Below are 72,089 nucleotides of genomic sequence, written 5' to 3'. Positions count from 1 at the left end.
ACCGAGGTCTCTCCACCGGTCCTGCAGGGAATTGGGAGCCCAGTCTCCATTCCCCAGCGGCAGGCTGAGTTACAGAGGGCAGAGACAGTTGGACCTGTCCCCCAGCAGCAATGTGATTTATTGGGAATTGGGAGCCCAGTTTCCATTCCCCAGCGGCAATGTGATTTATTGGGAATTGGGAGCCCAGTCTCCATTCCCCAGGAGCAGGCTGAGTTACAGGGGGCAGAGACAGTCAGTCCTGTCCCCCAGCGGCAATGTGATTTATTGGGAATTGGGAGCCCAGTCTCCATTCCCCAGCGGCAGGTTGAGTTACAGGGGGCAGAGACAGTTGGTCCTGTCCCCCAGCGGCAGAGTGTCCAGCATTGAATAGAGAGCCCAGTCTCCTTTCCCCAGCAGCAGGACACTGTATTGGGAGCGGAGACGGTCAGTCGCCCTCCCCAGCGGCTGGAAGTATGTATGGGAGAGGAGCTCGTTACCTCCTCTCTCCAGCGGCAGCTTAACACACGAGGGGGAGACAGTAAGCCCCACAACAGTGCAGATGGGACCGTGGTCTCTGCACTTACAGCACAGGGGGTAGGGACAGTCGGTCCTGTCCCCCAGCAACAGGGCTGTTTAGCCAAAGGGGAGACAGTCGGACTCCCCCTCCAGCAGCAGAGCTGGGTATCCAAAGGGGAGACAGTCGGTCTCCCCCTCCAACAACCAGGCTCCAGCCAGGCTTCTTCCGTGGTATCGCTGGCACCAGGGCAGAGTACCGCTGATCCCTGCCCAAAAAGCAACCTCCACTCTAAGCCAGGGAGCAACTGAGAGACTGGGAGTACCAGTTACCAACATAACCTTGGTGGACTCACTGGACAGAGACAGGCTACCAAATTCCACAGGTCCAGTATTTGGTTGTGGGTTGACTGCCAGACTAACTCAGGTACCGACCGGCGTGAGGTCAGGTATCTGGTTAGTCTACCCTGGGAGGGGGAGATGTGTGGCAAAAATAACCTCGCCACTGGGTTTTGGAGGGGCCTGTTTGCCAGCCTCTTGCCTCAGGATTATGGCCCATATACTAACCTTGAGTGATTTTGGGAAAAATGTGTGTTTTCTGTCTGTGAGTGATTAAATTAGCCCATTATGGTTGGTAATTGTATCAAAGGCAGAGCCCAATGTGTTTTGGTAATTGTATTTTGTTGATTGCGTCAAAGACAATGCCCATTGTATTTTGTTGATTGCGTCAAAGACAATGCCAGTGTGTTTGTTAATTACGTCACAGACAATGCCATTGGGTTTGTGGAATAGGGTTAGTTTTGTGTTTAAACTGTACAGGATTGGCTGCTATGTCATGTCCTCAGTATGTAATGTTTATATAAGTCAATTCTGTGTGATCAATAAAGAGTTCCTGTTTTACATTCAACATAGAGCCTCGTCTCATGTGTGTGGGGATTGCTGTACGTGTATACTCTCCTGGCTATTACTCCTAGCTCTTGTAAGAGCTGTTCCTGGTTCCTGTGGTGGTATCGGTGTCAAGTGGAGTGCTTGGAGGCCTCGGGAACCACTAGTAGCATCTATCAACGGAGGTACCCGGTCGGGGTGCCAGGAGATCTTTTACATGCACTTTCTATCTTATGCTGTATGGGGACTGACTAGCTGAGGAGGAATGACTTCTCCTGGGTCTCTGCTCTGTACTCACAGCTATCTTCACAGGGTACGGTTTCTCCCTGGAATTCTGGAGTTGTCTGCTTGCTTCTACCAGCTGAGACTGCAGGGTTTAGGCTGGGGATAATGATCAATGTCTCAGCCGAGACAAGATTCTGGCTTGATTCCCTATATCTGGGAGATCCTACACGCACAGCCTTCCCCTAGCAGGGGTGGCTGGCACACTGACTCTAACTTCCTTCTCTACCCATGAGGCAGGATGTGGGTGATACCCACTCTGCTCACAGAGGGGGGTGGGCTAAACTGGAATGAACTATTCCAGCCTAGGAATACTAAACTGAACTTAACTCCTTGCCACAATATTGCTGCCACCTGCTGGTGAACATGGAAATTATAGCAACATACAATTAACAAGGTTTATAATGCACAGTTGTGAATGACATAATGTAAAATTACATCAGATAACAAAGTTAATGCTTTTAACAGATTGTAGCGGGGTAAAAGAGTTTAGTAACACAACTCTGGGGTGTTACATATGGAATGTGCCACTTTATTTTGTTGGTAACGTTCTTTTGCACCTGGTATCTTCTGTGTCACATGGTCTGTTGTGGGTGCGGCTCACAGCTTTATCCTACCTCACAATGCTTTGGTGATACCACTATGGAGGCATGTGAGAGCCTGGCTGTGAGTTCATTTCTAGTTCTGTTCAGACCCTGTTCACACACCACGGGCAGTTTAGTGGTAGGACCCCATGCGTCCTGAGACACCGTGACGTGGTGCATGAGGGGCTCCGATATGTTACTGACTGGACGATATTGGCAAAGTTCTCAGCTTTTAACATCGGCCTGAGGAATTATCTAGTATTGTCAGTTGCGTATCATATTGGTGCATTTTTTGCAGTGATTTGTGTATGTATATATTTTTTCATCTGCACAATGTATCATTTTGTGTAAGATGTCCTTGTGGTGCATTTGGTCCGCCCCGGCATCCTCCATTGTACGCATTTGTTGCTGGGGATTGCCGTTATCTGAGGACCGCATGTGGAGGAATAGATCCCCCGGTTATAGACTGTTACAAAACTGTTATTTACCCTGTTAGTCTGAATGGATGAAGCACATGGTGAGAACATTGGATGGCGGCTATTTTAACTCACAGACACTGTTCTGACTTTTCAACACGGTGCTATCTTGCCTGTATTTGGTGCACAGAGACATCATTCAGTAGTTTGAAACTACCAAACAGGGGACACATTTATTAGTGACTATTTTCTGTATAACTTGTATATTTTCGGTGTAACTGGCATAAAACTGTATCTTCCAGACTACTGAACGGATCTGGGTGAATTTCGGATATGTGGTTCACCCAGATCCCCCAGTTCCGAGGATATACTTGTTATGAGGTTATTGCATGTTTTGGGGTTCCTGTGATATGTTTTATAAAACTGTATTTCTCTGCCTGTGATAATTATATTCGCCATTGTATTCAGTAATCTTATCACCGGCAGGGAGGAGGATTTTGTGTGGGAGTGTCTGTGTGTATTGTACAGATTGATTGGTTGTATTTCAAACCCCTGTGGGCAGTACTATGTTTGTGGATTGTGAATAAAAGAGGCTGTATGCCCCAGGACAGTCAGTCCTAGCTTGACCCTCAAATCGCAGCCTCGCCTAGTTTTGTGGGGGAAAGATTATCCTAGCTGTAAAATAGCTAGTGGGATTGTTCTACATTTACAGGATCCTTCTGGATATCGAGACGAAGCGGCTCCTCTCTCTCTCTCTCCCTAAACAGAGATCCAGACTATCCAAGCGGTCCAGCTTCCAGCTAGCCTAGGAGTAACCGTAACATAGACAAGCTACTGTGTCTGGGTTTGGAGCATTTCCGCCACTTTTTTCAGTGAATTTCGTACAATTGTGACAAAGAGGTTTAAATCTTAGCTGATAACAATGATAACAGGGGGCAATAGATTGTATTCTCCTGTCCTACAGTCATCCTCTCCCCTGAAATGGCTAATAACAGGGGGCAATAGACTGTATTCTCCTGTCCTACAGTCATCCTCTCCCCTGAAATGACTGATAACAGGGGGCAATAGACTGTATTCTCCTGTCCTACAGTCATCCTCTCCCCAGAAATGTCTGATAACAGGGAGCAATAGACTGTATTCTCCTGTCCTACAGTCATCCTCTCCCCTGAAATGGCTGATAACAGGGGGCAATAGATTGTATTCTCCTGTCCTACAGTCATCCTCTCCTCTGAAATGGCTGATAACAGGGGGCAATAGACTGTATTCTCCTGAACTACAGTCATCCTCTCCCCTGAAATGGCTGATAACAGGGAGCAATAGACTGTATTCTCCTGTCCTACAGTCATCCTCTCCCCTGAAATGGCTGATAACAGGGGGCAATAGATTGTATTCTCCTGTCCTACAGTCATCCTCTCCTCTGAAATGGCTGATAACAGGGGGCAATAGACTGTATTCTCCTGAACTACAGTCATCCTCTCCCCTGAAATGGCTGATAACAGGGGGAAATAGACTGTATTCTCCTGTCCTACAGTCATCCTCTCCCCTGAAATGGCGGATAACAGGAGACAATAGACTGTATTCTCCTGTCCTACAGTCATCCTCTCCCCTGAAATGGCTGATAACAGGGGGCAATAGACTGTATTCTCCTGTCCTACAGTCATCCTCTCCCTGAAATGGCTGAAAACAGGGGGCAATAGACTGTATTCTCCTGTCCTACAGTCATCCTCTCGCCTCAAAATTGGCTGATAACAGGAAGCAATAGACTGTATTCTCCTGTCCTACAGTCATCCTCTCCCCTGAAATGGCTGATAACAGGGGGAATAGACTGTATTCTCCTGTCCTACAGTCATCCTCTCCCCTGACATGGCTAATAACAGGAGGCAATAGACTGTATTCTCCTGTCCTACAGTCATCCTCTCCCCTGAAATGGCTGATAACAGGGAGCAATAGACTGTATTCTCCTGTCCTACAGTCATCCTCTCCCCTGAAATGGCTGATAACAGGGGGCAATAGATTGTATTCTCCTGCCCTACAGTCATCCTCTCCCCTGAAATGGCTGATAACAGGGGGCAATAGACTGTATTCTCCTGTCCTACAGTCATCCTCTCCCCTGAAATGGCTGATAACAGGGGGCAATAGACTGTATTCTCCTGTCCTACAGTCATCCTCTCCCCTCAAAATTGGCTGATAACAGGGGGCAATAGACTGTATTCTCCTGTCCTACAGTCATCCTCTCCCCTGAAATGGCTGATAACAGGGGGCAATAGACTGTATTCTCCTGTCCTACAGTCATCCTCTCCCCTCAAAATTGGCTGATAACAGGGAGCAATAGACTGTATTCTCCTGTCCTACAGTCATCCTCTACCCTGAAATGGCTGATAACAGGAAGCAATAGACTGTATTCTCCTGTCCTACAGTCATCCTCTCCTCTGAAATGGCTGATAACAGGGAGCAATAGACTGTATTCTTCTGTCCTACAGTCATCCTCTCCTCTGAAATGGCTGATAACAGGGGGCAATAGACTGTATTCTCCTGTCCTACAGTCATCCTCTCCCTGAAATGGCTGATAACAGGGGGCAATAGATTGTATTCTCCTGTCCTACAGTCATCCTCTCCCCTGAAATGGCTGATAACAGGGAGCAATAGACTGTATTCTACTGTCCTACAGTCATCCTCTCCTCTGAAATGGCTGATAACAGGGAGCAATAGATTGTATTCTCCTGTCCTACAGTCATCCTCTACCCTGAAATGGCTGATAACAGGGGGCAATAGACTGTATTCTCCGGTCCTACAGTCATCCTCTCCCTGAAAGGGCTGAAAACAGGGAGCAATAGACATTATTCTCCTGTCCTACAGTCATCCTCTCCCCTGAAATGGCTGATAACAGGGGGCAATAGACTGTATTCTCCTGTCCTACAGTCATCCTCTACCCTGAAATGGCTGATAACCGGGAGCAATAGACTGTATTCTCCTGTCCTACAGTCATCCTCTCCCTGAAATAGCTGAAAACAGGGGGCAATAGATTGTATTCTCCTGTCCTACAGTCATCCTCTCCCCTGAAATGGCTGATAACAGGGAGCAATAGATTGTATTCTCCTGTCCTACAGTCATCCTCTCCCTGAAATAGCTGAAAACAGGGGGCAATAGACTGTATTCTCCTGTCCTACAGTCATCCTCCCCCCTGAAATGGCTGATAACAGGGGGAAATAGACTGTATTCTCCTGTCCTACAGTCATCCTCTCCCCTGAAATGGCTGATAACAGAGGGCAATAGACTGTATTCTCCTGTCCTACAGTCATCCTCTCCCCTGAAATGGCTGATAACAGGGGGAAATAGACTGTATTCTCCTGTCCTACAGTCATCCTCCCCCCTGAAATGGCTGATAACAGAGGGCAATAGACTGTATTCTCCTGTCCTACAGTCATCCTCTCCCCTGACATGGCTGATAACAGGAGGCAATAGACTGTATTCTCCTGTCCTACAGTCATCCTCTCCCCTGAAATGGCTGATAACAGGGAGCAATAGACTGTATTTTCCTGTCCTACAGTCATCCTCTCCCCTGAAATGGCTGATAACAGGGAGCAATAGACTGTATTCTCCTGTCCTACAGTCATCCTCTCCCCTGACATGGCTGATAACAGGGGACAATAGATTGTATTCTCCTGTCCTACAGTCATCCTCTCCCCTGACATGGCTGATTAAACGGGCAACAAATTGTATTCTCCTGTCCTACAGTCATCCTCTCCCCTGAAATGGCTGATAACAGGGGGCAATAGACTGTATTTTCCTGTACTACAGTCATCCTCTCCCCCTGAAATGGCTGATAACAGGGGGCAATAGACTGTATTCTCCTGTCCTACAGTCATCCTCTCCTCTGAAATGGCTGATAACAGGGAGCAATAGACTGTATTCTCCTGTCCTACAGTCATCCTCTCCCCTGAAATGGCTGATAACAGGGGGCAATAGACTGTATTCTCCGGTCCTACAGTCATCCTCTCCCCTGAAATGGCTGATAACAGGAGGCAATAGACTGTATTCTCCTGTCCTACAGTCATCCTCTCCCCTGAAATGGCTGATAACAGGGAGCAATAGACTGTATTTTCCTGTCCTACAGTCATCCTCTCCCCTGAAATGGCTGATAACAGGGAGCAATAGACTGTATTCTCCTGTCCTACAGTCATCCTCTCCCCTGACATGGCTGATAACAGGGGACAATAGATTGTATTCTCCTGTCCTACAGTCATCCTCTCCCCTGACATGGCTGATTAAACGGGCAACAAATTGTATTCTCCTGTCCTACAGTCATCCTCTCCCCTGAAATGGCTGATAACAGGGGACAATAGACTGTATTCTCCTGTCCTACAGTCATCCTCTCCCCCTGAAATGGCTGATAACAGGGGGCAATAGACTGTATTCTCCTGTCCTACAGTCATCCTCTCCTCTGAAATGGCTGATAACAGGGAGCAATAGACTGTATTCTCCTGTCCTACAGTCATCCTCTCCGCTGAAATGGCTGATAACAGGGGGCAATAGACTGTATTTTCCGGTCCTACAGTCATCCTCTCCCCTGAAATGGCTGATAACAGGAGGCAATAGACTGTGTTCTCCTGTCCTACAGTCATCCTCTCCCCTGAAATGGCTGATAACAGGGGGCAATAGACTGTATTCTCCTGTCCTACAGTCATCCTCTCCCCTGAAATGGCTGATAACAGGGGACAATAGACTGTATTCTCCTGTCCTACAGTCATCCTCTCCCCTGACATGGCTGATAACAGGGAGCAATAGATTGTATTCTCCTGTCCTACAGTCATCCTCTCCCCTGAAATGGCTGATAACAGGGGGCAATAGACTGTATTCTCCTGTCCTACAGTCATCCTCTCCCCTGAAATGGCTGATAACAGGGGGCAATAGACTGTATTCTCCTGTCCTACAGTCACCCTCTCCCCTGAAATGGCTGATAACAGGGGACAATAGATTGTATTCTCCTGTCCTACAGTCATCCTCTCCCCTGAAATGGCTGATAACAGGGGACAATAGACTGTATTCTCCTGTCCTACAGTCATCCTCTCCCCCCCGTAATGGCTGATAACAGGGGACAATAGATTGTATTCTCCTGTCCTACAGTCACCCTCTCCCCTGACATGGCTGATAACAGGGGCAATAGACTGTATTCTCCTGTCCTACAGTCGTCCTCTCCCCTGAAATGGCTGATAACAGGGGACAATAGATTGTATTCTCCTGTCCTACAGTCATCCTCTCCCCTGAAATGGCTGATAACAGGGAGCAATAGACTGTATTCTCCTGTCCTACAGTCATCCTCTCCCCTGAAATGGCTGATAACAGGGGACAATAGACTGTATTCTCCTGTCCTACAGTCATCCTCTCCCCTGAAATGGCTGATAACAGGGGACAATAGTCTGTATTCTCCTGTCCTACAGTCACCCTCTCCCCTGAAATGGCTGATAACAGGGGACAATAGATTGTATTCTCCTGTCCTACAGTCATCCTCTCCCCTGAAATGGCTGATAACAGGGGACAATAGACTGTATTCTCCTGTCCTACAGTCATCCTCTCCCCCCCGTAATGGCTGATAACAGGGGACAATAGATTGTATTCTCCTGTCCTACAGTCACCCTCTCCCCTGAAATGGCTGATAACAGGGGGCAATAGACTGTATTCTCCTGTCCTACAGTCATCCTCTCCCCTGACATGGCTGATAACAGGGGCAATAGATTGTATTCTCCTGTCCTACAGTCATCCTCTCCCCTGAAATGGCTGATAACAGGGAGCAATAGACTGTATTCTCCTGTCCTACAGTCATCCTCTCCCCTGAAATGGCTGATAACAGGGGGCAATAGATTGTATTCTCCTGTCCTACAGTCATCCTCTCCCCTGAAATGGCTGATAACAGGGAGCAATAGATTGTATTCTCCTGTCCTACAGTCATCCTCTCCCCTGAAATGGCTGATAACAGGGGGCAATAGACTGTATTCTCCTGTCCTACAGTCATCCTCTCCCCTGAAATGGCTGATAACAGGGGACAATAGATTGTATTCTCCTGTCCTACAGTCATCCTCTGTTCTCTTGGTCTTTATTGACAATATGGAGTCCTTTTTTGTGTACAGAGCTGAGATGCTCTAGTAGCTGCCTGTGGATTTTCTGTTAGTTTGGGACCTGAGGGGCTCCTTATCTCTGATCTAATAAACACTCATTATTGCTCAATCCTTATCTTACTGATAAGAATGTAGATTAAATAAATGTTTATGACCTCTTAGTAGTTTAGAGATGAGGGTTGTTAGATGACCAGCACAAAGTGAAAGTACCAGTCACACAGTTAGTAAAACAGCTAACCCTTTGTGACAGAATGGCCCAATATTTTCAATAAAGGTCAATTAAAACATTTTTAGCAAGAAATTATTAAAATGCAATCATAAGCAAAAAATGTCTCAAAAGGTGTACATGGCCTTTAAGTTTAAACAACCAAAGGAAACAGGAAATATAAAGGTGAGAGGAGAAGTGACAGGAGCACCCGGGGCTGGACATCGGACCGGCCACCTCCTACAGGAACCCATACCATCCTACTTCACCAGTCAGTTCATGATTCTAACCAAAGGGCCTCAGTCTTCTGGGCCTTACATTGGTTAAAAAGTATTGATGAGGGGGAGAATCACACGGCCAAAATATGGAGAATCAGAACCAGGTTCTTCCTAGAGAACTGACTGGTGAAGTAGGATGGTATGGGTTCCTGTAGGAGGTGGCCGGTCCCATGTCCAGCCCCGGGTGCTCCTGTCACTTCTCCTCTCACCATTATATTTCCTGTTTCCATTATTTCTTTCGTACCTTTTCGCCTTTCTTCACATGTTCATTCTGTTTAATGAGGTTCAGTGAGATCCCGAGGAGGAGCCTGTTCACACTGATCAAACCTCAGCTAAGGGGTAAGGGGTCAGGTCCCCGAAACGCGTCCAGCATCTTATACATTGTCTATATCACTAGCAAATACGACACAATCCTTTTCTCCAGAATGCTTTCTCATTATTGACCAGTAATACAGGCGCATACGCTGTAATGTGAGGAGAACTGCCGAAGTATCACCTTCATCGTGGACTCTGCCTGACAAGGTCCCAATTGAAGAACTAAACCTCCCAGCAATCTCTAATAGGATCCAAAACAGAAAGCTGGCACCATGTAAAGAGAAGTACCCGCCCGCCGATACATGCCAGGCAGGGGCTATTAGCCTCCCACTGCGCAGGCGCTGAACAAGCAGTGAGACACTACAGATCTGCTCCTTGTGGTCCAGCGAGTAATTACTCTTGAGCCACGTTTTACACTCTATACAAGGGGTATATTCTCACCTCCGCATGCCCACTATCCAATGCGCTTTCTGAACTGAGACATAAAGGGAATCTGTCACCTGGTTTGACCATATTACGCTCTCACCATTACCATGTTTAATAAAATACCTTATCTCCTGCAGTGGTTTTCTTTCTTATATTCATGCTTTCATTTTGCTAAAAAATGCGATCTTTGTGTTACCGCCTACTGCCTGCGCCTGCGCGATCCAAGCGCTCCTAAGGGCAACAGCGATAAGAAGACGTCACTGGGTTCTGCGCATGCCCAGTGACACTTTTGAGGCTGTTGCCCTCAGGAGCGGTCGGATCGCACAGGCGCAGGCAGTAGGTGGTACTGCTCCTGCGCGAGATTTCAGCCGGACTAACTGAAGATTCAAAGTGCCTGGCTTGAATGAATTAACTGACATAGCAGAGGGGGCGCCGCCGTTAAACTAGACTGTGGGACGTTACTACATAGCGAGGAGGCGTGCATGGGCTATGAACTAAGGTGGGCTAGGCACTGCAGGGGGACGTTACTACATAGCGAGGAGGCGTGCTTGGGCTATGAACTAAGGCGGGCTAGGCACTGCAGGGGGACGTTACGGGGCACAGAGGGTGCAGAATATTGCCCCTCTGGGCACCTTCAGGGTTCATTTGCATAACACAAAGATCGCTTTTTTAGCAAAATGAAAGCATGAATATAAGAAAGAAATCCACTGCAGGAGATAAGGTATTTTATTAAACATGGCAATGGTGAGAGCTTAATATGGTCAAACCAGGTGACAGTCCCCAGGAGACACGTTCTACTTCTTTACATTCTCCGCACTGCGCTGTTCTGGAGCGGGACGTCTGTATGGAGGCGCTAATATTTAATTTATATCCAGAAACGACATTAAAGCTAAAGAGTCATTATTGATGGCACCCCATAGTCAGCGACAAGTTCCTGCAGAGTCTTGTCCTATATGGACTGTACTCACCTGAGAAGGGTCCTGCAGCTGCTGTGACTGAAGCCGCCTCAGTGCCGAGCTTTTATGCCTCATAACGCCCCATCGTCCCCTCCCACTGTCACCCTGAGCAGATCAAGGTGTTGTTCATCCTCAAACGACACAGAAGAAACCAAACCTGTTCTCCTGCTGTGGACATCATTTACCCCCAAACAGGGGCATTGCTAGGGTCTCAAAAGATCCGAGGCCCAAGCCCCAATGCATACTGCCCAATTCTATAAGTTGACCAACCGACTCCAACCCCCCCACCTCTGCAAACACTAGCACTGAAGACATTTTACTGTACTTGTTATACAGCAGCACATACCTCTCACATCCAGGGCCTCCAGGTGACGTCTCCTCTGATGTAGATCTTCTCTGTCATCATCTTCTCCATTCGGTCCGGACATCTTCTCTCAGCCGCCTCGTCTCTGCAGTGTGACACATGGACATCTTAGCTTCCTCACTTTTCTGTACCCCCAAATACTATCCTGAAGAAAAATGAGTGCCCCCCGCCCCATAGTAATAGTGCTCTTCATAGTCCCCCCAATAGTGATTTCCTTTCAAGAATGCCCTTGTTAGTAATACAGCCCCCTACAGTCATAGTGCTCCCCAAGAGTACCTCCATTAGTAGAAGAGCCCTCCAGTATTAATAATACCCTCACAGAGCCCCCAGTAGTAATAAGGCCCCCATAGTGCTCTTAGTAGAAATAATGCGGATCTATAAGTCCCTCCTATAGAGCCCCCAGCAGTAAAAAGAACGCCTAATGTCCACTGGATTTAAAATCCCCCCTGCAGTGCCCCCAGTATTTATACTGCCCCCTACTGTTATAATGCTCACCCTGACGAGCCCCAGTATTTATAATGCTCCCTGCAGTGCCCCCTGTATTTATACTGCCCCCTACTGTCATAATGCTCACCCTGAAGTGCCCCCAGTATTTATAATGCCCCCTGCAGTTATATTCCTCCATTTAGTGTCCTCAGAAATTATAATTCCTCAGCCCCTCCACCATACAGTCCCATGTAAATAACATTATTTCCCTCTCTCCGCCATAGAGTCCTATGTAAATACCATCACACCACCTCTCCTGCCCCTCCAATATACAGTTGTCACGGCTGAGGATTGGGAAAACCCTCAGCCGTGCGATGCCACGAGATGTTAGTCGCTGCTCGGCCAGGACAACAGAATAAGGGAGCAGGTCACCTCCTAAGGCATCCCTAATCTGACCCTGACTCTTAGCTGCATGAGCCGACCTTGAAGGTAGGAGGGCTCATGCTCAGGAACCTCGGATCCCTACTCACCCTCCGCCGATCCCTGAGCTAGGAGCTGGGTAGACCACCTGTTCCTCCTGGACGCGGAGAAACAGGAGTCTAAACTGGCCGAGCTGCAAGGGGATATAAACATAAACAGCCTATGGATATGGCAGGAGAGTGAAAGACTTCCACCCCTACCTGCCACAGACACACTGACTAGATCCCTGGACACAAGTGCTGAAGTCCACACACAGACATAAAAGGACACAGCACACAAACACACAGGAAGCCAGAACCATAGCTGCACTAGTAACAGACACCACATACACATAAACTTAACATCACATAACAACATCTATGACCACAAGGGTGGCCCTCACTGGCAGATGGTATAAGGGACCAGGAGGATGCCTCCAGCTTACAAACAAGGCTGGAGTACCCCTCAGACATCAGGTCTCAACTGAGGCTTTATAGGCCAAAGTGGCCACACCCAGTGTTCCCACACACAGAAGGGAATTAACCCTTCTCACACCAGGGAAGGGAAGACAGCCACTTAAAGGAGAAAGTGCACACATAACTAAAACCCTGTGCACACCAGACATACAAAAGACACACCTAACAAAGATAGGTTGCCAGGTGCAACCGCATGCACATTGCAGCAAGCTGCCAAGCACCAGCTCAGGCTGCTAAACTGCGAATTAACTACATGTTGCCAGCGGCAACCACAAGTGAGGCAACATACTAGCGGCCCTCACCTCTGGTTGAACAACCAAACCAGACCGCAGGCAACAGCATGCGGATACAGGAGTCACGACCATGACCATGGTCGTGACAACAGTCCCACGTAAATAACATCACATACAGTCCCAGTTTAATAACTACAACTCCCAGCATTGCTCTGCCTCTCCCTTCACTTTACTCTCCTCATGTACAGACATCACGTCAGCTTCTTCCCAGGACTTCTCCTCTTCACTGCCCTCCTCTCCAGCACTGGTCACATGATGGTGACTTCATCGCAGGTCCTTTTCAACTACTGCATTTAGAACTGATCACATGACCTATGATGTCACCACAGGTCCTTCAGCTCTTGCAGGGCATTAGATTCAATTGTATTGACGTCTTAAGGACTTACAGTTATATCTCTCTGGCAGGCAGGACATTTGGGGCCTGGGACAAAACATCAGGGGCCTAGGACAAAACATCAGGGGCCCAGGCCTCAAATGGTTTAACCTAGCAACACTCCTACCCCAAAGAATGGCTCAAGGGGCCCTCATCATATGTATGATTTATGTCACAGCACTGCCTGGATGTCACAGAACCATGAACCAGACGTACAACAAGGGATAAGTGAAAATAAGAAGGCTTTATTGAAAATAAAGCTGTAAAGCAAAAGTCCAAACGGATGGCGAAACCGAAGCAGAGTCTTTGCGAAGCCAGAGGTCAGGAACCAGAAGGGTAGTCAGACGAAGCCAGGATCAGGAACCAGCAGGGTAGTCAGACGAAGCCAGGATCAGGAACCAGCAGGGTAGTCGGACGAAACCAGGATCAGGAACCAGAAGCAGCAGCAGTCTAGAAGCATGTGAACACAGGAGGACCAAGCGAGGAACTGAAGCCACAGACCTCCTATATATATGAGCTAGGCATCCAGCTCCTCCCAGTGGAAAGGAGGAGCCGCAGGGTGGGAGGCTACAAGAAACCCAGAAACCAAGATGGCCGCCAGCACATGTCAAACGAAGGAGAACAGCAAGAAGGTAAGACCATGACAGTACCTCCCCCTCAAGGGCCCCTCCTCCGCGGAGTAAAGAACGGTTTCTGAGGGAAGCGTGCGTGGAAGGCTCGGAGCAAGGCAGGAGCATGGACATCTGCGGAGGGAACCCAGGAACGCTCCTCTGGACCATAACCACGCCAATGGACCAAAAACTGCACCCGACCGCGGACCAGGCGTGAGTCCAGGATATTGCTCACCTCATACTCCTCACGATTACCCACTTGGACCGGACGAGGCCGAGGAACCGAGGAAGTGAAACGATTACACACCAGTGGCTTCAACAGGGAGACATGAAACACGTTGGAGATCCGCATGCCAGGAGGAAGCGCAAGGGCATAGGCTACCGGGTTTACCCTGCGAAGCACTCGGAAGGGACCAACAAAGCGAGGCGCCAGCTTGGGAGTGGGCACTCGAAGGTTGAGGTTGCGGGTGGACAACCATACACGGTCTCCGACCTGGTAGGAAGGAGCAGGCGCTCGTCTGCGATCAGCCTGGAGTCTCTGGCGCTGCGCAGAGACCTCAAGGGACTTCTGGATCAGTACCCAAGAAGCACGTAGGACGGAAAGGTGATCCTCCACAGCCGGAATATCCTGGGGAGAGAATACTTCCGGTAACACGGCAGGTTGGAACCCATAATTGGCCATGAAGGGAGACGTCCCAGAGGAAGAGTTCACCGCCGTGTTCCTGGCAAACTCAGCCCAAGGCAGGAGGTCAACCCAATTGTCTTGGTGATCGGAGACATAGCAACGAAGGAATTGCTCCAAGGCCTGATTGGATCGTTCTGCGGCCCCATTGGACTGAGGGTGGTAGGCCGAGGAGAAGGAGAGATGAATCCCCAACTGGGAGCAAAAGGCGCGCCAGAACCTGGACACAAACTGACTCCCCCGATCCGACACAATCTCCTTGGGCAAACCGTGCAACCGGAAGACCTCCCTGGCAAAAATCGTGGCCAACTCTTGTGCAGAGGGTAACTTCTTGAGAGGAACACAGTGGCACATTTTGGAAAACCGATCCACAATCATGAGAATGACCGTATGGCCTCGGGATGCAGGGAGGTCCACAATGAAATCCATCCCCAGGTGTGACCATGGGCGCTCCCCGGTGGCTATGGGTTGCAGAAGGCCCAACGGAAGGTGCCGAGGGGACTTACTCTGGGCACAAACGGAGCATGCCGCTACATATGCGGCGATGTCGGAACGTAGGGAAGGCCACCAGAACAGACGTGAAACAGCCCAGGACAGCTGATTCTTTCCAGGATGCCCCGCGGTCTTGGAGTTATGGTAGGTTCGCAACAACCGAGTGCGCAACTCCTCAGGCACAAAACATCTGCCGTTGGGTCTCCCAGAGGGAGCACCAGATTGAGCCGCCAAAATCTGCTCACCCAGGGGAGAGGTCAGGCTGGTGCGAATGGCGGCCAAGATCTGATTCGGAGGTATGACCGAAGTCGGAATCGACTCCTCCCTGGACAGCTCGGAGTACTGCCGTGATAAGGCATCCGCCCTGATGTTCTTGGAACCGGGTAGGTAGGAGACCACGTAATTAAAACGTGACAAGAACAGAGCCCATCTGGCCTGACGTGGTGTCAATCTCTTGGCCTCAGAAAGGTAGGTCAGATTCTTGTGGTCCGTCAGGATGAGGACCGGAACCACCGAACCCTCGAGCAAGTGCCTCCATTCTTTAAGGGCCTGCACGATGGCCAATAACTCCCTGTCACCAATCTGATAGTTGCACTCCGCGGAAGACAGTTTCCGGGAGTAAAACCCACAAGGAAGCAGAGGACCCTCTGGTGTTCTACGCTGAGACAGAAGGGCGCCTACTCCAGTCTCAGACGCGTCCACCTCGAGGACAAAGGGCAACCCAGGGTTGGGATGCGACAGAATCGGAGCCAACACAAAGGCGGACTTTAGAGCCTCAAAAGCTCGGATGGCCTCGAGCGGCCAGACCTGGGAATTACTGCCCTTCCTGGTCAGATCCGTGAGAGGCTTGGCTAGCATGGAAAAGTCCCTGATGAACTTCCGATAATAATTGGCGAAGCCCAAAAAGCGCTGCAGGGAACGAAGACCACTGGGCTGGGGCCACTGTAAGACAGCCGAAACCTTCTCAGGATCCATGGAGAACCCCTCAGAGGAAATGATGTAACCTAAGAAGGTTACCTGGGATCGGTTAAATTCGCATTTCTCAAGCTTACCGAACAGCTTGTTCTCTCGTAACCGTTGCAACACTCGTCTGACATCCAGAATGTGGGCCTCCATGGATTCAGAATATACCAAGATGTCATCCAAATAGACCACCACACACTGCTGCAACAGGTCACGGAAAACATCGTTAATGAATTCCTGAAAGACTGCGGGCGCATTGCACAACCCAAAGGGCATAACCAAGGATTCATAATGACCGGTCCTGGTGTTAAACGCGGTCTTCCACTCATCGCCCGCCTTGATCCTTACCAGGTTATATGCCGCCCTCAGGTCGAGTTTGGTAAAGACCGTGGCCCCTTTAAGGCGATCGAACAGCTCGGAAATCAAGGGTATCGGATAAGCGTTCTTGATCGTGATGCGATTGAGACCCCTGTAATCGATGCAAGGCCTCAACTCACCGCCCTTCTTTTTCACAAAGAAAAATCCAGCCCCTGCCGGGGACGAGGATTTGCGAATGTGTCCGCGTGAAAGCGCCTCCCTCACGTACTCCTCCATGGCCTCATTCTCCGCTACCGACAGTGGATAGACTTTGCCACGAGGAGGAACGGCACCAGATTGTAACTCTATGGCACAATCGTATGGGCGGTGCGGAGGTAGGGCAACCGCGCGCACCTTATCGAATACATCCCGGTACTCCTCGTATTCAGGAGGCAACAGAGAGTCCGAGGAAGTACACAGCAACTTGACAGACCCATGGATGCAACTAGCCCCACACTGCGGTGACCACGAGAGGATCTCGGCCGATCTCCAATCGAAAGTCGGATTATGCTTCCGGAGCCAGGGGTACCCCAAGACCACCGAGTAGTGTGGAGACGAAATAACCTGGAGGCAGACCGACTCTCTGTGAACGGCACCAATGGCTATCCCCACTGGAAGGGTCTCATGAGTCACGTGTGGCGGCAGAAGGGGTCTGCCGTCTATCGCCTCAAGAGCCAGTGGGGAACCTCGAGCCTGCAGAGGAATGGAATTGGCGGCAGCGAACACATTATCAATGAACAAACCACCAGCACCAGAGTCCACCAACGCCTGGGTCGTCACCGAGCCCCCGACCCAGGAGAGGACAACAGTGATCAGTGGTTTGTCAACACGGGAAACCGGGGACGAGGAGACTCCACCCAAGATCTGCCCCCGACAGGATCTCAGGTGCAAGCGTTTCCCGGACGGTTCGGACATGCCAACCGAAAATGCCCACCGAGACCACAGTACATGCATCGGCCCTCGCGTCTCCGGAGTACCCTCTCCCCCTCGGACAGGCGAGCAAACCCCAGCTGCATGGGTTCACCCCCAGACAAGTCATCCCCAGGAGGCGTGGGAGGAGAGGGAGGCACGGGTGGGACAGCAAACGTAGGCGCCAATCTGTTAGAAAACCTCCGCAGGCTCTCCTTAAAGGAAGGTCTCTCCCTGAGTCTGGTGTCAATCAAAATCAGGAAAGAAATAAGAGACTCGAGCTCCACTGGTAGGTCCTTAGCTGCAACCTCATCCTTCAAGGCATCCGAGAGACCATGAGAGAAAGCAGCGACCAGAGCCTCATTATTCCAGCCCACCTCTGCTGCCAGGGTACAAAACTCAATGGCGTATTCAGCTACGGATCGTGAACCCTGTCTGATGGACATAAGGAGCTTCGCAGCAGAGGCAGCACGAGCCGGCACATCGAATACCTTCCGAAGAGAAGCAACAAAACCGGAAAACTCGGCAACCACCGGATTGTTGTTCTCCCATAAAGGGCTGGCCCAGGCCACCAGGCCAAGGCCTTGTCCGAGAGCAGCGAGATCAAGAAGCCCACCTTTGATCTCTCAGTAGGAAAGGCATGTGGCAGCAACTCGAAATAAATGCCCACCTGGTTAAGGAAACCTCGGCACTGAGTTGGCTCTCCCCCAAAGCGCTGTGGAAGAGGGGCAGAACCGGTCATACCCCGAAACACCGCAGGTGCAACAACAGGTGTCGGGGTAGACTCTGGCGCAACAACCGGAGCGGCAGTAGGAGCGGGCCCAGGAGCGACAACCGACCCATCGGCAACGGGAGCGAAATGAGCCGTGCGTTCAAGCAGGGTTTGCAACGCCACAGCGAACCGACCCAACAGGTGATCCTGCTGATCAAGTCTGGCAACCAGCGTGGGTAGCGAGGATGGCCCTGTACCGTCAGAATTCATGGCTTGGTCCTAATGTCACGGAACCATGAACCAGACGTACAACAAGGGATAAGTGAAAATAAGAAGGCTTTATTGAAAATAAAGCTGTAAAGCAAAAGTCCAAACGGATGGCGAAACCGAAGCAGAGTCTTTGCGAAGCCAGAGGTCAGGAACCAGAAGGGTAGTCAGACGAAGCCAGGATCAGGAACCAGCAGGGTAGTCAGACAAAGCCAGGATCAGGAACCAGCAGGGTAGTCGGACGAAACCAGGATCAGGAACCAGCAGGGTAGTCGGACGAAACCAGGATCAGGAACCAGAAGCAGCAGCAGTCTAGAAGCATGTGAACACAGGAGGACCAAGCGAGGAACTGAAGCCACAGACCTCCTATATATATGAGCTAGGCATCCAGCTCCTCCCAGTGGGAAGGAGGAGCCGCAGGGTGGGAGGCTACAAGAAACCCAGAAACCAAGATGGCCGCCAGCACATGTCAAACGAAGGAGAACAGCAAGAAGGTAAGACCATGACACTGGAGACCCATAGACATTAGATTGTAGGTGGATATCAGAGGACTGTCCGGGGTCCCATAGACATTAGATTGTAGGTGGATATCAGAAGACTGTCCGGGCCCCACAGACATTAGATTGTAGGTGGATATCAGAGGACTGTCCGGGCCCCACAAACATTAGATTGTAGGTGGATATCAGAGGACCGTCTGGGGCCCCATAGACATTAGATTGTAGGTGGATATCAGAGGACTATCCGGGGTCTTATAGACATAAGCTTGCAGTTGGATATCAGAGGACTGTCCGGGGCCCCATAGACATTAGATTGTAGGTGGATATCAGAGGACTGTCCGGGGCCCCATAGACATTAGATTGTAGGTGGATTTCAGAGGACTGTCCGGGGCCCCATAAACATTAGATTGTAGGTGTATATCAGAGGACTGTCCGGGCCCCACAAACATTATATTGTAGGTAGATATTAGAGGACTGTCCGGGCCCCATAGACATTAGATTGTAGGTGGATATCAGAGGACTGTCCGGGCCCCACAAACATTAGATTGTAGGTGGATATCAGAAGACTGTCTGGGGGCCCATAGACATTAGATTGTAGGTAGATATCAGAGGACTGTCCGGGCCCCACAGACATTAGATTGTAGGTGGATATCAGAGGACTTTCCGGGCCCCACAAACATTAGATTGTAGGTGGATATCAGAAGACTGTCTTGGGGCCCATATACATTAGATTGTAGGTGGATATCAGAGGACTGTCCGGGCCCCATCGACATTAGATTGTAGGTGGATATCAGAGGACTGTCCGGGCCCCATAGACATTAGATTGTAGGTGGATATCAGAAGACTGACCGGGCCCCATAGACATTAGATTGTAAGTGGATATCAGAAGACTGTCCGGGCCCCATAGACATTAGATTGTAGGTGGATATCAGAAGACTGTCCGGCCCCATAGACATTAGATTGTAGGTGGATATCAGAGGCCTGTCTGGGCCCCATAAACATTATATTGTAGGTGGATATCAGAGGACTGTCCGGGGTCCCATAGACATTAGATTGTAGGTGGATATCAGAAGACTGTCCGGGCCCCATAAACATTATATTGTAGGTGGATATCAGAGGACTGTCCGGGGTCCCATAGACATTAGATTGTAGGTGGATATCAGAAGACTGTCCGGGCCCCACAGACATTAGATTGTAGGTGGATATCAGAGGACTGTCCGGGCCCCACAAACATTAGATTGTAGGTGGATATCAGAGGACCGTCTGGGGCCCCATAGACATTAGATTGTAGGTGGATATCAGAGGACTATCCGGGGTCTTATAGACATAAGCTTGCAGTTGGATATCAGAGGACTGTCCGGGGCCCCATAGACATTAGATTGTAGGTGGATATCAGAGGACTGTCCGGGGCCCCATAGACATTAGATTGTAGGTGGATATCAGAGGACTGTCCGGGGCCCCATAAACATTAGATTGTAGGTGTATATCAGAGGACTGTCCGGGCCCCACAAACATTATATTGTAGGTAGATATTAGAGGACTGTCCGGGCCCCATAGACATTAGATTGTAGGTGGATATCAGAGGACTGTCCGGGCCCCACAAACATTAGATTGTAGGTGGATATCAGAAGACTGTCTGGGGGCCCATAGACATTAGATTGTAGGTAGATATCAGAGGACTGTCCGGGCCCCACAGACATTAGATTGTAGGTGGATATCAGAGGACTGTCCGGGCCCCACAAACATTAGATTGTAGGTGGATATCAGAAGACTGTCTTGGGGCCCATATACATTAGATTGTAGGTGGATATCAGAGGACTGTCCGGGCCCCATCGACATTAGATTGTAGGTGGATATCAGAGGACTGTCCGGGCCCCATAGACATTAGATTGTAGGTGGATATCAGAAGACTGACCGGGCCCCATAGACATTAGATTGTAAGTGGATATCAGAAGACTGTCCGGGCCCCATAGACATTAGATTGTAGGTGGATATCAGAAGACTGTCCGGCCCCATAGACATTAGATTGTAGGTGGATATCAGAGGCCTGTCCGGGCCCCATAAACATTATATTGTAGGTGGATATCAGAGGACTGTCCGGGGTCCCATAGACATTAGATTGTAGGTGGATATCAGAAGACTGTCTGGGCCCCACAGACATTAGATTGTAGGTGGATATCAGAGGACTGTCCGGGCCCCACAAACATTAGATTGTAGGTGGATATCAGAGGACCGTCTGGGGCCCCATAGACATTAGATTGTAGGTGGATATCAGAGGACTATCCGGGGTCTTATAGACATAAGCTTGCAGTTGGATATCAGAGGACTGTCCGGGGCCCCATAGACATTAGATTGTAGGTGGATATCAGAGGACTGTCCGGGGCCCCATAGACATTAGATTGTAGGTGGATATCAGAGGACTGTCCGGGGCCCTATAAACATTAGATTGTAGGTGTATATCAGAGGACTGTCCGGGCCCCACAAACATTATATTGTAGGTAGATATTAGAGGACTGTCCGGGCCCCATAGACATTAGATTGTAGGTGGATATCAGAGGACTGTCCGGGCCCCACAAACATTAGATTGTAGGTGGATATCAGAAGACTGTCTGGGGGCCCATAGACATTAGATTGTAGGTAGATATCAGAGGACTGTCCGGGCCCCACAGACATTAGATTGTAGGTGGATATCAGAGGACTGTCCGGGCCCCACAAACATTAGATTGTAGGTGGATATCAGAAGACTGTCTGGGGGCCCATAGACATTAGATTGTAGGTGGATATCAGAGGACTGTCCGGGCCCCATCGACATTAGATTGTAGGTGGATATCAGAGGACTGTCCGGGCCCCATAGACATTAGATTGTAGGTGGATATCAGAAGACTGTCCGGGCCCCATAGACATTAGATTGTAAGTGGATATCAGAAGACTGTCCGGGCCCCATAGACATTAGATTGTAGGTGGATATCAGAAGACTGTCCGGGCCCCATAGACATTAGATTGTAGGTGGATATCAGAGGCCTGTCCGGGCCCCATAAACATTAGATTGTAGGTGGATTTCAGAGGACTGTCCGGGGTCCCATAGACATTAGATTGTAGGTAGATATCAGAAGACTGTCCGGGCCCCATAGACATTAGATTGCAGGTGGATATCAGAAGACTGTCCGGGCCCCATAAACATTATATTGTAGGTGGATATCAGAGGACTGTCCGGGCCCCATAGACATTAGATTGTAGGTGGATATCAGAGGCCTGTCCGGGCCCAATAAACATTATATTGTAGGTGGATATCAGAGGACTGTCCGGGCCCCACAGACATTATATTGTAGGTGGATATCAGAGGACTGTCCGGGGTCCCATAGACATTATATTGTAGGTGGATATCAGAGGACTGTCCGGGTCCCATAGACATTAGATTGTAGGTGGATATCAGAGGCCTGTCCGGGCCCAATAAACATTATATTGTAGGTGGATATCAGAGGACTGTCCGGGCCCCACAGACATTATATTGTAGGTGGATATCAGAGGACTGTCCGGGGTCCCATAGACATTAGATTGTAGGTGGACATCAGAGGACTGTCCGGGCCCCATAAACATTATATTGTAGGTGGATATCAGAGGACTGTCCGGGGCCTCATAGACATTAGATTGTAGGTGGATATCAGAGGCCTGTCCGGGCCCCATAAACATTATATTGTAGGTGGATATCAGAGGACTGTCCGGGTCCCATAGACATTAGATTGTAGGTGGATATCAGAGGCCTGTCCGGGCCCCATAGACATTAGCTTGTAGGTGGATATCAGAGGACTGTCCGGGCCCCATAGACATTAGATTGTGGGTGGATATCAGAGGCCTGTCCGGGCCCCATAAACATTATATTGTAGTTGGATATTAGAGGACTGTCCGGGGTCCCATAGACATTAGATTGTAGGTGGATATCAGAGGACTGTCCGGGCCCCATAGACATTAGATTGTAGGTGGATATCAGAGGACTGTCCGGGCCCCACAAACATTAGATTGTAGGTGGATATCAGAAGACTGTCTGGGGTCCCATAGACATTAGATTGTAGGTGGATATCAGAGGACTGTCCGGGGCCCCACAGACATTAGATTGTAGGTGGATATCAGAGGACCGTCTGGGGCCCCATAGACATTAGATTGTAGGTGGATATCAGAGGACTGTCCGGGGCCCCACAGACATTAGATTGTAGGTGGATATCAGAGGACCGTCTGGGGCCCCATAGACATTCGATTGTAGGTGGATATCAGAAGACTGTCCGGGCCCCATAGACATTAGATTGTAGGTGGATATCAGAAGACTGTCCGGGCCCCATAGACATTAGATTGTAGGTGGATATCAGAGGCCTGTCCGGGCCCCATAAACATTTCATTGTAGGTGGATATCAGAGGACTGTCCGGGGTCCCATAGACATTAGATTGTAGGTGGATATCAGAGGACTGTCCGGGGTCCCATAGACATTAGATTGTAGGTGGATATCAGAGGCCTGTCCGGGCCCCATAAACATTATATTGTAGGTGGATATCAGAGGACTGTCCGGGCCCCATAGACATTAGATTGTAGGTTGATATCAGAGGACTGTCCGGGCCCCATAGACATTAGATTGTAGGTGGATATCAGAGGCCTGTCCGGGCCCCATAAACATTATATTGTAGGTGGATATCAGAGGACTGTCCGGGGTCCCATAGACATTAGATTGTAGGTGGATATCAGAGGCCTGTCCGGGCCCCATAGACATTAGATTGTAGGTGGATATCAGAGGACTGTCCGGGCCCCATAAACATTATATTGTAGGTGGATATCAGAGGACTGTCCGGGCCCCATAGACATTAGATTGTAGGTGGATATCAGAGGCCTGTCCGGGCCCCATAGACATTAGCTTGTAGGTGGATATCAGAGGACTGTCCGGGCCCCATAGACATTATATTGTAGGTGGATATCAGAGGACTGTCCGGGCCCCATAGACATTAGATTGTAGGTGGATATCAGAGGCCTGTCCGGGCCCCATAAACATTATATTGTAGTTGGATATTAGAGGACTGTCCGGGGTCCCATAGACATTAGATTTTAGGAAGATATTAGAGGACTGTCCGGGCCCCACAAACATTAGATTGTAGGTGGATATCAGAAGACTGTCTGGGGTCCCATAGACATTAGATTGTAGGTGGATATCAGAGGACTGTCCGGGGCCCCACAGACATTAGATTGTAGGTGGATATCAGAGGACCGTCTGGGGCCCCATAGACATTAGATTGTAGGTGGATATCAGAGGACTATCCGGGGTTTTATAGACATAAGCTTGCAGTTGGATATCAGAGGAATGTCCGGGGCCCCATAGACATTAGATTGTAGGTGGATATCAGAGGACTGTCCGGGGCCCCATAGACATTAGATTGTAGGTGGATATCAGAGGACTGTCCGGGGCCCCATAAACATTAGATTGTAGGTGGATATCAGAGGACTGTCCGGGCCCCACAAATATTATATTGTAGGTAGATATTAGAGGACTGTCCGGGCCCCATAGACATTAGATTGTAGGTGGATATCAGAGGACTGTCCGGGCCCCACAAACATTAGATTGTAGGTGGATATCAGAAGACTGTCTGGGGGCCCATAGACATTAGATTGTAGGTAGATATCAGAGGACTGTCCGGGCCCCACAGACATTAGATTGTAGGTGGATATCAGAGGACTGTCCGGGCCCCACAAACATTAGATTGTAGGTGGATATCAGAAGACTGTCTGGGGGCCCATAGACATTAGATTGTAGGTGGATATCAGAGGCCTGTCCGGGCCCCACAGACATTAGATTGTAGGTGGATATCAGAAGACTGTCCGGGCCCCATAGACATTCGATTGTAGGTGGATATCAGAAGACTGTCCGGGCCCCATAGACATTAGATTGTAGGTGGATATCAGAAGACTGTCTGGGCCCCATAGACATTAGATTGTAGGTGGATATCAGAGGCCTGTCCGGGCCCCATAAACATTATTTTGTAGGTGGATATCAGAGGACTGTCCGGGGTCCCATAGACATTAGATTGTAGGTGGATATCAGAGGACTGTCCGGGGTCCCATAGACATTAGATTGTAGGTGGATATCAGAGGCCTGTCCGGGCCCCATAAACATTATATTGTAGGTGGATATCAGAGGACTGTCCGGGCCCCATAGACATTAGATTGTAGGTTGATATCAGAGGACTGTCCGGGCCCCATAGACATTAGATTGTAGGTGGATATCAGAGGACTGTCCTTGCCCCATAGACATTATATTGTAGGTGGATATCAGAGGACTGTCCGGGTTCCATAGACATTAGATTGTAGGTGGATATCAGAGGACTGTCCAGGCCCCACAGATATTAGATTGAAGGTGGATATCAGAGGACTGTGTCCTGGGAGGGCGCCAGCAGAGAGGATGCGGACAGTAGTTGTTACTGCAGCAATCCTCAGTCTGAAGCTCTCCTGAGACCTTGCTGCATTAGGAGGGGCACACCCTTTCTTCTCCTCAGGGCACACTGAGGTTTGTGGGGGTCTTTTGCCTGGTAGTAGGTGGGGTCCCCTTGGTGTCAATGGTTCCTTGCGAGCACAAGGCAGAGCTTCCAGGAGGTGCTAACAATGGTGAGTCCAGGTGGTACAGGTAGACACCGTGTAAGGAGACCGGGAGAGGTTACCACTGCGCTGACCTATGACTGTACAGGCGGCACAGAATGTGGTTCACTAAACTCAGATAGAACAGACGTTTTCTGAAGACGTTATTTATCAAAAGCTTCATCCGCTATTACTGTCCAGTAGCTATCACGGTCGGCGTGACTATCACATACGTGACACAGAGGGAGGGAACAAGGAAGGCCCTGCCCAAGTGAGAGGGAAGATGGTGACCCCTGACTCACCTAGCGGCTGGCGCCTGGCTGCCCTGACGTCCCTAGACGGGTTCCTCACCCGTACGCCGATCACGTGCCTAAAGCCCTGGCTTTCCCTAAGCTGAGCCCTAGATAGTGAACAGGGCGGTGGGAACACTAGTCCGCACCACTAGCTCTAAAGGAAAACACCAAGGGAAGGACAGACAATACAAACTCAACATATAATCCCAGGTGGGCGACAACAGGAGACAACAAGAAGCTCAACAGGGATCCGGAGGGTAGCACTCTGGAACGACAACCAGGATTCACAACTCCAGTGGGTCAGTATAGATGTCCAGGCAGGAAGCTCTATAACTGGCAACTAGAGAAGAGTGAGGGGAGAATATAAGGAGGTTGGGAGTGGCAGACAAGAAACAGCTGAGGAGGAGAAGCTACGGATCCCTGATTGAGACAAAAAGGATAGCAAGGCAAACACAGAAAACAATCACTAAGAAACAACGTGATCTTTAGATATAGAGCGCGCAGCCACCCGCTGCGACCTCCTGACCCCGGGTATAACAGAGTCAGACGTGGCTCTTGATACCCTCGTGACAGTACCCCCCCTTTCACGAGGGGCCTCCGGACACTCAGGACCAGGTCTCTCCGGATGAGAGGCATGGAAAGCCTGAACTAACCTGTTGGCGTTTACCTCTGACGCTGGAACCCACATTCTTTCCTCGGGACCGTAACCCCTCCAATGCACCAGATACTGAAGAGAGCGGCGGACCCGACGAGAATCAACAATTCTGGCTATTTGAAACTCCAGATTACCATCCACAATAACAGGAGGAGGTGGCAGCGGCGATGGTTCTAGAGGTGGAACATACTTCTTGAGTAACGATTTATGGAAGACGTTATGGATCTTAAAAGTCTGAGGTAGCTCCAGGCGAAAAGCCACAGGGTTAATGACGGCTACTATTTTATAAGGACCAATGAACCTAGGGCCCAGTTTCCAAGAGGGAACCTTCAACTTAATATTCCTAGTAGACAACCACACATAGTCATTCACCCCTAGGTCCGGACCTGGCGACCGTCTCTTATCGGCCATGCATTTATATTTACCACTCATCTTTTTCAAGTTAACTTGCACCTTCTGCCATACCGAAGAAAGAGATGAAGAAAACCTTTCCTCTTCGGGAACCCCAGAAGACCCCCCTCTTTGAAAGTACAAAATTGGGGATGAAAACCGTATGCACCAAGGAATGGTGACTTGCCAGTGGACTCCTGATAATGATTATTTATGGCAAACTCAGCTAACGGTAAATATGATGACCACAACTCTTGGTTTTCAGACACAAAACACCTTAAATATGTTTCTAAGTTTTGGTTGGTACGCTCAGTCTGTCCATTCGACTGAGGATGGAAAGCTGAGGAAAAGGACAAGTGTACCCCCAAACGGGAACAAAAAGCTTTCCAAAACTTAGAAATAAACTGGGTTCCCCGATCCGAAACCACATCGGAAGGGACCCCGTGAAGCTTCACGATTTCACTGATAAACACCTGAGCAAGAGTTTTAGCATTAGGAAGTGCGGATAGCGCAATAAAGTGTACCATTTTGCTAAACCTGTCTACTACTACCAAAATAACTGTTTTACCCGCAGACAACGGTAAGTCAGTGATGAAATCCATTGACAGATGTGTCCATGGCCTATTGGGGATAAAAAGAGGCAATAAAGACCCTGCTGGACGTGTATGAGAGACTTTCGCGCGTGCACAAGTAGAGCAAGTAGACACGAAATCCATTACATCCTGACGCAACCTTGGCCACCAAAAACGACGAGATAAAAGCTCCAAGGTTGCTTTACTACCCGGGTGCCCAGCAAGTGCCGAATTATGATGTTCTTTTAATAATTCAAGACGCAGGTTTAACGGTACAAACAATTTCTCTGAGGGGCAAGAGGCCGGGGCGTCCCCCTGGGCCTCTAACACCTTTCCCTCTAGAACAGAGTGTACAGCAGAGACAACCACTCCTCTTTGTAAAATAGGTACCGGATCACTAGCATTACCCCCTCCAGGGAAACTACGAGATAACGCGTCTGCCTTGGTATTTTTTGCCCCAGGACGATAGGTGATTACAAAGTTAAATCTGGTAAAGAATAGCGACCACCTAGCTTGTCTAGGGGTGAGACGCTTAGCCGATTCTAGGTACAGAAGGTTTTTGTGATCCGTAATCACCGTGACGGGGTGGATTGCTCCCTCTAAGAAGTGACGCCACTCTTCAAGCGCCAGCTTAATCGCCAACAGTTCCCTATTTCCAACATCATAGTTCTTCTCTGCAGAAGATAATTTTTTGGAAAAGAAAGCGCAAGGGCGCCATTTGCCAGGAGACGGACCCTGAGACAATACAGCCCCCACTCCCACCTCTGACGCATCTACCTCAACAATAAAAGGCTGGGAGACATCAGGTTGAATTAAAACAGGTGCCGAGGTAAACCTCTCTTTTAGAGAGGAAAACGCATTTTTAGCGGCGTCAGACCATTTAGAAAAATCAGTCCCCTTCCTAGTCATGTCGGTAAGGGATTTAACGATCACTGAATAATTTTTAATGAACTTTCTATAGAAATTTGCGAAACCCAAAAACCGTTGTAGGGCTTTAAGGTTCTCAGGAAGATCCCAATCTAAAATTGCCTGGACCTTCCCAGGATCCATACGGAAACCTGAAGCAGATAATAGATATCCCAGGAACTGTATTTCCTGAACTGCGAAGACACATTTTTCAATTTTCGCATATAATCTATTCGTCCGTAGGACCTGCAGTACTTGCCTGACATGCACCTCATGTGTTTTCAGATCAGCCGAATAAATTAAGATATCATCTAGGTATATGACTACAAACCTGCCGATGAGATGACTAAAAATATCATTAACGAAATGTTGGAAGACAGCGGGGGCATTGGTCAGACCGAAAGGCATAACTAGATTTTCATAATGCCCCTCAGGGGTGTTAAAAGCTGTCTTCCACTCATCCCCTTCCCTGATACGAATCAGATTGTAGGCCCCCCTAAGATCAAGTTTGGAGAACCACCTAGCACCCGCAATCTGATTAAAAAGGTCAGGAATGAGAGGAAGAGGGTATGGGTCTCGGATGGTTATCTGGTTTAGCTCACGGAAATCTAGGCAAGGACGCAGGCCCCCATCTTTCTTTTTAACAAAGAAAAAGCCTGCAGCCACGGGTGAAGAAGAGGGTCTGATGTGTCCCTTAGCCAGACTCTCGGAGATATAATCTTTCATGGCCTGTCTCTCGGGACCCGAAAGATTATACAACCTGGACTTGGGTAATTTTGCATCGGGAATCAGGTTAACCGGGCAATCATAAGGACGATGAGGTGGTAGCTTCTGACAACCCTTTTCAGAAAAAACGTCCTCAAAGTCCGAAATAAATGTAGGTAGGGAAGCTATGGAGGCGATTAAGCAATTGTTATTTAAGCAATTCTCTCTGCAATGCTCACTCCACTCCAATATCTCCCTGGCCTGCCAATCCACCACTGGATTGTGCGCTACCAACCAGGGAAGACCCAATACCACAGGAGAGGGAAGGCCCTCCAGAACGTAACATGAAAGACACTCATTATGGTGGTCCCCTACCCGAAGGTGTAAATTATGAACAATGTGGGTGAGGTTTCTCTGAGACAGAGGAGCCGAATCTATAGCGAATACGGGAATAGGTCTCTGCAGCGTACAGAGAGACAAACCCATAGTGCGGGCAAAATGGGCATCTACCAAATTTACCCCTGCTCCACTGTCTAGAAAAAAAGAAATAGACTCCGTCTTAACACCAAAAACTATAACCGCTGGTAACACAAATTGAGATGTTCGTACGGAGGAAACGTATACCCCCCGGCTGACATCCTCCGCACAGCCTGGGGTTAGTAGTTTTCCGACGGTCTTTTGTTTTTGAGAAAGGAGGGACAGACATTAATGAAATGACCCTTCCCCCCACAGAAAAAACAAGCCCCCCCCCCCTACGGCGAACCTCAGGAGGACGGACCTGACGAGAAGTTCCGCCTAGCTGCATAGGCTCATCTAAGTCAGTACAGACTAATTGTTGCTTGGGAGAGGTAACCAATTGCTCAGGAATTTTCGATCTCTCCCTAAGACGCCTATCTATTCTGATAGAGAGGGACATAACAGCATCAAGGGAAAGGGGGGTCTCATACAGCGCCAGTGCATCCTTAACCCTTTCAGATAACCCAGAGCAGAACTGACTCCTGAGAGCCGGGTCGTTCCACTGAGTATCCGTAGCCCACCTACGGAACTCTGAGCAATATTCCTCTGCTGACCGATCTCCCTGTAGGAGTCTCCGTAACTTCGACTCAGCCAGGGCGACTCGGTCAGGGTCATCATATATGAGACCCAAAGCCCCAAAAAATCCCTCCACTGACCGGAGAGCCTGAGAACCAGGGGGTAACGAGAACGCCCAGGATTGTGGGTCCCCCTGAAGCAGGGAAATGACAATCCCAACCCGCTGTTCTTCATTACCTGAGGAGTAAGGGCGCAACTTAAAGTATAATTTGCAGGCCTCACGGAACGTCGCAAATTTTTTTTTATTTTTTTTCTCAAAAAGTAAGGGCCAGTTATAATATCACGGTCGGCGTGACTATCACATACGTGACACAGAGGGAGGGAACAAGGAAGGCCCTGCCCAAGTGAGAGGGAAGGTGGTGACCCCTGACTCACCTAGCGGCTGGCACCTGGCTGCCCTGACGTCCCTAGACGGGTTCCTCACCCGTACGCCGATCACGTGCCTAAAGCCCTGGCTTTCCCTAAGCTGAGCCCTAGATAGTGAACAGGGCGGTGGGAACACTAGTCCGCACCACTAGCTCTAAAGGAAAACACCAAGGGAAGGACAGACAATACATATAATCAACATATAATCCCAGGTGGGCGACAACAGGAGACAACAACAAGCCCAACAGGGATCCGGAGGGTAGCACTCTGGAACGACAACCAGGATTCACAACTCCAGTGGGTCAGTATAGATGTCCAGGCAGGAAGCTCTATAACTGGCAACTAGAGAAGAGTGAGGGGAGAATATAAGGAGGTTGGGAGTGGCAGACAAGAAACAGCTGAGGAGGAGAAGCTACGGATCCCTGATTGAGACAAAAAGGATAGCAAGGCAAACACAGAAAACAATCACTAAGAAACAACGTGATCTTTAGATATAGAGCGCGCAGCCACCCGCTGCGACCTCCTGACCCCGGGTATAACGGAGTCAGACGTGGCTCTTGATACCCTCGTGACAGTAGCTGAAACTTCTCTTTTTGGATGGTGTCTTTGGGGAAATTTACCAAAAAACTAATTTTTTTTGTGTTAAGTCTCCAGTAACGCCAAAAATGCATGGTCTGCCCAAGATCCATAAGAACGTCTCTGCTCTTCCTACAGTATGACACTGGGCTGTCGGGGCGGCTCGATACCCTCCTGCGCAGGTTTTATGAGGTGCAGGTGGGATATCTTCTGGTGTTTTGCACATTTGGCTGACCGGAGGTGTCCAGGCATTACACACTTCATGATATCGTGATCATCTTGACTTCTCATCTCCAGCGTTACAGTTCCTACAGCGACTTGTTAGGGTACTTTCACACTTGCGGCAGAGTAATCCGGCCAGCAGTTCTGATCCGGCAATCTGCATGCAATTGGACAGCATTTGTAGATGGATCCGTTTTTATTTTTTTCACATTTTTAAAGGTCTGCACATGCGCAGACCGGAAGGAGGGATCTGACATTGGGGTATTTTGAATGCCGGAACCGGCACTAATACATTCCTATGGAAAAAAATGCCGGCTTCGTAATTCAGGCAAGTGTTCCGTTTTTTGGGCTGGAGATAAAACTGTAGCATGCTGCGGTATTATCTCTGTCCTAAAACGTCTCCATTCAGAATGCATGGGGATAAAACTGATCAGTTCTTAGGATTGAACTCTATGCCGGAAAATAAAAACTATAGTGTGAAAGTACCCTTAGGCTACTTTCATATTAGCTGCAGGACAGATCCGACAGGCTGTTCACCCTGTCGGATCCGTCCTGTCGCTATTTCGCCGTGCCGCGGGACCACCGCTTTGTCCCCATTGACTATAATGTGGATGGTGGGCGGAGCTCCGGCGCAGCACGGCAGTGCACGGCGAAAAGCCGCCGGACTAAAAGTACTGCATATCCGACTTTTTAGTCCGGCGGCCTCTCACCGCGAACTGGACATTATAGTCAATCGGGACGGAGCTGCGGTCCGGTGGCACGGCGAAATAGCAGCAGGATGGATCCGACAGGGTGAACAGCCTGTCGGATCCGTCCTGCCGCTAGTGTGAAAGTAGCCTTATATGGATGTTTTAGATGTTAGTATGTTTCTCATGAACCTTTTTGTCTTTAATGGGCAGAATTATCTGCAGACCCGGGATGTTCTCAGGGGTGAATTATTTCCCAAATGTATCCCTGTCATACTGGGAGGAGCTGTTGTTTTTGTACATTGAGAATAATCCTTTTTCAGGTAGTGCACTGGTACGGCAGATACATCGATGACCTTTTTATTTGGGGGGGGGGGGAGTATCGTCCTGGACCTCCTTAAAGAAAATGAATTTAATTTGAGATGTACTTATCATTCTGATCAAGTGTTGAGGGGGCAGGTCAACCCCACAAATTTTACACCTACGTATAGAAAGCCCACCACAGGCTGTACAGTGCTTCATGCCCACCGCTCTCATCCCAAACAGACTTTGAAGGATATCTTAGTTGGGACTTCACCAGGAGAACTAGCAGCTAATATCGATATTGGGGTTGAAGAAGCTGTTTCTGGCTCTCTTATCAGGGCTCGAAGCTATCCTATCTGAATGCTATAAATCCTGAAAAACCGGTCAATGTGACAGAACAGAAACATCAAAAGATATGATATAGCCGGAGGGGACCTGCCTCGCCTGCAGGGAATTTATAGAATAGAAGTCAGCTAACTCAAATATTCTTCTAAAACACTTTCCTTTGCTGAACGATGACGGTTGTGGCGAAAATAACCTCGCCACTGGGTTTTGGATGGGCCTGTTTGCCAGCCTCTTGCCTCAGGATTATGGCCCATATACTAACTTTGAAGGAGAAGACAGACCGGCCGCACAGCCTAAATCTGTGGAACTGTTTTGGGCAGGAAAGCCATGCTTGCGGCCGGCCAAATGTGACTTCCATGGAATTCGGGAACCCCTGCTCGGATCTGGGTGATTTTTGGATATGTTGTTCACCCAGATCAGAGCTTTCCATGGATGTATACATTATGGGGATATGTGGGGTTTTGAGGTGTTTTCTGTGTTTTGGGAAAAATGTGTGGTTTCTGTCTGTGAGTGATGAAGTTAGCCCATTATGTTTGGTAATTGTATCACAGGCAGAGCCCAATGTGTTTTGGTAATTGTATTTTGTTGATTGAGTCAAAGACAATGCCTATTGTGCTAGTTAATTGCGTCACAGACAATGCCAGTGTGTTTGTTAATTGTGTCACAGACAATTCCATTGTGTTTGTTGAATAGGGTTAGTTTTGTGTTTAAACTGTACAGGATTGGCTGCTATGTCATGTCCTCAGTATGTCATGTGTATATAAGTCAATGTTGTGTGTTCAATAAAGAGTTCCTGTTTTACATTCAACATAGAGCCTTGTCTCATGTGTGTGGGGATTGCTATACGTGTATACTCCCCTGGCTATTACTCCTAGCTCTTGTAAGAGCTGTTCCTGTTACTGGTTCCTGTGGTGGTTTTGGTGTAGAGTGGAGTGCTTGGAGTCCTCGGGAGGCATTGGGAGCATCCATCAACGGAGGTACGCAGTCGGGGTGTCAGGAGATCCTTTACAACGGTGTCCTGTCTGATCTACTGCAGCATGGACACAGGATCCGACATCAGAATCCCCATACAGTAGAAAGCCTGTCACCCTGCATGGATGCTGAAGGTCCGGGGTTCCATCACGGTGCATTGTAAAAAGTGCAGATATGTTCCACTCGTGGGGTCTACATGATTGTGTGCTCCGCTTGTAATAGAATCCATATGGGAAGTGCAATTAGACCCTTGAAGGTGCTCTTCTTGGAACACCTTAACCACCTCCGGACCGCCTAACGCAGATTCGCGTTCCGGAGGTGGCAGCGCTGCGCAGAGTCACGCATATACGCGTCATCTCGCGAGATGCGAGATTTCGCTCAAAGCCGGCCCGTGCATGCGCATCGCGGGCCGGCAAAAGTTAAAGGACAAGTTCGCCACCAGCCTGCCAGCAGCGATCATTGGCTGGCAGGCTGGCGATTTTCAAAAAATCCAATCACAAGTCATATAACAGATCTGTACTGGCCGGCACAGCACGTGACTCGCCCGGATTAAATGCAGGATCACATGGTGCGCCGCCATTGTGCTGTAACTGGTGCAGGGACAGGAGGCTGCTGCAGTGAGGGATAGTGTTAGGGTTTTAATTTGGCTGTTAATTCTGTCGGTTACCTATAGCCATTTTTTTGGGTGCAAAACACCTCCTTTTGTCGGGATTCGAACCCGTGACCAGCCACATCCCAGGCGGTAGCCCTGCTTACTAGGCTACCGTCCTCTCTGGACATTACTCCCTGAAACCTATTATGTAACCTCAGTCTTGCCAAGCCTTGCTCATCACCCTTGATTCCCCACACCTGGTACTTCCCTATATAAGTCCAGCCCCTTGCACTCTAGCTTGCTGATTATTGAGTTCCTGAGCCTTGATCAAGCTTCTCCTCATCTGCTGCTCTTGCTACAACTGGAAGTCCACTGCTGACAAGGAATTGCCTACCGACTACTCTTCTGCTTGTCCCTACCTACTGAACTGCTACCACCGTTGCCATCCGGATTGTCTGACCACGCTTACTGCCGCCTGCCCTGACCCACCGCCTGCCTACCGACTACGCCTCTGCCAGACTTCCTGCACCTACTACCTGCCTGCGGTCCTTGCCACTGGGCTCCACTCCTACCTCCAGCCAGCGGTCCTCTGACTCAGGTGAGCCTGTAGGACTGTTACAGAATAATCAGCCGCACTATGGAGTCCGCAATGGCCACTCTGCGTAAGCAGGTCTCCGAACTTCAAGAATTTGGTACTACATATCAGGAGAAATTTGCCCAGCTCCAAGGTGTAGTCCAAAGCCAACAGAGGGAGATTATTGAACTACAGAGGCAACTCCTGGACGTCCGCGGCACGCCCGCAGACACCCGCATGCCACTCCCATCAAGATTCAGCGGCGACAGACGCCAGTATCGGGGGTTTCTAAACCAATGCCGCATCTATTTTCAGATGTACCCGGCCCCCTTCACCACCGAGAAAAAGAAGGTGCTATTCGTGGTCAATCTCCTGACGGATGAAGCATTAGCATGGGCATCACCATACGTGGAGACTAACAGTCAGCTCCTGGACAACCTAAACAACTTTATCACCACCATGAGCCAAGTCTTCGATGACCCCAACCGCTGTGCGACAGCCGAGGCGCGACTACATGGTCTGCGGCAAGGGAGACGCTCCGTCGCCGAATACACCGCCGAGTTTCGCCGTTGGGTCACGGACACCACCTGGAACCCAGCGGCACAGAGAAGCCAATTCCGGCGAGGCCTGTCAGAATTAATAAAGGACGAACTCGCCAGAGTTGAGGCCCCGGACGATCTGGATGACTTCATTCAGTTATGCATCCGGATAGATCAAAGACTCTCCGAGAGGAAGAAAGAAAGACTCTGGTCCTCGGACCACAGACCCACTTACTCCTTCTCTTCCACCGCCCAGCGCGACCCCCAGTCAGTAACTAAAGCTATGCAGGTCGACGCTCTACGTAGGTCGATATCCAGAGATGAGAAGGAGAGAAGGCTGGCCGAAAACCTCTGCCTCTACTGTGGGGAGCCGGGTCATTTTGCCATCAAATGTCCTCATAAGATCCGAAAGACTATTGCCGTCACGGAGCTAAAGGAGAAACCACAGACTCCAACCCCGCCAGCAGCCCCTGAAAATAACAACACGGCGGCTCATGGATCCCACTTCATCGTCCCCATCCTCATCGACATTGAGGGGCGACAACTCCCCTGTTCAGCGATGTTAGACTCCGGGGCGGGAGGCAACTTCATGGACCTAACCTTCGCCCGCGAAAAGAACATTCCACTGACAATCAAGGCAGCCCCCGTTGACCTGGAAACCGTCGACGGATCCCCACTCTCCTCGGGGCCGGCCACTCACGAGACCACCGAACTACAACTCCTCATAGAACCTGATCATCGTGAAAAGATCCACTTCTCTCTGATCGCCTCCCCGAAGTTCCCAGTGATCTTGGGCATCCCATGGTTGGCCACCCACAACCCCTCGGTGGACTGGGAAACCCGCTGCATACGATTCCCATCCGAGTTCTGCACGCTAAATTGCTCCCACAAACCCGTCCTTCCACCCGAAGACACCACCATCTCAAAACTATCCGTCAAGGATCTGCTACCCCCTCAATACCGTGAGTTCCAGGATGTCTGCGACAAGAAAAACGCAGACAAGCTGCCACCACACCGACCCTATGACTGCCCTATAGAACTGTTGCCCGGGGCCGAAATACCCTTTGGCAGTATCTACTCCCTCTCAGAGCCTGAACTCAAGGCTCTGAAAGAGTACCTGGACGAGGACCTGAGGAAGGGGTTCATCCGGCCCTCCACCTCCCCCGCGGGAGCCCCCTTTTTCTTCGTAGAGAAAAAAGACTCCTCCCTGCGTCCCTGCATAGACTACAGAAAGCTTAATGACATAACCGTAAAAAACCGGTACCCGCTCCCACTGATTTCCGAACTCCTTGAGAGACTCCGGGAAGCGAAGATCTTCACCAAACTCGACCTTCGAGGGGCCTACAACCTCGTCCGAATCCGCCCTGGGGACGAATGGAAGACCGCCTTCCGGACATGTTATGGTCATTTCGAGTACCTGGTCATGCCTTTCGGACTCTGCAATGCTCCCGCCACCTTCCAGCACTTCATTAACGACGTCCTCAGGGACATGCTGGATCTGTTTGTAGTCGTTTACCTGGACGACATCTTGATCTTCTCTGAAGACCTCGAGCAGCACCTCGAACACGTCCGCAGGGTACTGCAGAGACTCAGACAGAACTCTCTCTATATCAAGCTAGAGAAATGCGAGTTTGAGCGAACCACCACTCAGTTCCTCGGATACATCATCTCCCCAGAGGGCCTAAGTATGGACCCGGGGAAGGTCCAAGCTGTGATGAACTGGCCCATTCCGAAAAACGAGAAGGAGATACAAAGATTCATTGGCTTCGCCAACTTCTATCGGAAGTTTATCCGGAACTTCTCCAAGGTCATATCACCAATCACCCAACTCACCAAGAAGGCAGTCCCCTTCTCCTGGACACCCGAGGCCCAGGAGGCCTTCACCAAGTTGAAACTCCTCTTCACTTCTGCCCCAATCCTAATCCACCCGAACCCCGAGCTCCCATTTACAGTCGAAGTGGATGCATCAGACTCTGCGGTGGGGGCAGTTTTGTCCCAACGGACAGGGGAGAGGATGCTATTACACCCGTGCGCATATTTCTCCCGCCAGATGTCCCCCTCCGAGAAGAACTATGACATCGGGAACAAAGAACTACTGGCGATCAAGGATGCCTTCTCCGAGTGGAGACACCTGCTGGAGGGAGCCACCAACCCCATAATCGTACTAACTGACCACAAGAACCTCGAGTTCATCCGCAGCGCTAAGAGACTCTCAGCCAGACAGGCCAGATGGAGCCTATTCTTTTCCCGTTTCAACTATCTCATCACCTATCGCCCTGGATCAAAAAACGGCAAGGCTGACGCCCTCTCCAGAATGTTTTCCGAGCCCTCACAGAGAAACAAGGGCCAAAATAACATCTTACCCGAGAGAAGGGTCGTAGGGGCCACCTACTCTAAAGAACTCCTGGGCACAATCAAAGAAGGATACGAAAATGACCCCTTCCTCACCCACCCCACAAGGAATATCAGCCTTACGTTTAAGAACGGTCATTGGTTTCATCAGGACCTACAACTATATGTACCAGAAATCGCACGGCTCGAAGTGCTCAAATTCAACCATGACTCCAAGCTGGCCGGCCATTTTGGCATAAGAAAGACCCAGGAGCTTCTCTCCCGCTCCTTCTGGTGGCCAACATACAAGGAGGACATCAAGAGGAACATCTCCTCGTGCGCGGTCTGTGCCCGCAATAAGACTCTTCGTTCCTCCCCCGTGGGTCTGTTACAACCCCTCCCTATTCCCTCCCGCCCCTGGGGCTCGATCTCCATGGACTTTGTGGTAGACCTTCCTCCTTCAAAAGGGATGAACACTATCCTGGTCGTGGTCGACCGTCTCACCAAGATGGCCCATTTCATCCCCTACAAAGGCATACCCACCGCCAAACAGACGGCCGATCTAATTCTCAGAGAGGTCTTCAGGCTGCATGGGATCCCGGACGACGTGGTCTCCGACCGAGGCGTACAATTTGCCTCAAAGTTCTGGAAGAACTTCTGCCTGGCGCTCGGGGTTAAAGTGAACCTATCCTCCGCTTTCCACCCTCAGTCAAACGGGCAGACTGAAAGAACTAATCAGACCCTAGAGCAGTACCTACGCTGTTTCAGCTCCCACCTGCAGGATGACTGGCTTGACCATCTCCCCACGGCCGAGTTCGCCTACAACAATGCTGAGCATAGCTCAACCAAGCACAGCCCTTTCTTTGCTAACACAGGCTCGCACCCGGTGTTCATTCCCCACCTGCCCGTCGCCTCCACCCTCCCAGCAGTGGCCGAACGCCTAACAACCCTACAGGAGGCACAAAAGAACATTATAGACAACCTCCAGCTCGCCCAGAGGCGTTTTAAACAGGGAGCAGACAGACGTCGCAAACCCACCCCGGGCTTCCATGTGGGAGACAAGGTGTGGCTGTCCACCAGGAACCTCAGATTGAAGGTCCCCTCCAAAAAGTTGGCCCAAAGATACATGGGTCCGTTTCGGGTCACCGAACAAATCAACGAGGTCACGTTCCGGCTCGACCTTCCGGACTCTATTAGGGTGCACCCTGTCTTCCATTGCTCACTCCTCAAGCCATACGTGGAGAACACCTTCACAGGCCGCCACTCGCCCCCTCCACCACCCGTGAGGGTACAGGGTGAAGAAGAATACGTTGTCGCAAAGATCCTTGACTCCAGGATCCACCGGGGAAGACTACAATACCTAATTGGGTGGGAGGGTTACCCTCCCGAGGATAACTCCTGGGAGCCAGAAGAAAATGTCCACGCCCCCAGACTGGTAAAAGAGTTCCACCAACGGCACCCCGGTAAGCCTGCCCCTGCGGTGCCCGGAGGTCACCTTGGAAGGGGGGGAGTACTGTCGGGATTCGAACCCGTGACCAGCCACATCCCAGGCGGTAGCCCTGCTTACTAGGCTACCGTCCTCTCTGGACATTACTCCCTGAAACCTATTATGTAACCTCAGTCTTGCCAAGCCTTGCTCATCACCCTTGATTCCCCACACCTGGTACTTCCCTATATAAGTCCAGCCCCTTGCACTCTAGCTTGCTGATTATTGAGTTCCTGAGCCTTGATCAAGCTTCTCCTCATCTGCTGCTCTTGCTACAACTGGAAGTCCACTGCTGACCAGGAATTGCCTACCGACTACTCTTCTGCTTGTCCCTACCTACTGAACTGCTACCACCGTTGCCATCCGGATTGTCTGACCACGCTTACTGCCGCCTGCCCTGACCCACCGCCTGCCTACCGACTACTCTTCTGCTTGTCCCTACCTACTGAACTGCTACCACCGTTGCCATCCGGATTGTCTGACCACGCTTACTGCCGCCTGCCCTGACCCACCGCCTGCCTACCGACTACGCCTCTGCCAGACTTCCTGCACCTACTACCTGCCTGCGGTCCTTGCCACTGGGCTCCACTCCTACCTCCAGCCAGCGGTCCTCTGACTCAGGTGAGCCTGTAGGACTGTTACACCTTTGCATCTGTCACACTGTAATAGTATAGTTAATCAGTCTGTTAATTCTGTGGGTGACATAAACCCATTTTTTGAGGTTCAAAACACATCTTTTGCATCCATGACACGGAAATACAATAGTTCATCTGGCTATTAATTCTGTCGGAGACCTAAAGCCGTTTTTTGGGTTGAGATACACTTCATTTTCACCTGTGACACATAAATACAATTGTTCATCTGTCGTAGAAAAATGAGGAGAGCATCAACTAGGGGACGTGGCCGTTTTCGTGGTGGTGAAGCTCTGTGCCAGCTATGCGCCCAAATGAAACACCTTCCTCTAGTGTCTGTGAAGGTTCTCATTTATCCAGGTCATGGTATATCTGTAAAGAATAAATCAAGGCAACTGGACTTACTGTAGATTTCTTGAAAACGTTTCACTCGTTCTTCCAACGAGCTTTCTCAATTCTGAGTGAGTCCAGTTGCCTTGATTTATTCTTTACAGACCTTCCTCTAGTGCATGCAGGCAACAGGATGTTCAGCGTCATTTTGTAGGCCCGAATACCGCTCTAAGAATGGTGAGAGCAGAACAAGTAGAGGCGGTAGTAGATTGGATTACTGACAGTGCCTCCAGTTCCTTCACATTGTCTCCCACCACCCTGCTAAAAGCGAAGAGTTGGCACCAGGTCTTCCACCTCACTGGTCATTCGTCTCCCACCTCAACGCCTTGCCCATCAGCCAAGCAGTCTGAGCCCCCAGTCATGCAGCAGTCACTTATGCTTTTTGATGACTCTGCTAAGATTGAGTGCACCGATGCCCAACCACTTATGTTTCAGGATGAGCACATGGGAGGACCACCACAGCACGTCTCTGACGATGACAAAACACAGGTGCCAACTGCTGGGGCTTTGTACACTTTGCAGACCGGCCAGGAGGGCAGGGGTGAGGAGTGGATGGAAGACGGTGGGGAGAATGATGAGGTCCTAGACCTCACATGCCATCCAGGCCATGCAAGTGATGTGTGCAGTTCGGAGAAATAGGTGGGGGTCACGCAGCGCCAGCCGCACAGCAAAAGAGGGAGCAGGGTGCAAAATCAGAGCGGCCAGCTCCCAGCCAGTACGCCTGCTACTGCCCACCGCACCCAGGGACTGAGCACACCAAAGCCGGCGCAAAGGAGTTCCCTGGCATGGCAGTTTTTCAGGCAGTGTGCTGACGGGTGTTTTGCATGCTGTGAACCATGTCCCGTGGTCTGATGAGACCAAGATAAACTTATTTGGTTCAGATGGTGTAAAGCGTGTGTGGTGACAACCAGGTGAGGAGTACAAAGACAAGTGTGTCGTGCCTACAGTCCAGCATGGTGGTGGGAGTGTCATGGTTTGGGGCTGCATGAGTGCTGCCGGCTGTGGGGAGCTACAGTTCATTGAGGGAACAATAAATGCCAACATGTACTGTGACATACTGAAACAGAGCAGGATCCCCTCCCTTCGGAAACTGGACCGCAGGGCAGTATTCCAACATGATAACGACCACAAAGACCTCCAAGACGACCACTGCCTTACTAAAGAAACAGAGTCTGAAGGCGCTGGGCTGGCCAAGCATGTCTCCAGACCTAAACCCTATTGAGTATCTGAGGGGCCTCCTCAAACAGAAGGTGGAGGAGCGCAAGGTCTCTAACATAGACCAGCTCTGCCAAGTATGGCAGCCATATATTGGTATCTCTACTAATTACTGTTTGATTATTATTTTAATCATGTTCAATAAAAGTGATGATTTAAAAGAAACTCCTACTTTTTGGATAGATAATTTATTTAAGTATTCCAAATAATTCAGAGTGAGATATTAAGTGACCTGAAATAGTTCAATAATAAATGTGAGGGGCGGACTTACTTTCGTGAGATACTGTAGAAACAAAACATTTTAGGTATAGCCTCATTTGAAAATGTCAGAACTATTAAAATTTTTAATAAAAATTTCATGTGTGTTTATCACCGTAATAGAAAAATAAAACACAATTCGACGTTTTGTTTGTCAACCCCCCAAAAAAATTGAATAAACTGTGATCAGAAAGTTGTACATGCCACAGAAATTGACCACTAAATACATGTTACCTAATAATTAAATTTATACTTACCTTTAACCCTTACATCCTGAAACAACATAATAAAAGTACCTCGTAGCGCAGCAGGTTGACCATCAGTTGGATCCAACAAACTGTTAAAAGAGGAGAGAAAAAAGGTCATGGGGCATTCCTGGAGTGACAGAAGAAGAAAGCTCCACCCGCCAGTTGCGAACTGCAAAGAATGATTTGGAAGAAGTAAATCTGCAAAGAAAAGGGTGTTAGTCAGCACCTCCCAGTGCGCAGGTGCACGCTGCCATGGCAAAGACCTAGAGAAAAAGAGACAATGCAGCAGCACCCTGCAAATCAGATAAAGTACAATAATGCCATAATCAGAAAAATTATGGTGCTAATACTACGCTTATTTATAAAGTGAGATGCTTGGCCAATGCATTTTGTACAAAACCATCTGAGCCCGTCTGCCGAACGTCAAGGCGATCTCTGTAAGACGGGTCGTAACACTAAATACTACCTGTTATGCGCTATAATGGCCGCCATAAAGTTCAGGAAGTGTTGGAACCACATGCATGCTGGGTCCACTCTGCCTTTTACCATTTTTGGTGCCAAAATGGCCTCTATTACAAGGGATGCAGGTACCAACATGCATGCCGAGCCCACTCTATACCCTTCCTGGTGCTAAACAGCTTCCAATAAATGCAGTGGGAGCAGCCACAGCTTTATACCGAAACTAATTAAAATCAGCCTATGGGGCAGACAGGCTAATCAGGAGTGCACGACTCGCTGGAGTGCCACATCTCCAGCATTGTAAATCTGCAAAGAAAAGGGGGTTAGTCAGCACCTCCCAGTGCGCAGGTGCACGCCGCCATGGCAAAGACCTAGAGGAAAAAAAGACAATGCAGCAGCACTCTGCAAATCAGATAAAGTACAATAATGCCAAAAATTGTAGTGCTAATGCTACGCTTATTTATAAAGTGAGATGCTTGGCCAATGCATTTTGTACACAACCATCTGAGCCCGTCTGCCGAACGTCAAGGCGATCTCTGTAAGACGGGTTCTAACACTAAATACTACCTGTTATGCGCTATAATGGCCGCCATAAAGTTCAGGAAGTGTTGGATCCACATGCATGCTGGGTCCACTCTGCTTTTTACAATTTTTGGTGCCAAAATGGCCTCCATTACAAGGGATGCAGGTACCAACATGCATGCCGAGCCCACTCTACACCCTTCCCTGTGCCAGACAGCTTCCAATGAATACAGTGAGAGCAGCCACAGCTTTATACCGAAACTAATTAAAATCAGCCTATGGGGCAGACAGGCTAATCAGGAGTGCACGACTGGCTGGAGTGCCACATCTCCAGCATTGTAAATCTGCAAAGAAAAGGGGGTTAGTCAGCACCTCCCAATGCGCAGGTGCACGCCGCCATGGCAAAGACCTAGAGGAAAAAAAGACAATGCAGCTGCACCATGCAAATCAGATAAAGTACAATAATGCCATAATCACAAAATTATAGTGCTAATGCTACGCACAGGGAAGGGTGTAGAGTGGGCTCAGCATGCATGTTGGTACCTGCATCCCTTGTAATGGAGGCCATTTTGGCACCAAAAATGGTAAATGGCAGAGTGGGTCCAACTCTTCCTGAACTTTATGGCGGCCATTATGGTGCATAACAGGTAGTATTTAGTGTTAGGACCCGTCTTACAGAGATCGCCTTGACGTTCGGCAGACGGGCTCAGATGGTTTTGTAAATGCATTTGCCAAGCATCTCACTTTATAAATAAGCGTAGCATTAGCACCATCATTTTGCGATTATGGCATTATTGTACTTTATCTGATTTGCAGGGTGCTGCTGCATTGTCTTTTTTTCTCTTGGAAGAAGTAAAGGCAGCAAAGCAAAACATGTGGATGGTCATCACTGCCCCTAATGGGTGCATAAAAGAATGATTTCCATATTCTACTACATACTACTTCCATAGTCAACTACATGGAATGGGAGAGACTGTAGTACCAGCAACTTGGCCAGGAGCACGTTCAGCTTCTGCACCGTTGGATGAGTGCACGCATACTGTTTTCTTTTTGCAATCGCCTCGGTGATCGATTGCTGACAAAAAAAAAGTGACGAGAAGAAGGAGCATCAGGAGCTATAGACGACATTGAGGTCGATGGGAAGGGACAACAGCTGCCTTCTGCTGACGAGCCCTGACTGCTGGAGAGGAGGTGCAGGCCGGTGGGAGATGCAACAGTTGCTGCATCAGGTTGGAACACTAAATGAGTGGCATGATTTTCCCAGGCCACTTTATGGTGACACTCCAAGTGTTGACGCAGGCCTGTCGTGCCTACATTAGAACCCGTGCCACGCCTTACCTTCTGCCCACATATCCTGCATACTGCCATGCTAATGTCCCCCAGTGACTTGGTGAAAACTTCCCACACTGACAAATATATTATTTCCCCCCACCACTATGTGATGCTTGCCTGCCGCTGCTCTTATGAACCCATGCACTGCTAGTGAGTCCCTCATGGGTAGTCTCCGGAGTATCAGACGATGTACTCCTCCCGGGTTTGGCTGCAGATCTCCCACTGCTTCTCACGGGCACACTTCCACCCTTCTGGTTCATGGGCACGCTGCCACTATCGCCCCCTGATGATGACAAAGCCCCTTCTTCACCAGACTCCCACTTGTGATCAGCTACATCATCTATGTGGTCGTCACTTGTGTCACCCTCAACTCTCTCTTGTGCTTGTCCCTGACCTCCCACAACATGTGCTCCCTCCCCCGCCTAGAGGAGTCTGCAGCGGACCCCTCCTCCAAGTCTGTGCTGGCTTGTAGCTGCTGACTGTCCTCACTAAGCTCGCCCTGGCTGAAAAGCAGAGAAAAGCTGGTGGCATACATTACTTGGTTAACAGATGGAGCAGCAAAAGCAAGAGGCAGGTTCAGGACAGTTGAGGGCACAAAAGCAGGTCCTGGGCCATGCCAACTAAGTGTGATGTCAAAGGAACCAACCGATTCCTGGCTGCGTGTATTTGTTGTCAGTTGAGATGATGTTGAAGAGCGAGTCAATCATTCCAGTACAGCTGGGTTGTTGATCAAAACACTGTCTTCTCCGGCCTGTTTCTGTGGCCGCTGCTACCACCACCCCTTCTCCTCTGCTACTTGTTCCTTTGGAGGACTCAGGTAACTGTCTTTTGGTCACAATGTACAGTAACTGTATCAGTAATGTAATGGATTGACTGAAAATGTGGCAGCAGTTGAACAAGATGCAGACAGCGGAATAGCCTTCCTGCAGAAGTGGTGTAGTGTCCCACTAGGTGAATGTGGGCACTACACAAGGGTCAATTGGGCAACGTTTCACTCCTACTCCTGAGGGACAGTGGCAGTATATTTATCCATCCATTTTAATGTATTTTTATATGTTTTTATATGCATTGTTCCCCTGTGATATGTACAGCAGGCCTATTAGGGTGTAGTTAGGCATCCTAGGCACTAGGGGGAGCTAGTGAACACTTAGTATAAATACTTAGACCCAGACAGGGAGGAGTTAGTCTGTAGTCAGGAGTCTGTGGAGACAGAAGTGAGAGGGCACCAGCCAGAGATATGCTGAGGGCCTCCTCCTGACATGCAGCTGGATAGTCCAGGCTTCTAGTTGCTACCAGGAGGCTAGTGAAGGATCGCAGCCTGCCTGTGGATAATGAGCCTCAGTTAGCTCAGAAGATTTACCCCATGAGAAGAGTTACCTCCTGGGAGAAAACCTGCAGTTCCCACAAGCCAAGCAGAGCCAGTGTTTCCAGCTAGTACAAGTAAGCTGAAGGGCAGAAGAAGTAGTAATGTAAAGCAAAGATAAATACGAGAGGAAGATTGTTACCAAGGATAAAAGCCAGCATTGAGGTATCCGGGCCTTGGGATAAAAACCAGACAGGAGTTCTAAGGAACAGTGTACACGATCTCTGAGGAGAAGGTACAGCCTGATTCTGAGTGTGTAGTTGTTTACCCTCTGAGTATCTTGCAAGGAACAGTATACCTGCCATTGATGTGTAAAGCCTGCTTGTAAAGTGTATCTTGTATGTGGAACTGAATTGACATCCATCTGTACAAAGTTGAACTGTTTTCAAGTAAAGCAAAGTTTGGTTCACTATACCACCTGTGTACCTCACTTATTAATACTACCAATCGGTGTGCCACCGTTACAGGCACTGGCGTCATGAACCTTAAAGGGACCTTGCCCCAGGCACATAAAACACCTGCAACATCCAGGGCACCTCATCCACCACCAGGCCTGGTCCCTAAATACAGAGTGTGCCCCAGAGGACTCCTGTGCCAGCCTCTCCTTCACTGCTGTACGCCTGCCCAGGGTTTCCCTACAGAACTGTGAGTAACCCTCGCTTGCCATTAACCGTGACCTCACAATCGCAATACCCTGCAGGTCTGGCGTGCTGCAGTAGTAGCTGCAGATACAGTGAAGGAGTTTAAGCATGCATGGGATAGGCATAAGGCCATCCTTCATATAAGATAGGGCCGGGGCTATCCATAGTACTCAGTATATTGGGCAGACTAGATGAACTAAATGGTTCTTATCTGCCGACACATTCTATGTTTCTATGCTTCTTTATTAGACCACTCTTATATATAAACTAATAGATCAACAAGATGCAGACGGACATATATTAGACCGCCCTTTAATGCTGTGGCACAGTAATCATTTGTAGAAACTAACAGATTAACAGGGATTGTGTCAGTGTAGTGCCCTGGAGCAGGGGTACTTTGAAGTCTGGACATTTGCCCTGTTCCTTCTACGGAAAGACTTCAGCTCCTTATTTTATTTCACTTGAAAGGGTTGACTTGTACTGTTTAATACTGTGTAACTGAATTTTATATGTTGTGATATATATTGTTGCTGCAATTCAGGACAAGTCCCAAATTAGGAGACTACACCTCGCTTGTCTGTGGGATTTAAATTGGTTAATAAGTTTCCCCATGTGCCAGGGGATGCGGTCAACCTAAGACTCAAAGACCCAGACACTTTTCTGGTTAAAGGTTCCCTATTTGTTGTATCTAACTTCCTTCAAGAGAAAAAAACAAAATATATTTCTTAAAATGTATGCACTTCATAGATGTATGGTATATTAGCCCAAGACATTTAAGCATAAAACCTAAAAATGGAGAATACTTGACAATTCATGTTCACTAACCACTTAATTTCTTTCACAATATCCTGTTCATGTGCACTGTATTTGTGAGGCTCTGTGAGAGACTTTTGAGACTTTCTAGCTAATAATGAGAAGCTGGTAATATTCCAAAGCTGCTATAGGGTTTAAATAAAAGCATGTTTTGGAGGGAAAAAGCCAGACATTATTTCCCAAACCCAGACAGACTGACCTTTTGAATGTCTGCTTTTAGCTCTGTTGTTATGTCTGGAAACTTGTTTGTGTCTAGAAAAACTGCTGTGTCATTGCTATTGAGTAACATTGAAACTGTAATGTAAGTCTATGACAGACGAAAAGTGTAACAATGTATCTATTTGTGCCAAGTATCTCCGCTCCAACCCTCCCACTAGAAGGTTTTAGTTCAGCTAGAAATGGTATATAAAGAGAGCAGTCAGACCCCCTAGTGTTCTGCAGTCAGGGACCAGTGCTCGGATGGCACGACTCTTCCAGACTACTGAGTGACCAGAAGAAGACGCTGAGATGGTGACGCTGAGCCACAGACCATGGGTCACCAGCCTTGTGACCAAGGAGCCACCCAGACAACGGAGCTACCGAGCGTGGTCCTCCAGCCTTTGACCAGGGTACCAACCTTCTGAGAGAGAGAGGGAGGAGACTGGATAAGCCAGCCCTATCCCTCACTTATATTGTTTTGCACCTAAATTCCTCCAGTAAAGAAGCACATTGGTTAAGTCCCTGACTCTCTAGACTTATGTCTAGTGTTGATTGAGCACCAAAGTGCTCAGGTGTTCAGGTGCTCGGGTGGAACACCTCTGGATGCTCGGGTGCTCTACCCAGCACCCGAGCACTAAGGAAGTCATTGGGAGAACCCGAGCATTAAACCAGGCACCCCCTGCTCTGAAGAGGGGAGGGTGTCTGGCTCATAGGAAAAGGTCAGAAATTGATGGAAACACCACCAAAATAGTTCGGGAACAGCATGGGGAGGAAATCTGAATGCATCTCGGACTCCCAAATCGCTACTGGGAATGATGTTGTCCGAGTAGTACACCACTTTTAGAGACTAAAAATAATATGCACAAAACTGAAGATAAAATCAATTTTAGAGGAAAAATTGTTAGGAAACGTTCTTTCCTATATATTTACTTGTATATAAAGTGCAAGTGTTGCCAAAAATTACAAGGAAGAGGCACTCCGATACAACCTGTATTTCACATAATGGAGAGCCTCATTCACATTGTGGCACAATTGTTCAGGTAGTGGGACTTCTACATTCATAAAGCCTATGCACTAAGTAAAAGGGCTGCCAAAAATTACAAGGATCTGGCACTCCAATACACCCTTTATTACACATAAAGGAGGGAATCAATTATGATTGATGGCCTGCTGGTGACCCTCAAAAACATTAGGAGCAAGGGCCTGCTGGTGACCCTCTAAAACATTACAAGTGAGGGCCTGCTGCTGAGCTGACATCTAAAACATTAGGGGTGAGGGTCTTCTGCAGAGCTGATTCTCTAAAACATTAGGGGCGAGTGCCTGCTGCTTAGCTAACCATTGAAAAAATTATATGCGAGGGCCTGCTGGTGAGCTGACCCTCTAAAACATTATATGCGAGGGCCTGCTGGTGAGCTGACCCTCTAAAACATTATGGTTGAGGGCCTGCTGGTGAGCTGAGCCTCAAAAACATTATATGTGAGGGGCCGGGCCTGCTGGTGAGCTGACACTTTAAAACATTATATGCGAGGGCCTGCAGGTGAGCTGGCCCTCTAAAAGATTGTAGATGAGGGCCTGCTGGTGAACTGACCCTCTACAACATTAGGAGTGAGGGCAGACTAATAAGCATGTTGATATGATGGAGGAGGAGGAGGACGAGAAAAGGAATATTGAACCATATACCCTTTTTTGTGGTGGAAGGGGTGCATGGGAATACAGTGTATTCCATACACCATAAAAGCCACATTTAAAGTGCCTTTAAGCCGCTCTCCTCTGGTGGAGTCGAGAAGTCATGGGCAATCCAGGTCTTGTTCATTTTTAAAAGAGTCAACCTGTCAGCATTTTCAGTTGACAGGCGGATGCTCTTATCAGTTATTATGCCCCCAGCAGCACTAAATACCCACTCTAACAAAACGCTAGCGGCAGGGCAGGGCAGCACCTCCAAGACGTAGAGCGCCAGTTCGTGCCACGTGTCCAGCTTGGACTCCCAGTAGTTGTAAGGCACAGAGGGATCATTGAGGATGCTGACACGGTCTGCTATGTACTCCTTCACCATCTTCCAAAATTTTTCCCTCCTTGTGACACTAGGCTGCGCATCAGGGTGAGGGTGCTGGCGGGGTGTCATGAAACTGTCCCAGGCTTTGGAGAGTGTTGCCCTGCCTCTGTGGAACTGCTGTGTGTTCCCCTCATCTCCCTTCCTCAGTTGCCCAAGGAGCTACGTATTCTGCTGCCAGCGTTGTCAGCTGGAAAATTTTGGAGGAATTTTTCCACAAGGATCTTCTGGTATTGCACCATTTTGCTTGTCCTCTCCACCAGAGGAATAATGGATGAGAAGTTCTCTTTGTAGCGGGGGTCCAGAAGGGTGAACTACCAGTAAATGGTGTTGTCCAAAATGCGTAAAATGTGTGGGTCACGGGAAGGGCATCCTAACAAAAAGTCAGCCATGTATGCCAGAGTCCCAACAGGCAAGACTTTGCTGTCGTCATCAGGAGGATGACTCTCAATCTTCTCATCCTCTTCCTACTCCTCTGTCAATCCACGCTGAACAGATGGAATTAAACTTCTATGGCCCAAATAAAGGAATGGCGCTGAAAAGAGCTCCTCAGAATATCCAAGTGTGGGATCACTTGTTTGGCAAGACTCTCTATGGTGGGAGGAAGGAGGATCAGGGTGAGTATTGTGTTGACCAGACTCTTGGCTACTGAGTCTGGACTTGGTGGAAGACAGAGTGGTGCTTAACCGACTGGAAGCATTATCTGCTGCAATCCAATCAACCACCTGGTCGCAGTGGTCTGACTTCGAGAGCGTTGCCCTGCGCCACCCTGCAAACTGGGACATGAAGCTAGGTATCGTGGATGAGTGTGTTTCTTGTGCTCTGGCAGCAGGCACAGTTTCAACGCACCTAGGGCCACGGCCTCTGTGTGCACCATCAGCAGCACTGCCACTTCTCTGTCCCTTACTGCTCTCCTTCTTCATATTAAATGTTATATATGATTGAAAGTATGTCATATGTACAGTAGCGTAGGATTTGTAAGTGTATTAGCAAAAAAATTAATAGAGGTATTTGGGATTTGGAAAAGTCACACAGTAGATATACCGCAGATAATGTCGCTGATGTCAGTAGCAGCTAATATAAAATTTTAGTGAATGTGACAGGTATTTGGGATGTGGAAACGTCACACAGGAGATGTACCCCAGGTAATGTCACTGTCCGCCGCGGACACAGTCTACGGAAAAAGTACACAGGATGTCACTGATATAATTTGGATGTGCACACGTTACACAGGAGATGTAGCGCAGCTAATGTCACTGTCTGCAGCAGACACCGTCTACTGAAAAAAATACACTGGATGTCACAGATATTTTTGGGTTGCACACACGTTACACAGGAGATATAGCGCAGATAATGTTGCTGTCTGCAGCGGCCTAACTATTGCACACTATTTAGCGCAGGATGCGCTAAAAATAGGTATTGCTGCCACACACAATAGTCCTTAAAAGGACTTTTGGGTCTGTAAAGTTTTAGCAATTCAGCGCAGGTTGCACTAAAAATATATATTGTTAGATATTTAGAAAGGCTCCACCAGCAAACTACTGGAGCTCAGCCTTTCAGTTACCAGCTGAAAGAAAAGAATAAATCAATAATAAAATAATGGCTGGCTCACAGTATTTTTGCATATAAAATTTATTAATGCACTAAATAAAACAAAGCTAACTTGGTGTCGACATATCAGCATAAAATACATGAATGTGTAAGATAGGTATATAAAGTGCGGAGCTCACGAACAAAACTAAACAGCTGGAGTACTCCAAAAGAGATAAGACCTTATGGCTAAAGTGTGGCTGCAAGAGTTATTCAATTAGACCACTCAAATGTCCGTAACATTATATGCCGATTTACCGGTTTGTTGGAACCGGAGAGGTTCAGAAAGTGTCCTTGCTGCAATCTCCTACAAAGGAAACTCTGTACTCAGGTGTCGTGTGGCAATAGTAATTGCACCGCTTCCGATCAATGGTGCTCCACTTACTTTTTCTTGCGGAGCAGACTTCCGACCCGTTCTCACAGCGTCCCACGTGACCAGCTGGATAGTGGTTTGCTGGTTAGTGATGTAGGCGCTTGGAGCCGTCGGGTTGACGGAAGTTGATGCAGCTGAGTTCGTAGTTGCTTGAACCTGTCAGATTAGCGGAAGTAGATACAGCCGAGTTTACTTGGTAATATTCGGCAAAGTTGAATATATCAACATAGGTTTAGTCCACCTTGTAGAATGCTGAATGAGGACATAAGTCATGTCTTTAAATACCCATTTGGGTTTGATGTAAAATATGGATCGGATTGCGGACTATGCTTTCTGCAAAATCCCAATCCCAAAATATATCACATGCTTTGCGACTACTGGAATGTCTGGAGTGTGGCAAAAGGGGGAGAAGGGAAGGGATGCAGGAGGAGTCAGTGCGCTGAAAAACAGCCCGGCATCGACTCCCCGTGTAAACCGACCCATCTCACCTATAGGAACCCAAAGATTTCAATCTCCGAATTGAGACCTAGAGGCATCAAGGACCCAAACTCGAATATTTTCTTGGACTCCTGTCTGGACATTTTAGCCACAATCTCCTCCTCTCCAGTCTTGTTTGACCGATTGTATAAACTCATTTTACTAGGATCACCTGCATGGTGTAGTTTAAAATGTTTGGATAAAGGATGCGTTTCAGATTGTTTCTTGATATTGTTGATATGTTCTGCTATTCTGGTCTTGAATACCCTTTTTGTGCGTCCAATGTACTGCTTTGGGCATGGGCATTGAATAATGTAGATGACAGCTTTGCTATTGCATGACAACATTTCTTTGATTTCCCATTTGAAATTGTTGGACGTTGATGTTATCTGTTTTATGTTTCTATCGAAGTGAGTTTGTCTACAATTTTGACAACAACCACACCTGAAGAAACCTTTTAAATTAGACCATGGGGTCATCAATGATTTTGTTTGATTCTTCCTTATGGTAGGAGCCACTTGGAGTCCCAAATTGGGGGCCCGGGTATAGACTATTGGAGGATGTGCCGGAAGTATAGAACCCAACATTTTATCATCCTTCAATAGATGCCAATGTTTATGAACGATACTACTCACCATCTTGTAATCTTTATTGTATGGTAAAATTATTTTGGCTGTAATATCTTGTTCTTGTGTAATAATGGGTACTTCTTTAGGTTTAAAGAACGAGGCTCTATCCAATTGTCTCACCCTTTGGATTGAATTCTCTAGTAACCTATTGGGATACTCTTTTAGCAAAAATTGTGCTTTCATATTTTGTGCCTCTGCCTTAAATTGCTCATTTGCTGTGCAGTTAATTCTTAGGCGCCTAAATTGACTAAAAGGAACATTCAAGAGCCACCTTGGAAGGTGACAGCTTGTGTTCAGAATGAAGCTGTTTTTGGCCACATCTTTTTGATATGTACTGCAGGCAAAAGTTTCCTGTTTCTTTTCAATATGCAAGTCCAGAAAATCTACTGTGTGTGGATCAATATTGGCTGTAAATTTCAGATTCAGCTCGTTGATGTTAATATTATTTATAAATTCTGACAATGTTGAGTGGGATCCCTTCCAGACTATCAAAATGTCATCTATATAGCGCCGCCATAGGACCAGGTCCGCTCCAAGTTTTGGGGTGATGGTATCTTGTTCCCAAGCTGCCATAAATAAATTGGCATAACTCGGAGCGAACCTGGTACCCATGGCGGTGCCAGTAGTCTGTAAATAATAATTGGACCCAAATTGAAAATAATTATGATTAAGCACAAAATTGATCCCATCTAGTATGAATTGGAGTTGTTCAATTGTCAGATTCCCTTTTTGGGACAGAATTTTTGACACTGCCTGTATACCCTGACTGTGATTGATGCTTGTATACAAAGAACTCACGTCCAATGTGGCAAGCACAGTACATATTTTCCAACAGTGTCACTACTGTGGAGGTATCCCCAAGATACGAAGGAGTGTCTCTGACATAGGGTTGTAGAAACCTATCTAAATACTGAGACAGGTTGGATGTTAATGATCCTATGCCAGAGACAATCGGCCTTCCAGGAGGGTTGACCGAATCCTTATGTATATTGGGGATACAATAGAAAATGGGTAATCTTTTTTGTGTACCCAAAATAAAATTACATTCTGTATCATTCAGAATCCCTGTTTCTTTTGCTTTATTGCACAATGATGATAGTTGTTTGAAATATGGGATTAAAGGATCCTCATGTAATTGAATATAAGTTGTGATATCAGACAACAGTCTCAAACACTCCTTATTGTATGTTTTGGTGTCCAAGATCACAATCGCCCCTCCCTTGTCGGCTGGGCGTATTGTGATCGAGATCTTTCTGTAGTTGCTTTATTGCCTGTATTTCTTGTTGGGAAAGATTTATGTTTCCCTTCTGTTTTGGATTAAGTTTTCTTATATCTGCCTCAAAGCATGTGATATATTTTAATTTTAATTTGTTTCTAATTTTTAACATGTATTTGTACAATGTGATATTGTAAGTTGTATGATACAATGTATTGGTGTTTAACATTGATTATTCATGTATTTTAAGCTAATGCATATAGGGTGAAGATTGGGATTTTGCAGATAGCATAGTCCGCAATCCGATCCATATTTTACATCAAACCCAAATGGGTATTTAAAGACATGACTTATGTCCTCATTCAGCATTCTACATTTATCTACTGAGGAAGGAACTTGGTTCCGAAACGCGTCTAGTGTGTACTAAGACCTGGCTATTGGTGCGGTTTTTATAAATGCGCAAGAAGAGAACTTTTTTCAATTCAATTCTTTTCAACTTTTTTCAACTATTGGAAGACGTCCTATACCACTTCAAAAGATTCCATCTGCTAACTATTGACAAGGTGGACTAAACCTATGTTTATATATTCAACTTTGCCGAATATTACCAAGTAAACTCGGCTGTATCTACTTCCGCTAATCCGACAGGTTCAAGCAACTACGAACTCAGCTGCATCAACTTCCGTCAACCCGGCGGCTCCAAGCGCCTACGTCACCAACCAGCAAGCCACTATCCAGCTGGTCACATGGGACGCTGTGAGAACGGGTCGGAAGTCTGCTCCGCAAGAAAAAGTAAGTGGAGCACCATTGATCGGAAGCGGTGCAATTACTATTGCCACACGACACCTGAGTACAGAGTTTCCTTTATAGGAGATTGCAGCAAGGACACTTTCTGAACCTCTCCGTTTCCAACAAACCGGTAAATCGGCATATAATGTTACGGACATTTGAGTGGTCTAATTGAATAACTCTTGCAGCCACACTTTAGCCATAAGGTCTTATCTCTTTTGGAGTACTCCAGCTGTTTAGGTTTGTGCGTGAGCTCCGCACTTTATATACCTATCTTACACATTCATGTATTTATGCTGATATGTCGACACCAAGTTAGCTTTGTTTTATTTAGTGCATTAATAAATTTTATATGCAAAAATACTGTGAGCCAGCCTATATTATTATTAAAAATATATATTGCTGCTGCCACATACAACAAATTTCTTTTTATAAATGCTATATTATTTTTAAAATAAATCATTGCCTATAACATACAATAAACAACATAACAAACAATCACACAAAGGCTGTATGCCAAAAGCCAGGTATGTGCAAGCCAACAACCTATCCATAAGATACAGTGGATATAAAAAGTCTACACACCCCTGTTAAAATGTCAGGTTTCTGTGATGTAAAAAAATGAGACAAAGATAAATTATTTCATAATTTTTTCCACTGGAAATCTTTTAGGTGGAGGGAAGAAAAAATATAAAAATAAAATAATATGGTTGCATAAGTGTGCACACCCTTACACTAATACTTTGTTAAAGCACCTTTTGATTTTATTACGGCTCTCAGTCTTTTTGGGTAGGAGTCTATCAGCATGGCACATTTTGACTTGGCAAGATTTGCCCACTCTTCTTTGCAAAAACACTCCAAATCTGTCAGATTGCGAGGGCATCTCCTGGGCACAGCCCTCCTCAGATCACCCCACAGATTGCGAGGGCATCTCCTGTGCACAGCCCTCTTCAGATCACCCCACAGATTGCGAGGGCATCTCCTGGGCACAGCCCTCCTCAGATCACCCCACAGATTGCGAGGGCATCTCCTGTGCACAGCCCTCTTCAGATCACCCCACAGATTGCGAGGGCATCTCCTGGGCACAGCCCTCTTCAGATCACCCCACAGATTGCGAGGGCATCTCCTGGGCACAGCCCTCTTCAGATCACTCCACAGATTGCGAGGGCATCTCCTGGGCACAGCCCTCTCCAGATCACCCCACAGATTGCGAGGGCATCTCCTGGGCACAGCCCTCTTCAGATCACCCCACAGATTTTCAATCGGATTCAGGTCTGGGCTCTGGCTGGGCCATTCCAAAACTTTCATCTTCTTCTGGGGGAGCCATTCCTTTGTTGATTTGGATGTAGGCTTTGGGTCGTTGTCATGCTGAAAGATGAAGTTCCTCTTCATGTTTAGCTTTCTATCAGAAGCCTGTGGGGTTTGTGCCAATATTGACTGGTATTTGGAACTGTTCATAATTCCCTCCAGCTTAACTAAGGCCCCAGTTCCAGCTGTAGAAAAACAGCCCCTTGGCATGATGCTGCCACCACCATGCTTCACTGTGGGGATGGGGTTCTTTTGGTGATGTGCAGTGTTGTTTTGGCGCCAAACATATCTTTTGGAATTATGGCCAAAAAGTTTAACCTTGGTTTCATCAGACCATAACACCTTTTCCCACATGCTTTTGGGAGACTTCAGATGTGCTTTTGCAAAATGTAGCCTGGCTTGGATGTTTTTCTTCGTAAGAAAAGGATTTTGTATTTCCACTCCACCCCATAGCCCAGACATATGAAGAATACGGGGGATTGTTGTCACATGTACCACACAACCAATACTGGCCAGATATTCCTGCAGCTCCTTTAATGTTGCTGTAGGCCTCTTGGTCGCCTCCCAGACCAGTTTTCTTCTCGTCTTTTCATCAATTTTGGAGGGACATCAAGTTCTTTGTAATGTCACTGTTGGGCCATATTTTTTCCACTTGATGATGGCTGTCTTCACTGTGTAAAAAATGTATCTGCCCACCCGCGCTACCTTGGCCACTTGACACTCCTCACCCGTAAGGGAGTCGCTGCTAGGTCCCCAAACACAGTCTGCTGCTTGGACCGGTAAAGTCTGAACACAGGTATATAAAAGAAGTCTGGTTTTTGAAACAACCAGAGTGGGAGCCTGCGCTGATTACGGTGTAGTCAAGGGTTTAGAGACACAATACTGATATAAAATTGTGTGGATTGGTACCTTGTAGAGAAGCGATATATATCGATATATGCATAGAAGATCCTGCAATGACAAATACATGACCTTCAGTCTAAGAGACAGAATATTCTCTATTCTGTCTCTTAGACTAAAGGTCATGTATTTGTCATTGCAGGATCATCTACACATATATCGCTTCTCTACAAGGTACCAATCCACACAATTTTATATCAGTATTGTGTCTCTAAACCCTTGACTACACCGTAATCAGCGCAGGCTCCCACTCTGGTTGTTTCAAAAACCAGACTTCTTTTATATACCTGTCTTCACTGTGTTCCATGATAGATCTAATGCCTTGTAAATTCTTTTGTCCCCTTCTCCTGACTGATACCTTCTAACAATGAGATCCCTCTGATGCTTTGGAAGCTCTCTGTGGACCACGGCTTCTGCTGTGGGATGCGACTAAGAAAATTTCAGGAAAGACCAACTAGAGCAGCTGAGCTTTATTTGGGGTTAATCAGAGGCACTTTAACCACCTCAGCTCCCCTAGCTTAAAGGGCTTCTGTCACCCCACTAAACAGTTTTTTTTTGGTTACTTATAATCCCTATACTGCGATTTATGCATACATACTGTAATTAATCATTTTGGTTCAGCAGATTCTGTTAAAAACGTACTTTTAAAATATGCAAATTACCTTGCTACCAGCAAGTAGGGCGACTACTTGCTGGTAGCAGCCGCATCCTCCTATCCTAAAGACGCCCCCTCCGCATGATGATTGACAGGGCCAGCGGACGGGATCGTCCTCTGGCTGGTCCTGTCTGCTATCAAGATCTCGCGCCTGCGCCGTAACGGTATTCAGTCGACGCAGGCTCACTGAGAGGCGGACGCTCGCTCGGCCGCTCCATCCTTAATGCGCCTGCGCCGATGATGTCACATCTACACCAGGCGCAGGCGCATTGAGGAAAGGAGCGGCCGAGCGAGCATCCTTCTCTCAGTGCGCCTGCGCCGACTGAAGACAGGTACGGCGCAGGCGCCAGATTTTGAATGCAAACAGGGCCAGCAGAGAAAGATCCCGTTCGCTGGCCCTGTCAATCAACATGCGGAGGGGGCGTCTTTAGGATAGGAGGATGCGGCTGCTACCAGCAAGTAGTCGCCCTACTTGCTGGTAGCAAGGTAATTTGCATATTTTAAAAGTATGTTTTTAACAGAATCTGCTGAACCAAAATGATTAATTACAGTATGTATGCATAAATCGCAGTATAGGGATTATAAGTAACCAAAAAAAAAAAAAAAAACAGTTCCTGAGTATGGCGATACCACATGTGTGACACTTTTTTGCAGCCTAGGTGGGCAAAGGGGCCCACATTCCAAAGAGCACCTTTAGGATTTCACAGGGCATTTTTTACACATTTTGATTTCAAACTACTTCTCACGCATTAGGGCCCCTAAAATGCCAGGGCAGTATAACTACCCCACAAGTGACCCCATCTTGGAAAGGAGACACCCCAAGTTATTCCGTGAGGGGCATGGCGAGTTCCTAGAATTTTTTGTCACCAGTTAGCGGAAAATGATGATTTTTTTTCTTACAAAGTCTCAGATTCCACTAACTTGTGTCAAAAAATAAAAACCTCCATGAACTCGCCATGCCCCTCACGGAATACCTTGGGGTGTCTTCTTTCCAAAATGGGGTCACTTGTGGGGTAGTTATACTTCCCTGGCATTTTAGGGGCCCTAATGCGTGAGAAGTAGTTTGAAATCAAAATGTGTAAAAAAATGCCCTGTGAAATCCTAAAGGTGCTCTTTGGAATGTGGGCCCCTTTGCCCACCTAGACTGCAAAAAAGTGTCACACATGTGGTATCGCCGTACTCAGGAGAAGTTGGGCAATGTGTTTTGGGGTGTCATTTTACATATACCCATGCTGGGTGAGATAAATATCTCGGCGAAAGACAACTTTTCCCATTTTTTATACAAAGTTGGCATTTGACCGAGATATTTATCTCACCCAGCATGGGTATATGTAAAATGACACCCCAAAACACATTGCCCTACTTCTCCTGAGTACGGCGATACCACATGTGTGACACTTTTTTGCAGCCTAGGTGGGCAAAGGGGCCCACATTCCAAAGAGCACCTTTAGGATTTCACAGGGCATTTTTTACACATTTTGATTTCAAACTACTTTTCACGCATTAGGGCCCCTAAAATGCCAGGGCAGTATAACTACCCCACAAGTGACCCCTATTTTGGAAAGGAGACACCCCAAGTTATTCCGTGAGGGGCATGGCGAGTTCCTAGAATTTTTTGTCACCAGTTAGCGGAAAATGATGATTTTTTTTTTTCTTACAAAGTCTCAGATTCCACTAACTTGTGTCAAAAAATAAAAACCTCCATGAACTCGCCATGCCCCTCACGGAATACCTTGGGGTGTCTTCTTTCCAAAATGGGGTCACTTGTGGGGTAGTTATACTGCCCTGGCATTTTAGGGGCCCTAATGCGTGAGAAGTAGTTTGAAATCAAAATGTGTAAAAAAATGCCCTGTGAAATCCTAAAGGTGCTCTTTGGAATGTGGGCCCCTTTGCCCACCTAGACTGCAAAAAAGTGTCACACATGTGGTATCGCCGTACTCAGGAGAAGTTGGGCAATGTGTTTTGGGGTGTCATTTTACATATACCCATGCTGGGTGAGATAAATATCTCGGCAAAAGACAACTTTTCCAATTTTTTATACAAAGTTGGCATTTGACCGAGATATTTATCTCACCCAGCATGGGTATATGTAAAATGACACCCCAAAACACATTGCCCAACTTCTCCTGAGTACGGCGATACCACATGTGTGACACTTTTTTGCAGTCTAGGTGGGCAAAGGGGCCCACATTCCAAAGAGCACCTTTAGGATTTCACAGGGCATTTTTTTACACATTTTGATTTCAAACTACTTCTCACGCATTAGGGCCCCTAAAATGCCAGGGCAGTATAACTACCCCACAAGTGACCCCATTTTGGAAAGAAGACACCCCAAGGTATTTAATAAGGGGCATGGCGAGTTCATAGAAGATTTTATTTTTTTGCACAAGTTAGCGGAAATTTTTATTTTTTTTCTCACAAAGTCTCCCTTTCCGCTAACTTGGGACAAAAATTTCATGGACTCAATATGCCCCTCAGCGAATACCTTGGGGTGTCTTCTTTCCAAAATGGGGTCATTTGTGGGGTGTTTGTACTGTACTGGCATTTGAGGGTCTCCACAATCATTACATGTATGGCCAGCATTAGGAGTTTCTGCTATTCTCCTTATATTGGGCATACGGGTAATGAGATTTTTTTTTTTCCGTTTAGCCTCTGGGCTGAAAGAAAAAATGAACGGCACAGATCTCTTCATTCGCATGGATCAATGTGGATGAAAAAATCTCTGCCAAAAAAAAAAAAGGAGGGGAAAGGCGTCTGCCAGGACATAGGAGCTCCGCCCAACATCCAAACCCACTCAGCCCGTATGCCCTGGCAAACCCGATTTCTCCATTCACATCAATCGATGTGGATGAATAAATCATTGCCGGGATTTTTTTTATTTTTTTTTATGTACAATGTGTTTGCCAAAGCATATGAACACCGCCACCTCCTCAGCTCATAAGCCTCGGCAAACGTATCTTTTACTGCAGAGGAGAAATCTCGTCTTGCAACGCCGCATACACCGACTTTTGTGTAATCTGACAGCAGCGCAATGCTTCTGTCAGAATGCACATCAGTGCTGCAGCTCGTTCATCGGTTATTCCACCTAGAAGGCAAAAAAAACAAAACAAAAAAGAAAAAACCAGGCCGCAACGCAATAAATTTATTAACATTAAGTTTTTATAACATTTGAAATGAACATTAACTTTTATAAACTTTAACTTTTTGAACAGAACATTAACTTTTTTGCTTACCGGTGATTTTTATTTTTATTTTTTTACCTTTATAGGACAAACCTCTCCTTCCCCATGGGACAATGTGCAAAGCGCAAATCGCCCAGAGATGTGGCGAGGTACATTATGCACTTTGTCCCAAGTGAAAGGAGTGGTTTGCAGCAGCTGTGAGTGAAAGGGCCCTAATAGCCCTGTGTGCCTGTCCTGTGAGAAGCAATCCCTATGCTAGGTGTACCTGTGTGTGGTACTTCCGGAAACACTCCCCTAAGCATAGGGCAGGGTGGTCAGGGCAGTCAGAACAGAAATAGCGGGTGTCACGCCTTATTCTACTCCTGCTACAGACACGACGACATCTTTTTCGGGGTGGCGCTTGGGTTGAGGTACCAGAAACGACACTGGGGAAATGTCGCTCGTGTAGACGGCTCACCACACTGGTGGATGGGGCCACGGAACCTCCTGGATACAGGAGGTTCTCGATCTCTTCCTGAAATTTGAGGAAGGATCCTGTTCTCCCAGCCTTACTGTAGAGAACAAAACTATTATATGCAGCCAATTTAATTAAATATACAGACACCTCCCTTTACCAGCGTCTGGTGCGTCGGGAAACTAAATAAGGAGCCAACATCTGGTCATTGAAGTCCACCCCTCCCATGAGCGCATTATAGTCGTGGACTGAGAGGGGCTTTTCAATGACACTGGTTGCCCATTCTATTTGTATTGTCGTGTCTGCGTGAATGGAGGAGAGCATGTAAACGTTACGCTTGTCTCTCCATTTCACCGCGAGCAGTTCTTCGTTACACAAGGCAGCCCTCTCCCCCCTTGCAAGACGGGTGGTAACGAGCCATTGGGGGAAGCCCCGGCAACTAGGTCGCACGGTGCCACAGCAGCCAAACTGTTCTAGAAACAAATGCATGAAGAGGAGCACACTTGTGTAAAAATTGTTCACATAAAGATGGTACCCCTTGCCAAATAAGGGTGACACCAAGTCCCAGACTGTCTTTCCACTGCTCCCCAGGTAGTCAGGGCAACCGACCGGCTCCAGGGTCTGATCTTTACCCTTATAGATCCGAAATTTGTGGGTATAGCCTGTGGCCCTTTCACAGAGCTTATACAATTTGACCCCATACCGGGCGCGCTTGCTTGGGATGTATTGTTTGAAGCCAAGGCGCCCGGTAAAATGTATAAGGGACTCGTCTACGCAGATGTTTTGCTCAGGGGTATACAAATCTGCAAATTTGGTGTTAAGGTGGTCTATGAGGGGCCGAATTTTGTGGAGCCGGTCAAAAGCTGGGTGGCCTCTGGAACGAGAGGTGCTGTTGTCGCTAAAGTGCAGGAAACGCAGGATGGTCTCAAATCGTGTCCTGGACATAGCAGCAGAGAACATGGGCATGTGATGAATCGGGTTCGTGGACCAATATGACCGCAATTCATGCTTTTTTGTCAGGCCCATGTTGAGGAGAAGGCCCAGAAAAAAATTAATTTCGGAAACTTGGACGGGTTTCCACCGGAAAGATTGGGCATAAAAGCTTCCCGGGTTGGCGGCTATAAATTGAGTGGCATACCGATTTGTTTCTGCCACGACTGCCAAGTCCAAGAGCTCCGCAGTCAAGAACAGCTCAAAAAATTCCAGTGCCGAACCGATCTGAGCTGTCTCAACCCGAACTCCAGACTGGGCGGTGAAAGGGGGAACTACTGGGGCGGCTGAAGTTGGGGGCTGCCAATCAGGGTTTGCCAGAACCTCAGGGACTCTAGGGGCTCTACGGGCCTGTCTGTGCAGTGGCTGCTACGGGGAAACTAATGCACGTGCCACCGTACCAGCTTCAACTGCCCTTCTGGTGCTCGCCACGTCACCATGTTGTACGGCAGTGCTGGTACTAGGTCCAGGGAGGGCTGCGCTGCTGGTGTATGCCTCACCACGTAATCCGACAGCACCAGCCCCACTCTGCTGCCCTTGAAGCGGATCCTGCGCAACCTGTGGTCTAGCAACAAGGGGCCGGGTACGCCTGGTGCTATCAGGGACCTCCACCTCCTCGTCCGAACTTTGGGTCAGACTGCCACTGCTTTCTACAGGTTCGTATTCTGACCCGCTAGATTCGTCAGATAAGGGTTCCCATTCCTCATCCGACTGGGTCAGAATCCTGTAGGCCTCTTCAGAAGAATACCCCTTGTTTGCCATTTGGACTACTAAATTTAGGGGTATTCCCTAAGACTACCCAAGAAAAAAAGCAAGCCTGTCTTACAAATGGGAGGCTAGCGAAGTACCGGAGGCCGCTGCGATTGATAAAAAAATATCAAAACTGATTTTTTTTATCGCCGCAGTGCGTGTAAAATGAATGTGCAGTGATCAAAAAATATATATTTTTTGTCACTGCGGTGGGGCGGGCGTGGGTGAACGCACGTGTGGGCGACCGATCAGGCCTGATCTGGCAAACACTGCGTTTTGGGTGGAGGGCGAGCTAAGGTGACACTAATACTATTATAGATCTGACCGTGATCAGTTCTGATCACTTACAGATACTATAAAAGTACAAATGCTGATTAGCGATACGCTAATCAGCGAATCAGTGACTGCGGTGCGGTGGGGTGGGCGCTAACTGACGCTAACTACCTAACCAAGGGGCCTAAACTATCCCTAAAACCTAACAGCCAATACTAGTGGGAAAAAAAAGTGACAGTTTACACTGATCACTTTTTTCCCTTTCACTAGGTGATTGACAGGGGCGATCAAGGAGTGATCAAGGGGTTAATTGGGGTGATGGGGGGTGATCTGGGGCTAAGTGAAGTGTTTAGTGTGTACTAACAGTGATGTCTGCTCCTCTGCTGGATCCAACCGACGAAAAAGACCAGCAGAGGAGCAGAGAAGCCATTTAACACCTTATATTTATAAATATAATGTGTTAACTGGCTTGTGATTTGTTTTTTTGAAAATCATCAGCCTGCCAGCGACGATCATTGGCTGGCAGGCTGATGACGAACTTGTCCTTTAACTTTTGCCGGCCCGCGATGCGCATGCGCGGGCCGGCTGCGAGCGTCATCTCGCGTCTCGCGAGATGACGCGCCGGCGCGTTTAGGAGGAATGAATCGACCGCCTCCGAAACGCAATCCTGCGTTAGGCGGTCCGGAGGCGGTTAAATGATGGCAGGTGTATGCTGACTCCCATTTAACAGGATTGTGAATGTGATTGCTTAATTCTGAACACAGCTACATCCCAGTTATAAGAGGGTGTGCACACTTCTGCAACCACATTATTTTAGTTTTTTTTTTGTTTTCTTCCCTCCAAAGATTTCAGTTTGTTTTTCAATTGAGTGGTACAGTTTATAGGTCACATTAAAGATGAAAAAAAGTTTTGAAATCATTTATTTTTGTCTCATTTTAGCACAGAAACCTGATGTTTTAACAGGGGTGTGTAACATAGTAACATAGTACATAAGGCCGAAAAAAGACAATTGCCCATCCAGTTCGGCCTGTCATCCTGCAAGTTGATCCAGAGGAAGGCAAAAAAAACCCTGTGAGGTAGAAGCCAATTTTCCTCACTTTAGGGGAATAAAAAATTCCTTCCCGACTCCAATCAGGCATCAGAATAACTCCCTGGATCAACGTCCCCTCTCTAGTAGCTATAGCCTGTAATATTATTAAGCTCCAGAAATACGTCCAGGCCCCTCTTGAATTCCTTTATTGTACTCACCATGACCACCTCCTCAGGCAGAGAGCTCCATAGTCTCACTGCTCTTACCGTAAAGAATCCTCTTCTATGTTTGTGTACAAACCTTCTTTCCTCCAGACGCAGAGGATGTCCCCTCGTCACAGTCACAGTCCTGGGGATAAATAGATGATGGGAGAGATCTCTGTACTGACCCCTGATATATTTATACATAGTAATTACATCTCCCCTCAGTCGTCTTTTTTCTAACGTGAATAACCCTAATTTTGATAATCTTTCAGGGTACTGTAGTTGCCCCATTCCAGTTATTACTTTAGTTGCCCTCCTCTGGACCCTCTCCAGCTCTGCTATGTCTGCCTTGTTTACAGGAGCCCAGAACTGTACACAGTCCTCCATGTGTGGTCTGACCAGTGATTTGTAAAGTGGTAGGACTATGTTCTCATCATGGGCATCTATGCCCCTTTTGATGAAACCCATTATCTTGTTGGCCTTGGCAGCAGCTGCCTGACACTGTTTTTTGCAGCTTAGTTTGCTGTTTATTAAAATTCCTAGATCCTTTTCCATGTCAGTGTTACCGAGTGTTTTACCATTTAGTATGTACGGGTGACTTGCATTATTCCTTCCCATGTGCATAACTTTACATTTGTCAGTGTTAAACCTCATCTGCCACTTATCTGCCCAAGCCTCCAGTCTATTCAGATCCCTCTGTAGTAGTATACTGTCCTCTGTAGTATATATACAGTATACTGTCCTCTGTAGTGTATATACAGTATACTGTCCTCTGTAGTGTATATACAGTATACTGTCCTCTGTAGTGTATATACAGTATACTGTCCTCTGTAGTATATATATACAGTATACTGTGCTCTGTAGTATATATACAGTATACTGTCCTCTGTAGTGTATATACAGTATACTGTCCTCTGTAGTGTATATACAGTATACTGTCCTCTGTAGTGTATATACAGTATACTGTCCTCTGTAGTGTATATATACAGTATACTGTCCTCTGTAGTATATATACAGTATACTGTCCTCTGTAGTATATATATACAGTATACTGTCCTCTGTAGTATATATACAGTATACTGTCCTCTGTAGTATATATACAGCATACTGTCCTCTGTAGTATATATACAGTATACTGTCCTCTTCAGTGTTAATTACTTTACACAGTTTAGTGTCATCTGCGAAAATTTATATTTTACTCTGCAAGCCTTCTACAAGATCATTAATAAATATATTGAAGAGAATAGGGCCCAATACTGACCCCTGAGGTACTCCACTAGTGACAGTGACCCAATCTGAGTGTGTACCGTTAATAACCACCCTCTGTTTTCTATCCCTCAGCCAGTTACTTACCCACATACAGACGTTTTCTCCCAGTCTGAGCATTCTCATTTTATATACTAACCTTTTATGTGGTACAGTGTCAAATGCTTTGGAGAAGTCCAGATACACGACATCCATTGATTCGCCGCTGTCAAGTCTAGAACTTACCTCCTCATAGAAACTGATTAAATTAGTCTGACATGACCGCGGCGTAGACTTTTTATATCCACTGTAGGTACAGTCAGCATTCCTTCCAATGGCAGCTTTGTGTGCAAAGACACATTCAAGACCAGCTCTCATCTGACTCAGAGCCAGTAAGCCTCAAAGTTTCTTGATTTTTTTTTGTTGGATGGCGTGGGGAACCTGCACACCTAGATTATTATCATTAGGGTGACAACAATTGTAAATTTATTTTTGGATGCCAGCTAACTCTACTCTCATTGCTTAGGAGGGCTGCATACAAAATTTTCTGTTTTCTAATTGTCCTAACATTTATATTCAATAACCTTTCTATACTGTTTTGTCATGTAAACTAATTTACATAAACATGGGCATATAGGAAAGACATGCAAACAGTGTTTCAGCTGAAAAAGAAGGCAGATTCTTCTAATTTGCATGTCTTTCCCATATGCCCATGTTTATGTAAATTAGTTTACATAAACAGAAAATTTGTATGCAACCCTCCTAAGCAGTGAGAGAAGAGTTAGCTGGCATCCAAAAAAATAAATAAAATAATAATAATTTTTGTCACCCTAATGATAATGATCTAGGTGCACAGGTGCCCCCAAGCCATCCAACAAAAGTCAAGCAACTTTGAGGCTCAGTGGTTTTTAAGTCTGAGTGGATAGACGGTTGGGTGTGAATGTCTCTTAGTATACAATGCTGCTATTGTAAGTCAACTTTCACACTTGCATTTTGGCTTTCTGTTTGCGAGATCCGTTCAGGGCTATCACAAGCGGTCCAAAACGGATCAGTTTGCATTCTGAATGGAAAAGGATCTGCTCAGAATGCATCAGTTCAGTTTCCAGTCCGCTTTGGAGACAGACACCAAAACTCTGCTTTCAGCGTTTTGGTGTCTGTCTGATAAAACTGAGCCAAACGGATCCGTCCTGGCACACAATGTAAGTTAACGGGGACCGATCCGTTTTCTCTGGCACAATAGAAAACGGATCCGTCCTCCATTCACATTCAATGGTGTTCAAGATGGATCCGTCTTGGCTATGTTAAAGATAATACAAACTGATCCGTTGTGAACAGACGCAGACGGCTGCATACTCTGAACGGATCTGTCCATGACGGATCCGCACAAAAACGCGAGTGTGAAAGTAGCCTGAAGTATGCTGACTGTGCCATGGATAGGTTGTTGGCTTGTATATACCCAGATTTTGGCATATAGCCTTTGTATAATTGTTTGTTATAGGTAATGAAATTGTGCATATTACATTGCTGATTTTTGCAATTGCGAATTCATGGCAAATATTCAGCTAAGAATTTAAACATTGTCTATGCCACTCATCACTACTCCTTACAGTGTCTAATAGATCTCCCTAGGCTCTCTCTGCAGTCTCCCTATCCAAAATGCTGCAATGAAAAGCTTTCTGCAACACTGTCTTTTTCCCTAAGCTCAGCTCACAGTGAAATGGCAGATACTTCGCAGGATGAGGCTTTTTATAGGGCTGTAACATCACAGGGGATGGCTATCTGCTGATTGGCTAGCTGCATGGCATTATGGGTCATATTATGTTCCTGGGCTTCTCGCTTTCTCTTTGTAACACGTGCAGAAGTCTTTTTAGAAAAAAAAAAATCGAATTCATTACTTTGAAGAGCGAGGAAATTCGGCTTTGCGACAAATCAAATTTTTTACTAAACTTCAGATCAAATTCCACTTTGAATGCTTAAATTTGCTCACCGCTATTCAGAGCACCTCAGCAATCAACGGGCCAAGATAGGGGTGTATTGAAGGGGCAACCTGTGTCTGGATGGTGGACAACAGAACTGTCAGCAGATAAAACAATCCTCTCTACTGGTGGTCAGTCTGGGCCGACTGGAGCCTGTTCGCCGTGTCTGTTTGCTTTCACGTAACAACTGCTCCCAAAACCTCCAGAGTAAGAATAGCCTAGATGGTGGGAAATTTTGTCGAAATAACCATCCTGCTTCTCTCAGTCCAATGATGTGCCCCCTCTCAAAGTCTGTCAACTGAGCAAAATGTCTTAAAGAGTGTTTTGAAGAGTCATGTCTAGCAGTCAACGTTCTCGCACCAAGAGGTACATGTTCCAAAATTAGCCTCCAAGATCCTTCTTATAGGGCAGTGGGGAAGCATCAGACAATATCAGAGAACTGTCCGGGGCCCCATAGACATTAGATTGTAGGTGGATATCAGAAGACTGTCCGGGCCCCATAGACATTAGATTATAGGTGGATATCAGAGAACTGTCTGGGCCCCATAGACATTAGATTGTAGGTGGATATCAGAGGACTGGCCAGGCCCCATAGAAATTAGATTGTAGGTGGATATCAGAAGACTGGCCAGGCCCCATAGACATTAGATTGTAGGTGGATATCAGAAGACTGGCCAGGCCCCATAGACATTAGATTGTAGGTGGATATCAGAAGACTGGCCAGGCCCCATAGACATTAGATTGTAGGTGGATATCAGAAGACTGACCAGGCCCCATAGACATTAGATTGTAGGTGGATATCAGAAGACTGTCCGGGCCCCATAGACATTAGATTATAGGTGGATATCAGAGGCCTGTCCAGGCCCCATAGACATTAGATTGTAGGTGGATATCAGAAGACTGGCCAGGCCCCATAGACATTAGATTGGTGGATATCAGAGCACTGTCCAGGCCCCATAGACATTCGATTGTAGGTGGTTATCAGAGGACTGGCCGGGCCCCATAGAAATTAGATTGGTGGATATCAGAGCACTGTCCAGGCCCCATAGACATTAGATTGTAGGTGGTTATCAGATGACTGGCCGGGCCCCATAGACATTAGATTGGTGGATATCAGAGGACTGTCCGGGGCCCATAGACATTGGATTGGTGGATATCAGAGAACTGTCCGGGCCCCATAGACATTAGATTATAGGTGGATATCAGAAGACTGTCCGGGCCCCACAGACATTAGATTGTAGGTGGATATCAGAAGACTGTCCGGGCCCCATAGACATTAGATTGTAGGTGGATATCAGAAGACTGTCCGGGCCCCATAGACATTAGATTATAGGTGGATATCAGAGAACTGTCTGGGCCCCATAGACATTAGATTGTAGGTGGATATCAGAAGACTGTCCGGGCCCCATAGACATTAGATTATAGGTGGATATCAGAGAACTGTCTGGGCCCCATAGACATTAGATTGTAGGTGGATATCAGAGCACTGTCCAGGCCCCATAGACATTAGATTGTAGGTGGATATCAGAAGACTGGCCAGGCCCCATAGACATTAGATTGTAGGTGGATATCAGAAGACTGGCCAGGCCCCATAGACATTAGATTGGTGGATATCAGAGCACTGTCCAGGCCCCATAGACATTAGATTGTAGGTGGTTATCAGATGACTGGCCGGGCCCCATAGACATTAGATTGGTGGATATCAGAGGACTGTCCGGGGCCCATAGACATTGGATTGGTGGATATCAGAGGACTGTCCGGGGCCCATAGACATTGGATTGATGGATATAAGAGGACTGTCCGGGGCCCATAGACATTAGATTGGTGGATGTCAGCTCAGTAGAGCTGTAGTTTGATGTCTCATCTTCATTGGTCTTATCAGACAGGACTGACAGCTTTTTTTGGGCAAACAAAAAGGTTGGAGAAACAGTGTCCTCGGGGCTCTAGGACTTACACAGTCACTGAATATGTAAATTATGTTATGTGGCATTAATGCTATAAATCACAGGCTTTATTGTGCATTGTTGTCAGCGGTATACAGGGCTGAGATGTTTGGTGTCAGTATGAAGAACTAGCTTTATGAGATGCCTGAGGCCTTCAGCACATGGGATGGTTGTGAGGTAAGTGCTGGATACTACAGTTACAAAGAAATATGGCAGAATGGCAGAATTTCTTACTTTTATTGGTAATAAAATGTGGTGTGGTTGTCACAATCACAGAGAACTACAGGGCCGACCAATGACACAGGAATACTTGTTTCGACCATGTGGACGTCTGCAGCGCGGGGAGGAAAAGCCAGCGTCCACCTGCTGTTCAAGACTTCATGGGTTGCACAACACAAAACCTGAGCTTTAAAGAGACAGTACTCCTCTTTCTGTGCGTTAGCCAGCCTATTATTGTACAGAACTTGTTGCAAAGCGTTTATAAGTGAGCAGTGCAATGTGTTTTTCAGCGCATCTACAGAGGCTTAGATTTTTGTTGCACTCGGAATGTCCAGTTGCGACTCTTTTTTTACAAAAACCTGTTATATTTTCTACAGTTAATTAAGTGTGTAAATGATCGTATTTTAGTGTTTTACCAGACAGCAGTGTCATTTTGGTCGCAGAGGTTATGCAATTGCACCTTTTTTTCAGAACAAAAAACCTGTTGTAAAGCTTCTACAGTTTATTCATGTAGAAATAAAACACAGTAGTAGTGCACCTAACCTGATTTAATGGTCCACGTCACAGATGCTGTGTATCGAAGTAGTGGGCGCTGTTGGTGCAGGCTCAAAAGCTGCATCAGACCTTGGGTTAGCTCGGGTGGTGGCAGAAATTATGCAATCGTGGTTGGTGAGGGCCAAAACTGTATAAAATTATTTATTTTACGCACTTAAATAGTGCTGCTATATTCTGCATCGCTTTACAGACAATGGGGGTCATTTATCAAACTGAAGTAAAGTGGAACTGGCTAAGTTACCCATAACAACCAATCAGATTCCACCTTTCATTTTCCAAGCAGCTGTCCAAAATGAAAGGTGGCATCTGATTGGCATCTGTGGGCAACTAAGCCAGTTCTACATTACCCCAGTTTGATAAATGACCCCCATTGTCTTCATGTTTCACAAAGCAAAATGGGGGAATGTTTTACTGGTATCAAAAGGGAGGCAAAATTGCTGTATTTCCAGGATGCGCTCTGTACCCACCTTACCACAGTTTTTGCTGAGTAGACTACTGCTGCCTGTGCGTCTGACCAGGAGACTCCAGTCTGCCCTTCGACCTCCCGCTGTCTTTGCAACGGCAAGTACCAGAAGCTGCAGCCGCCAATTCAGTTTCACCAACATGATTTAGCAGGTTTTTTTGTGCCACGCCAAGATGACCCTCATCAGCAATTGGATGCAAACCACCTGATTGTAGGTGGATATCAGAGGACTGTCCAGGCCCCGTAGACATTAGATTGGTGGATGTCAGCTCAGCAGAGCTGTAGTTTGATGTCTCGTCTTTATTGGTCTTATCAGACAGGACTGACAGATTTTCTGGGCAAGCAAAAAGGTTGGAGAAGCAGTGTCTCCGGGGCTCTAGGACTTTTGCAGTCACTGAATATGTGAATTATACTACGTGACATTAATGCTATAAATCACAGGCTTTATTTTTCAGCATTGTTGTCAGCGGTATCCAGGGCTGAGATGATTGGTGTCAGTATGAAGAACTAGCTTTATGAGATGCCTGTGGCCATTAGCACATGGGATGGGTGTCAGGTAAGTGCTGGAAACTACAGTTACAAAATAAAAGTAAGTGAACCTTTTGCAATGGCCGGATTTCTTACTTTTATTGGTAATAATATGTGGTGTGGTGTGGTTGTCAAAATTACAGAGAACTACAGGGCTGACCAATGACACAGGAATACTTGTTCCGACCGTGCACGGGGAGGAAAAGCCATCTTTCACCTGCTGTGTAGCTGGTCAGCTAAGACCTGTTCTAGGTTGCCAACATAGCTTCTATGTTTATACAGCTAGACCTGCCAATAACCTTAATACAGTTCCTATGTTTGTGTGTTAAAGACAAAAGCAGAGTTATTTACAGTGACTTCATGTTTGGATGTCATGTAATAGTTTTATTTTGTGCCCACAAAAGCAGAAAAAGATAATATGCCTTTAAGATTGATTATATAATGTAAGGTAAGCTCAATGACACAACAGAAAGAATAGAGTTAAACTTTTGTTGCTAAGCAGGAGTCTTGACCAATCCTAGCTAGCCTCACGCAGCCCAGGAGTTTTGACCAATTACAGCCAGCCTCACACACAGCTTGTGTGGGAAATTCCCTTAGCAGGAGCCGCTGGGATCATTATTCACGAGAGGGAGGAGCTGAACAGACACACAATCCACTAATAGCTGTGTTTTATGGAAGCAGAGAGGCCAAAATAGGTATTTAAAACAGTTTTATAATGTTCCTACTGTTAATATAGTGATTAGAACCGTATAATGAACTGGTTATATGTATGTTTACTTACAGTTCCACCATACAAACAAACTACTGAACCATACAATCATACAGTCCAAACAAATTGCATACAAATGCGAACTGCTCATACCAGATCATAAGCAATTGTATAAAGCAAACCAAGTAGAGCAAGTGAAGTATTGGTTAAACTCAAATATACCGCTCAGAGAGATCATAAAGGGCTTAAATAACTTAAAGTGAGAGTACAGATACTCAAGAGAGAAATATATCCACCATTCTATGTTGAATGACAAGATTAAACAGTTGAACCACCATCTTATGCATACCGCCATTTTAAGATACTTTATTCAACACGTGTTATGTACATGGACTATCTGCTGCGGAGGCGGCAGTGTTATATATGAAGAAAAGTTGAAGATAATAAAAAAGTTATTTCAAGCATT

The sequence above is a fragment of the Bufo bufo genome, chromosome 5 (genome assembly GCF_905171765.1).
Source record: "Bufo bufo chromosome 5, aBufBuf1.1, whole genome shotgun sequence".
Taxonomy (NCBI): domain Eukaryota; kingdom Metazoa; phylum Chordata; class Amphibia; order Anura; family Bufonidae; genus Bufo; species Bufo bufo.
The sequence above is the reverse complement of the archived record's forward strand: the minus strand, read 5'-3'. Positions refer to the sequence as shown.